This window comes from Chenopodium quinoa, unplaced genomic scaffold, assembly GCF_001683475.1.
Source record: "Chenopodium quinoa cultivar QQ74 unplaced genomic scaffold, ASM168347v1, whole genome shotgun sequence".
Taxonomy (NCBI): Eukaryota; Viridiplantae; Streptophyta; class Magnoliopsida; order Caryophyllales; family Amaranthaceae; genus Chenopodium; species Chenopodium quinoa.
This window is the reverse complement of record NW_018742904.1, coordinates 1,531,826-1,603,914: the sequence shown is the minus strand read 5'-3', so window position 1 is coordinate 1,603,914 and position 72,089 is coordinate 1,531,826. Positions and strand designations below refer to the sequence as shown.

Here is a 72,089-nt window from a genome sequence, read left to right as displayed (position 1 = left end):
ATCCCCTGCAAACCACCGAACTCCCTCATCCCCTGCAAACCACCGAACTCCCTCATCCCCTGCAAACCACCGAACTCCCTCATCCCCTGCAAACCACCGAACTCCCTCATCCCCTGCAAACCACCGAACTCCCTCATCCCCTGCAAACCACCGAACTCCCTCATCCCCTGCAAACCACCGAACTCCCTCATCCCCTGCAAACCACCGAACTCCCTCATCCCCTGCAAACCACCGAACTCCCTCATCCCCTGCAAACCACCGAACTCCCTCATCCCCTGCAAACCACCGAACTCCCTCATCCCCTGCAAACCACCGAACTCCCTCATCCCCTGCAAACCACCGAACTCCCTCATCCCCTGCAAACCACCGAACTCCCTCATCCCCTGCAAACCACCGAACTCCCTCATCCCCTGCAAACCACCGAACTCCCTCATCCCCTGCAAACCACCGAACTCCCTCATCCCCTGCAAACCACCGAACTCCCTCATCCCCTGCAAACCACCGAACTCCCTCATCCCCTGCAAACCACCGAACTCCCTCATCCCCTGCAAACCACCGAACTCCCTCATCCCCTGCAAACCACCGAACTCCCTCTTCCCCACAAAACCACCGAACTCCCTCCCAACCCCAATCCCGGCGGCGCCCATCCCTTCCCTTGCCGGACCGACGCCCTTCCCCCCACTCCTGTTGCCGGCCGTCGCTCCTCCCCTTCCCCCCGAAACAACTTTTCCAAAACCCCTCCCTCCCCACGAAACTCCCTAAAAACTCCCTCCCTCACCTCTGAAACCCCAACCACCCTTCCCTCCACCCTCGAAAACCCTAGCCGCGAGGTTTTCAAGGGTGAGGAGAGGGCGATTTATTGGGGTTTGGTGGTGGGAGAGGGAGTATATTGCGATTTTCATGGGGTTGTGGGAGTCGGGTGGGTAATAGGAGGAGGTGGGATGCTGGGGTTAGCTTTTCCGGCGTGAGGAGGAGGTTGCGGTGCCGGCAGGTGGTCGCCGGAGGGCCAGACGACCGGGAAGAGGTGCCAGCAGCCTTCGCAGGGAGGGGAAGGGGTGGCTGGTGGGGGAGGGGGGTTATTTATTTATTTTTTTTTACAAAAAAAATAATAATAGTTAATATTATTACCTATTAAAAATTAAAATATTAAATAAAAAATCAAATTAAAATTTTTAACCCAATCAAACATTGACACGTGTCCCGTATACTTATTAATCAAGTCAACAATAGGTCATAACTTGTTTAAAACGGATGCCCCAAAAAGTTTGTATTATTCATAAATAATCAAAAGATTGACTTGTTTTTGGCGGACGGCTCAAAGTTTGTATTATTTTTGACAATTTTTCCCTACATATATTAAGTAGTCTGTAATTGTAACTATTTTTTTTCACGCACAAGCCAAGCATGTTATTTGTATTGATCTCTCTCCTTATTCATTAATACCATTGAGTTGATTTAAGAGCTGGTAACTTGAGTGCTATTGCAGTCGTTAGGGAGATAAATGTCAATTTAAGTGCCTGTTGAACCAAAAGTGATCTGATTCTACCTTCTTACTTCTATGTTAAGTTCATTGCAGAGTCTGAAGATGGTTATTGCCAATTTTTTTATGTTGTGTGTTTAGTGGTTTGTTGATTTTTTTTTTTTTTTTTTTTTTTTTTTTTTTTTTTGAGGTTCTCCCTCCGATTTTTTATTCAAGTGTTACACTTGCCAAATGCGGCCGTTAAATAACTACTCCCTCCGTTTCGTATTAATCACAACACTAGGGTGTTCACAAAATTTAAGAAAATTTATAGGGTGGGGCCTAAAAGAGGATTTTTTTATAATATAAAGTATTGTTATTAGGAGAGAAAATTAATAAAAAAAAGTAGTGTAAGTGGGGTTGGTAAGAAAGAGAAGTAATAAAATAATTGTGAAAGTGGGGTTAGTGGTAGAGAGAAATTATAAAATAATGGTGGGTCCTTTCCAAATATAGAAGTGTTGCAATTAATATGAAACGAATGAAAAAGGAGTGTTGTGATTAATATGAAACGGAGGGAGTACATTTTATTTTTATATCTCTTCCCACGGTTCCCACTCAAACTTACTACTACTTTTTTTTTTTACTATTATTTTTTTCTCCTCACATCCTTTACTTTTCAATAAAATATCAACTTCACTATCTTATTCTATATCCCAGCTACCCCACTTACCTTTTATCATATTAAAGTCAATTTGATTTCCTTAAATTATGTGCCGGTCAAAGTGTAACACTTACAATAATACTGAGGGAGTATTAAAATTGATATCGGCTGTCAGTGATATTGTCAGTTGTCACAACTCATTTCAGCTTCATGTCTGTAATGACTAATGATATAGACCAGCTGTTACTATGTTATTTCCTCAGATTACCTCTCTTTAGTACCCCTGTTGGAGATTGCTATCTACTTTGACAGGCCTACAGTATATATTGTTCTCTCTAGACTATAGAATTTGCTTGATTAAGGGGCCTGTTGTGGTCCCTGTTGTTCAACGTTTCTGGTTCATGTCTTGCAACCAGTTTTTAATCAATTTTGTTTCTTCAACAGTCTGAGATGTATGATCGTCTGGATCAGGCTTCAATTCTTCGACAAGAGCATATGTTGAAATCTCAGTCACTGCAATCTGCTTCTCATGAGGCTTCCAGGTACTTTTGATTGATGTCTAACTTTACTGAGTATGCAGACTCCTTGAAGTTTTGTTTTGTGGATAGCATCCTATAAGCTGTTGCTCTGAGATTTTCTGCATGAATAGTATTTTCTAATTATCAATAAATATTGCTCTGGTTGTCAAACCACCTCCATGATTATGATATTGTGCTGCTTGTATGCAGCATTAGCAATCACTATTTATATTCCTCTTTACACTAAATAGCAACACTTTCTGGCAGACAAGCTGATTATCTTGCTGTAAGAAGTGGTACATTTCGTCATCTAGCCCAAGAGCTTGTGTCTTATGGAGGAAGACTTGAGGCTGATCCTCGTGTATCAGCTGTTGGGAATTCACCATATGGTGGACAACCAGCTCCTTCTATCTTGGGAGCTGCTCCTCAGAGGAATGTTGATGATCTTGTGTATGCTCAAACTTCATCAAATCCTGGTTATGGAGTGAGCCTTCCTCCGGGTAGGGACTATGGCATGGGGAAAGGGCTGCATGGAACTACTCTCGATTCCGACTTTCCCGGTAGCCTTTCATCACGTGGTGGACTTTCAAGAGTGGATGATTTAAAAGATGAAAGATATCCTCGGGTACTTGATGTAAGGGAAGATGAGCGTCGGAGAGAGCAATTGCGTGATAAAGAACGAGAAAGAGATAGGGATCGAGAACGGGAACGTGAACGTGACCGAGAAAAGGAGCGTGAAAGAAAGCGCCTTCTAGAGCTTCGAGAAAAGGAGCGTGAACGTGAACGCGATCGTGATCGTGAGCGCAAACGAGCTCTTGAAAGTAGACGTGATCGAACTCCACCAAAATCATCTAAGGATCGCCGTGGTTCCTCATCGACGAAGGACGGAAAACCCTCAAGACGGGACTCTCCTCGCCGTGAAGCTCTTCATAGGTGGATGATGATAGTTTGAATTTATCATGCTGTAGTTCTCTGTATATCGTTTCTCGCATATCCTGAAGGTTCTTTACTAACTTGTTGTTCTATTACGCTGAAGGATTCATTCGCCTGTTAGAGAAAAAAGGAAGGAATATACTTGCAAGGTAAAGATATATCAAAAGAGCCTACCCTCTCTGTATTAGAATTGTATCATCTTGCCTCTCTTTATGGGTATCTGAAATTGGATGCTGCTTAGTTTCTAATCACATGGCTCCTTCTACTCCTTCTACAGAGCTGTTTCCTTACTTTCTGGCAAATCTTCTTGACTCTTGCCTTCACCAACGTTTTTCTTGATCATCTTCTTGGTACTTTCTCGAATGAGATCTTACAGTCTGGATACTTCCTTTTGAGCCTGACAGATTATGCTCATCTTTTTATTTTCTTTCCTTCTAAAATCATGCACCTTCTTCACCTCACCTAGTCACCTGGCTTGCTCTTCTTCTTTTCCACATCTGCAGATTTCACAACTCTCTTCCAATGTCTGTGTGCATTAATATATTCTGGTTTTTGAGTATTTGTGGTTTTTGAGTGCCTTTGGATGGTTATGGAATACCCGCTAGAGTTGTAAGAACATGTATTCATACATGATTAGCATGAGTTATCTGTAGGAGTTGATATCTCAGATTATTATTTTATTTGTAGCAATTTGATCTTTAAAGTTAGCTTATATATGAGGAATGAAATGGTCTGCCACTGGTGTTCTTTTTATTGGGCATGCCTCGGATGTATTGTAACATCTACCTAGGCTCACACCGTAGCTGGCTGGGCACAACTAATTAGCTTCTGCCTGACTCTGTTTTATAATTATCTTTTGTCATCAGGTTTACACATCTTCTTTGGTAGATGTGGAGAGGGATTATCTATCACTAGATAAGCGTTACCCAAGGCTTTATATATCACCAGATTTCTCAAAGGTTTGTCATGATGCAAATAAAAAAAAAATTGTATATTCCAGGGTTGCTTATTGAAATTCTTATTCCTTAATTTGATTGAATCCCGTTCCCAACTCTGTGTTCCAAGGTGGTGGTCAATTGGCCAAGGGTGAATTTGAAACTTCCGATGCACACTCCTGTCAGGTATCTGTACTATCTAGCATCTTCTCTCCACTCCCTCCTCTCCCTCCCCCCCTTCTATTGCATACTTCTAGGATTTTATAAATATGAAACAATACCTTATAACAAGTAATTATTAGAAAAAGTACAAATAGCTGAGAGTTTGTATTGCCAACTTATGCCATGCATGCATTTAGTCAAGTTAGCCGACCCCAAACTATTTTTCAAACTATTTTAAATGAATGTTTTGTTATGTCTGTTTCTTTATATCATACGATTCCTTATGAAGATTCATGTTTGCCGACCCCAAATCATTTTGGGACTAAGGCTTTGTTGTTGTTATTGTATGCATTTAGTCAAGTACAAATGTTGAATGTCATCCATTCAATTTTCCACTGCTAGATGTGCAGCGTAGTACCTAAATATATCAATTATGTGGAATTTGTCTACTTATAATAGCTAAGGTATATAATACAGCAGGTTTTGGTGATAGTTATTTAGGTGGATGAATCTGGTATTTTGTTATTGCCCTTTTTTGTTTATGTTTTGCTTTGTTTTGTATATCCTTTGTAAGTAAAAATTTTCTATTTTGTTTCCCAAATAATTTTTGGAAACAGTTTTGAGCATGATTTTGTGGAGGATGCGAGTGGTGCAGTTCAGAAAGAGCTTTCTACAAAGCATTCAGATACAAATACTGCTAATCCAGAGCGTAGGGGCACTGTGTGGAATGCAAAGGTGAATCATTTACCCCCTTTCCCCCTAACTGCTTATAAAATATCTAAGTATAAAGGATATACATGTGGATTTTTCCTTACAAGTCTGTAAGTTGAAATCTTGTCTCAAACAGAGTGTGGATGATGTGGATGAAAGCGGCCCACACTCCATAGCTGATGGAGTTTATGGAGAAATTTAAATTAATTTTAAAAACTTCGTGTGTTAGTTGTCTGGCATAATCAACTGCTCATGTAGGAAAACAAAGGATGTCATGTTGCTGGGTTATTAGGCACTTGCAAATTTATGCCTTATATAAAAAAGGAAAAATTAATAACAAAGGTCCCAACCATGGACGACCTTCTTTAAAAGGTTCCAACTTTTGAATAACTAAGGGCAGTCCCAACTATTGTACATATTTTCTTTAAACGGTCCGTGACCTGAATTTACCTGCCAAACCAGTTAAATAGACCACGTGGCATTGTTTCATTGGTTCTATTTCTTTCTTTAATTTTATTTTTTTGTAAAATCTTCACTGCTCCTCCTTCCCCCTTTATCTCTCCTCCCATACCTTACCAAAACTAACACCCACTGCCACCCCACCACCACATAACCACTGGTCTAACCCACCCCGCCACATAACCGCCAACCACCTGCACCACAAAACCACCACCCATCTAACCCAATTACTGTTGAATAAATTAGAGTATTGATAACCAATTTCATGGTGTTTGATTAAGATAAGGTGTTGCAAATTAATTAATAAGAAATAGAGCAAGAACAATGCAACGAAGCAACTGCAAAGCTCGCTCGATCGAGCCATGGAAGTTTCATCTCGCTGTTTTACCGCCCGATCGGGCGCATAAGGCTGATTGATTTAATGCTGTTAATAGCCCGATCGAGCAATCGGGCGCGCGAACGCCCAGTTTCTGGGATTAACTTTGCGCGATCGGGCCCGATTTATTTTCTGGGTTGGTGCTGCGTTGGTTTGACGGTTATATTGTGCTCTGTTTTGCTTTATATATATACTTTGATATATGATGAAAGATGGGTATGAAAAATCAGAATTAACTTCTTCTTTTTCATTCTCTTGTTTAGTGCTAGAGAGTATGAAAGGATGGGAGGTAGAAGAAGAATGGTGTTGGTGGATTGGTGGTTATGGTGCATGTGGGAGAGAGGAATTGTGGACTTTGTGGTGGTTATGGCGTGAAAGGAGAGAAATTGAGTATATTTTTTTTAATTAAAAATAATTACCGGTTCAATTGGTAACAAGTTTCACGGGACTGTTTTAGAGAAAAAATCATTATAGTTGGGTCTACCCTGAGTTATTCAAAAGATGAGACCTTTTAGAGAAGACCACCCATAGTTGGAACCTTTGTTGTTAATTTTTCCTATAAGAAAAGGCTTTTCATGATTAATTAGATGTTTGTGCCTGCCATCCTCATGACTTGTTTAGTTCTTTGTGTGAGGGCTTTGGAGTAGAGGCGTAGAGCCAAGAAGAGCATTTTTTCTTAGTTTATTTTTAAACAGTCAAGGCTTTTTAAAATCCATTGAAAGGAGAAATCAGATTAGCAGCTGAACTAGATAAGTGAGGCTGTAAGGGCAATTGTATAAGTTATTTGAGAAATTGACCTAGTAGTTTGAAGAGGCTATAGGCATTAAAACCTTGGTTGCTTAAGAAAATATCTGTTACCTATAACATAAACATATGTCATGCCGACACACAATATACCCTTTATTCACAAGGAGCCACTCACTTTCCATTTTAGTTCATTTCCTAAACAACTAATAACTTTACTTTATTCTTATTTTGGCGTAGGATATGTGAAGTATAATATAACTTGTACTTGGCCACTCTCTCTTTCTCTCTCCCCCGTGTTCTCTCTTCCTTAAAATCTCTCCTTTATAAATACTATTGCACTAGAAAGAAAATCGTGTGGCCCAATTTTTCACTCACTACTCTCTCTTGCAAAAAATTGTGTCTACAATGAGTAGTTATTTGTGAAAGGAGGGAGTATAAAGATATTGAATATTTAACAAATGTCTAATGAGTAATAAGCTATATTATAATATTTTTTATCTTCAACGTTTCCGAGTTTTCTTAACTTTTGAGAATATAGCCTCATCTTTCTGGCTCTTGTTATAGCTTTTGTACTACTTGGCTGATATTATTTAGACCATGAGGCTCTGTAGTGTGTGTTTTGAGCAAAATGCTGAATCTATCTTAATACATAGAATTTTCACTTTGAAACCAAACCATTTTTTGCTCCATGTTGTCTTGTATTCTGGCTGTATGCTGCCTCTGAGGAGTCTCATCAACAACAAAGCCTTAGTCCCAAATTGATTTGGGCTTTGAGGAGTCTCATCAGTTCCTTAAAGTTGCAGGAGTGGTAGGAGTTGCAGCTTGGACTAAAATAATGCTGCCTGTTAGAAATTCTAAAAATGTTACTGTGTGGGCCACAATATATTTAGTGAGGTGGTGGTGATTACAGCATCGGATTGTTACAATTTCACTTTTATAGTACTGGAGAATGGAGACAAGTTGTAACTTAACGCCTTTAAATACATTCTCTATTAAACAAAGTTTTGTTTTGTATGGTGAAATAGCAAGAGGCAATGCAACCACTGAATGTTCTAACTTGTTAACCTTTGAATAGGTTAATCAATTTGGCGTATAATTTTTTTTTTGCTCTATTTATGACAAGATACAGAACCAGGATGAAGTTTAAGAGTTTTATTTGTTTAACTCTGTTACAGATGATTTTGATGAGTGGGCTTAGCAGGGGTGCTACAGAAGACCTCTGCTCTGAAAAGCTTTCAGATGATCGCATACCACATATTTGCAATTTACTTAGGTTTGCTGTGTTGAAAAAAGATCGTTCCTTGATGGCAATTGGAGGCCCTTGGGATGCTGTTGATGGTGGAGATCCATCACTTGATGAATCATCATTAATTCATACAATCCACAGGTTTGTGAGATTTTGTGTGCCGTATGTGTTGGACCTGTTGGTGGAATATTGTGTGATGTTCACATAATGTGAAGGATATAACCTTTTCTTTCTTGTAGATATGCAAAAGATTTGAGCCATCTTGATCTGCAGAATTGTCAGCATTGGAATCGTTTCCTTGAGGTAAAGCCTGTGGAATGTTTGTCTACAGTTTCTAGGTAGATTGTTTTGAATATTGTAAATGGGGAATTTTTGACTTTGGTATTGCTATGCATCATTACTGTGTGAACTGGGGTTATAGTTGGGTTTAGTTGGTTTCTATACGAATATTTATAATCTTTTTACTATGCATTATGACTTAAATACATTATGACTTAAAAAGCATTTTTGTCAATTTAACCTATGATTCACATTTGTTATGTCACCCTTTAATCCCCAACTTGCTAATTTCCTTAATTAATGTAGTCAGTTGTAACTATGGTTCATAATAATTTATAGATGTGTGCGCTGGCTTACTAATTAGTTTGTTTATTAATTGTTAATTTTGATATTCCTTTTTACTTTGGTGCAGTGGCTACATTAAGCAATAATTTAGGAGATGAAGTTTTGTTATCCATAGATGTTGAAGAAATCATAATATTAAATTTTCGACCATTATTCAAGTTAGGCTGATGATATTTAAAAAAAAAAAAATAAAAAAATTGTATGGATAAATAGATATGGATGCCCTTTAACTAGTAAATAGTATTTGGATTATATTATAGAACATTCTCTATTCCTCTTTGGTTACCAGACAAGTAGAGGGGAAAAGAATGATCTGAATTACTGAATAATTGAATATAGAAACATGAGATGTTTTTGTACATCATTCTTAAGGACTTAAGGTTGATTGCAAGACTCTTTTGTTATACAAACAAAACCTTCATTTCATATTATTTGTATGTAGTGTATTAAATCAAACAAACCTTACTGGATTAGGATCCTTGTTATGCATTCTTCTGTTTGCCTACCTGTACTATATTGAGGCTGCATCATTATGTGACTTACGTCATTTGTCAGTAATGACTTTTGTACTATTTTTAAATACCTTTGGCCTTTTGCTGACATCTGATTTTACTATATCTGTACCCCCGTTCATTAATGTTCTTGATGCTTATTACTTGCACAAGATTTAATAAAACAAGAGTGAAAAAGTGGGATTGGAACTTGCTAGTGGAAAAAGCCAGTATATGGGCAAAGATATACGGAGTATCATTTTGTGTGGGGTAAGGGGGTAAAAGTGTTATACATTATTGTCAAATATAGATAAAGTAGAAGTGTCAAGAAATAAAAGGAACAGACTTATTGGGAAGCTTATTAACAAACAGAAAGTAATGGATGTATTAGTACCTTAATTCTGCTGGATTTCAACTGACATCGTTAGCACTTCAGCAATATGTCAGCTTAGCTTAGCTAGTAAGGTCTTTGTAAATTGTACCAATGAGAAGAGGTACTCTTTCACTAATTCGCTAAAGTCTTCAATGGTTCTCTGGTCTGCAGATACACTATGACAGAGTTGGCAAGGATGGGCTATTTAGTCATAGAGAGATTACTGTACTTTTTGTTCCAGATCTTTCAGACTGTCTTCCTTCAATAAATATATGGCGAGAGCAGTGGTTGGCACACAAGAAAGCTGTTGCGGAGCGTGAGAAGCAACTCTCTTTAGGAAAAGAGGTTTGTCTTGTGAGCAAAATTATCTATTTTGTCTCAATGCTCTATCTTTCGTATGCCAATTTTGTTGAAAGCACTTTATTTTATAATGCTTGGACTTATGGGTGAGTGCTTGACTCGGCTATGGATACAAGATTCAGACATGGGATTTTTTTTTTATATGAAGACTCAAGGACCTAGGTAACAAGTGTAAATATAAAAAAAGGACACGGAGCCTCGGGTATTATCTATTAAAATCTTATTAATATACTTTTATATTCAATTTTTAATGTTATATATTTATTTTACTTGTATTTAATTTATTAGCTCTATTGATTTTTCATTATAAAATTGATAGGAGTAACTTGTATACCTAAAAGTTTACTGTAGAAAGCAAAATAATAAAATAAAAGGAATTGCCCCTTTCTCCTCGGTCTCTCATAAGTATCCCTTTGGTTTCTCCAATTGATCGTGGTGCGTTCTGGACATTATTGTATGTTGCTTATTACGCTGCAACTCTGCAACCTATAAGATAAATCTATAAACATGTGATTGTCAAGGTTATGCTTGTATTACTTGCATTATATTAATTCCTGAAAGCTTTCTGTTTATTGATGCTATTCGCATTATTCGATGCAGAAACCAAAGGACAAAAGAGATCCTTCTAAAGGTACTGGACTTTGTAATGTGATGCACAGTAGTTATTTTCTTATTATATGCAGTAAATCTAATTTTCATTTTGTAGCAGAAAGCAGCTCTCCACGGGATTCTAAAAAAGCCGAGAAAAAGAAGGAAGTTGTGAACACAGAACAGGCATCCAATTCTCATAAAGAAAAAGATGGAGACTTAAAGAAGGCTAGCATGACTGATAAAGATGGAGAGAAAAGTATCGAAAGTGCTGAGAAGAAAAAAGTGGATGAACTGACTAAAGAAGCTAACAATGTAGAAAAGAAAGGGACAGGGGCTAACACTAGTGCTCAGAAGGGTGTGAAGCCTGCTAAGAAAAAAATTGTTAGGAAAATTGTCAAGCAGAAGGTTACTGATAAAGTAGTCACTGGTGAAAATGGAGGTAATGATAATAGTAAGTTGGAGGATAAGCTTGTTGAACCTATGGGTATAAACTCAGAAACTGGTCAGCAGGACACATCGCCTGCAAATGCCACTGGTGTTAAAACTTTTACAAGAAAGAAAGTAGCAAAGAAGCTATCAGAAGCTGATGCTGTCGTGAAAGAAGTGGACAAAGAATCTGGTTTAAAAAGTGAAATGAAATCAGTTTCTTCTGTAAATAAATCAGAGGAGAAGACAGATGCAACTGGTATCACTGTGGTGCGGGATGGTCCTGTAAAAAGAGTAGTGAAAAGGAAAATCATCAAGAGAGTGCCAAAAAAGAAGGCCACTGGTGTAGAAGCCAAGACTGTGACTAGCCAGGATGCTGGAAAAAGTGATAATGTAGGTGATGCTAAGGTAGATGGAGACAAGACAAGTGAGGGTGGAAACTTGGTAAAATTTGCTTCTACAACACAACCTGGAGTAGAGAGCTCTCAAAAGCATGATGATGCGGTGTCATCTAGTAAAGTTGGGAAGATTGCTGACCAGGTCAAAGTAAAGGAAGAAGATATTCTTGATGAGAAGAAAGTTTCTGATACTAAAAATGATCCTGTGAAAGATATTCAAGCTGACTGCAAGGAAACATCAAAGGTTAAGGCAAAGGTAGTGGATGGGAAGGAGAGGAAGGAAAAGGATAAAAAAGATGAATTAAGAAGCAAATCAAGCAAAGATTTGGATCGAAAAAAATCAGATGAACCTCCTCAGCATCCTGGGCTCATTTTGCAAACAAAAAGTGGCAAGGAGACCAAAGTTCGTGTTTGTTTTTTCATTTCTGTATTATATTAATATTGCGTATCTAATATGCCATTGCCTGATTATGGAAAATTACTGCAGCTGCGATCATTGTCACTTTCTTTGGACTCATTGCTGGATTATTCTGACAATGACGTTGAAGAAGAGACATTTGAGGTCTGTTTAATTCTCCTGACCCTGCCCCCCTTCTTCAAACAAGCTTTGCCTGTGCTGTCTTCAACTTGTGTATGTTGTATCAGCCTAATCTACTAGTTTTTTTATGATGGTTTTTTCATGCTCACAGCTCTCAGTATTCGCGGAGTCTTTCTATGAAATGCTTCAATATCAGATGAGTTGTCGTGTATTAACATTTCTACAGGTATGGATGTTTAGTTTCTACTGGATTTTGTCTTTCTAGTTAGTACATTATGCTTACATGGCTACTTTTACAGAAATTGCGTGTTAAATTTGTCACCAAAAGAAATAGACGGAAAAGAGAGAGGGAGCAAAATGATGAGAGAAAGAGAAAGGAGAAGGCATCAACAAAGCGTTTGAAAACTGAAGATATTCCTACTGAAGAGAAGTCCAGTAAACCCCAGCAGAAAGACGAAACTATTTCTAGTGATGAGAAGCTGATGCCTGAGGAGGATGACAAGGTTGTAAAGGGTGATGAATTAGAAAAAACTGATGATGCTGCAAAGGATATAGTAGAAGATGATGAAGAAATGATAGAAGAGGAGGATCCAGAGGAAGATCCTGAGGAAGATGATGAAGATGATGAAGATATGCATGATGCAAGCCTTCAGAAAGACTCCCCCAAGGAGGTAAATGTTTATTATACTTTTACATATAATGTTTTAGAATTTAATCTGAAATTCAGTTTAGGAGCTTTGTAAAATTATTTGCTCACTTGCTTTCGCCATTGACTTCTCATGTGTTTTCTGATGTAGAATATTGAGTCGGGAAGTATTGATGCTGAGCAGGATCAGAAACAGGATGATGAACAAGATGCAAAAAGGCAAGTTGCAGAAGATAATGCCTCATTTGGTGAGAAAAAAGCTGGCGGTGATGCAGAGGCCAGTAAACCAAAGGAAGCGAGAGCTGAGATTTCAATGAAAGCTTCAGCTGAGAAAGCACCAGTGGACAAAGAACTATTACAGGTAACTTTACAACAATTTAGATTTGAGTTCTCTTTTGAATAGTTCACATCATTTTTGCTGATAGTAGTGGTTCATATTATCAGGCGTTTAGGTTCTTTGATCGAAATAGAGTTGGCTACCTCAGGGTAAGCATGTAAACTTATTGTCCGTCTACCATACCTGTGTAAGGTTAACTTAATCATTGACTTGGAAATGTGTTCCTGTTTTCAGGTGGAAGATCTGAGGCTGCTAATCCACAATCTTGGAAAATTTTTCTCCCACCGGGATGTGAAGGTTAGAATATGCAGACATTATTTTGTTTCGTCTCCCGATGTTACTCTGTAATTTGTAATTGAGGATCATGTCTGCTGATTGTCTTATCTTGTAGGAACTTGTGCAAAGTGCTTTATTGGAAAGCAACACAGGACGGGATGACCGTATACTGTACGAGAAGTTGGTGAGAATGTCTGTTGACATGGACAAGTAATTGCTGTTTGGAATTTGATTGATGAAGCTGTACGATAATGCCTATATACTCTTTAACCTTATATCGTTTCAAATGAGGTGACGATAGTTCTGAATGGTAATTATTTTCAGATAGAAGCAGGTATATGGGTAGTAGTTTCAAAATTTGTTGGCACAGGCGGTAAATTATGAAAATTTTTGGTTATAGAATTTGTGGAGTTGTGTTGGTCAGATTTCGATTTTATCAATTTTGATATTGGATTGAATAGTTGCAGAAATTTGAATCAGGTAACACCGTAACATCCCCTAGATAAAACTTACATTCTTAATCGTCATTCTAACCTATGTCAATAAAGTGTTTTGTAGCAACTTAAGTGCTTGTTTGGTTGAATTTTAGAATATTGCCTAGGAAGATGCTTTGTCCATGTAGCTGTATAGCCTGTATTTTCAAGGAATTGCACATTTTTGTTTGGAGCAAACTTTTTTTGTGCTCTGAATGTACAATAAATTTTCTGCGCAATTCCTTTATATTATGGGTTAACTTACTAGTTTTGGGGCGACTTAACTTTTATTGATTATCTTTGTCCATTAGGAAGTAGAATTTGTTATATACACCCGGGTGTACTGTACCCCGGATGTACAGAATAGGCTCTTTTATAAAGTAAAATTTTTGAAGGGCAATATGGTCACCAATTACTAAATATACTTATAAAGGGTTACTTTATAAAGAGAAAAACTTCGTTGGAGAAAAAAAAAAGCTACTAACGTATCAAGGTGATATATGATCTCTTTTGGGATACTTTTACATTCGCTTCGTAATATTTGTAGACATTTTCTCGCTCCTCTATGACAATATGGTCTCTATGTCTAGTCCTTTCTTCCAACTCTACAACATTCTTTTTCTTCTGTAATCATCTATATTTTCTTATATTTATTGATAATTAAAGATATTATTAGTTAAAGTTTTATATTAGCATATGTGCCTAGTTTAAATACTACAATTTTTTTGAAACATAGCAAGTATAAAATATCATTCAAAATGCATGTCACAATACTCTGTTGCAAGTGAAAGAAAACAAATTAAGTCAGCTTATCACTGTAATCAATAACACCGGAAATGATACGTGTTATTTCTTGGTTCTGTTATTTTTCCTACAAATCCTTTTATTTTTATTTTTTTATTTTTCTTTTATTTTATTTTATTTTTGTTTACTTGATCAAATGGGAAAGAATATTTAAAATATTATAATAATATTTTCTTTCCATTTATCCATAATATATGTACCATAAATATTTAACTAAAATATAATTTCAAATTCTAAGGTTTTTTTTTTATTTAAAATATATTTTTCTTTTGGTAAATTATTACTCCGTATGGTTGAATAAACAATTCATTACAAATTTTTGTAAAATTCGTGCGTGGCACGGGAGTTTAGCTGGTTGGTGATGCATTTGACAGTAATCCACAATACCAGTAGATAAAGCTGTGTTAGAAACTTATGTCTATTTTCTTTCTTTTCTCAAAACTTTTTTGGGTTTAATTTTGTTTTGTTAGTATGGGTCACACTTTTATTCTCATCTAACTGTGGAAATACAGATATATCCTCTAATTTTGGTAGCAATATTTCAACAAGGGAGCATTAAATTCAGAGAAGTCATATTTTTCTTGGCAACGTCCAATAATAACATACAAGTCATTTTCGTGAAGGAATCCTAAGGACTTTTATTTATGGAAAGTGGGCGAGTGTGGAACTGTGGAAAGTTAGCTCAATTGTAGTTAATTAATACACCAGCTCACCCTCTCATCTTACGCCGTCTCTCATTATTGAATTAATTTTTTGACTAATTTAATATAATGTATATTAAGATTTCAAGACGAATATAACTAGATTATCTCACATTCTCACATACTATACTTATCAATAATTAAAATATTAGCTATCATTCCGGAGTATACCTATATGGCTAGTCCCATACTTGGCACAATAGGATAGACCCTTAATCTAATTAGAATCATGAATTCATTTATAAATGAGAGGTCCTTGAAAATTAAATCCGAGTAAAACGCTCCATACTTGATAATCTATTCTACAAGCAATAATATTTATTGAACAAAAGGACATTGTGAAGAAAAAGACTTGATAATCTAGTCTACAAGCTAAACAATAATACATTCAATAATACAACCAATAATTTTAGTTCTGAGTTGTTTTCTTTCTCTAATAAGTCGTATTTTCTCAGTCACTTCGAAGTGAAAGGGGAGTAGGGTATGATACAGGAAAGACAAGAAATGAACTTTCACATGAATTTCTGATGATGAAGAATCTTTAATTATTCATATACAAGAATTTTTGGAAATCTCCTGTTTATAAAGATTGTCTTTTTTAGATAGCAAGGAAAAAATAAAAGATGTACTTCAGCTCTGTTCACTTCACTTTAATATAATTTCACTTCAGTAAAATAATTTCAGTTCAGCAAGAATAATTTAAGATCAGTAAAAATAATTTCGAATCAGTAAAATTAATTTCAGTACATCAAAAATAAGGTGAAGTGAATAAGGCCTTCGTATTGTTTTGGTGAAAAATCATGGCCTAAATTTAATTCGAATAGAAAGATATAGAAAGCAATTACGATTGTGAAGAAACACTTAGATTTTCATATCCATTATTTTTAGGCGTTAAAATTGTCAAGTTAAGGTTTCAGGGTTCATTTTGTCCATTAAAGATTCAATTTGAAGTCTAAATTGACCAAAAAAAAAAAAAAAACTAGAACTGTCCTGTTTTGCGTGTCAAGAAAAGCTTCAATTTTCGTTCCATTATTTTCAAGACGAAAAAACTGCGCGATTAAGGTTTTAGGGATCATTATGGTCTTTAAAGAATCCAATTTGAAGTCTAAATTCACAAAAAGTTACTAGAAATATCACATTTTGTTTGCCAAGAAACGCCTCAATTTCCGTGTTGTTTTCAAGTTGAAAAAAAAAAATCGGCTAAGGTTTCGACATATGTGCCAAAATGTCTACAAAGCCATAAATAAACAATTTTTTGGCTTGAAAATAACGGCATGCTAACCGATTGGCATGCAAAACAAGACATTTCTAGTAATTTTTTTTCCAATTTATTAGACTTCAAATTGGACCTTTATGAGTTGAAAACTTGAAATGACCCCAAAACCTTAATTGAGCAATCTTTGGCTCAAAAATCGAGAATTTTTATAATTGGAACATCACATGCCACTCACATGTAAGTTAATGTCGGATTCCAATAATCAACTCTCAACTTTCTAACCACAAGGTCCCTCTTTTGTAACACTCTAGAAATGGCTCTCCTTAAAAATACCTGTTTTGCCTTTTTTAAAATACGGAATAGGAAAGACATTACTGCCACCATGATAACGGCTAAGGCAATTATCAAAGGCACATAGCGGAAGACTTGTTTTAAAAACCATTCACAATAAAACTAACTTCAAAAGTCAACCAAACGAAAGTAAAGTCAAACGAAGTCAGCCTACAACTTGGAACCATTGTAGGCCCTTTTAAAACCCAGCAAATAATTAAAACTATTGTGTTAGTCTCACAAGCAAATATATACAATAATCAAAGCAAATAAACACATCATATCCTCATAAGAACTAAACAAGATTTGCTCTTCACTCATGCCTGTCATGAATATACTTCATCACCTGAAAAACTTCTCTTTACTTTGTCCCCACTACTCGCCATTAGAAATGGGTTGTTGTAAGGCCAAGATAAAGATAAGGCCAAAGAAACATACAAACACACAATCAATAATGATGGGTACATACGCGTAAATGATTCACACTAACATGCATATAACCTAGCATCACACAACTTACCTTGTTACACCTATTTACAATCATACAACGCACATTTCATTCAATAGACAATATAATTGCTTATTTAATTTGATTACGCATTGAACGGATTTCCCCCCTAACCTGCCCCAATGGGGTACTAATACGGGAACTAACCATGCCAGTATAAAAGAACCACTCGTAAGTGGCGGAATTCCTGCGCATAATAAAAAAAGAAAATACAGTGTCATGTAATCCCAGTAGAAGTTATGATCAAATATAAAGTCACATAACTCCCCTCATATGTTCATACTCGAGGTATATACGTTCCAAAAGTTTTGGTGTGTAATCTCTTTCACTTTACGTTTACATATTTTAGACTTGGTGATGACTATTAATCCACAACACAATCAATCCATATAATTCATTCAAGTAATCAAACATTTCAATTTAACTCTAGAATGATTTGTGATCACAAATAATTAAATTGTTGAATCATTTTTAAACTACCTCGGCGTTAAATAACACCTTAAGCGCATAATGCACTACAAATCCTATCCCTCGGTGTTTAGAACACCTTAAGTGCACTTAGGCACCAAGATATAAATTTATCCTCATGTACATAGACACTTAAATAGCTCATTTCCCATGTTTATAACATCAATAAAAGTTATATGAAGCATAATAAAATTCCCTTTCTTTATATTCTCAACCAAATTAAACAATTAGTTTAACTAAACATGCTCTCAATCATGCCAATAATAAAAGTATGGTTCAATAACAATATTTCATAATCACCAATTCCAATAAATAAATTATTTCAACCAATCATGCTTCACTATTATTTCACCAAAACCATTCCAAATCAATCAATAATCAAATTCACCAATTCATAGCATAATACTAACTTGAAATTAATTATACAAGTCCTAGTATATTTCTACACGCTTTAATAAATACCAAGTATGCGAACGTACCTCGAATATGATTTCAAAATCACCACGACTACACGAAATCACTCACTTGGAAGTCCTACAACCCAAAATTACAAAGAGACATTATTAATACCTATTCATATTAAATTTCTAGCAATATATACACTCTTTAAAACATTTTTAAACCTTCTAAAACATGCTGAAAATTAATTAAAACCACATACTTTTATTCCCAATCAATGGGTAATTAAAATCCCTTCAAGAAAACTTTATTCTAGCCTCTACATAAAAATTTCAGCAATATAAATTTTTTTAAACTTGCTGTAATTTAGTTCAAAAATATTAATATCAATAGTTTTAATCAACCACTATTAAATTCCTTCAATAAGCATCAATTTAGAAACCTAGGGTTTATCAATTTGGGACTTTTTCATTCAACATCAAATCTGAAAAATTTATGTATATTAATTATTAATAAAACATCACAACACATACCGAAAACAATAATTAAACCAAGTTGAATTAAATTTAAAATAGGAAGAACAAATTTTTTTTTGCTTGCGCACGCACACACGCACGGGGGCTGTTGCCCGTGCCTCCTGTCGGTGGCTGCTATTGTCGGTCCTTGCTGGTGACGGTAGCCAGCTGGTGGGTGGTTGTGGTGGTGGTGGCCAGCCACGTGTGGTGTGTGGTGTGTGTGTGGGTGGCGTGAAGGTGAGAAAAACAAGAGGGTTAGGGAAAAATTAAGGGGAAAGAAAAATAAGAGGAGAGAGAGATAAAGTTTAACTTTGGGTATTCTCAGCAAAGTCTCAATTTGCTCATAGATGGGTATTTATACCCCATCTGAAAACCCTCATAGCTTAACTTTCCCTTTTTACCCTTAATGATTTCCACTCCTATTCAAAATAGTTATTTGACTCTCTTTAAAATTCTATTGACTTTAAAAATATTTTATAGATTGTATATGCCCCAAAGTTTCTAAATAATAAAATAAAATATTTTCAAAACCAAATAAATAAATAGAAATGAGTTTTTATTTAAAACAAACTTTTTAAATTGTTAAAATACCATAAATAATTCATTTAAATTATTTAAATACGTCATATAATAATACTTTAAATTAATATACGTATGAAAATACGGATTATTACATCTTTATAGCAAAAGTCACTTATAACTGATAAGGTCTTTCTAAGCCACCTTTTTTTTTTTAATAAATTATTTTTTTATAATGTCTTTTTTTCAAAAAGAATTAACTATAAAAGGTACTTTTTGGCTTTTTGATCGATTTTACATAATTAATGAAACATTGGATGGTTTCAAAAAAAAAAAAAAAGATTGCATTCAATTCCTCTTCTTCAACCAAAAAATAGAGATACATAATTAATTTTTTTTTTCTTTCCTTCTCTCATAAAGTAAGTCTTGTATAAGGCGGACTTTGGTTAATTATATTGAAATACGGTTAATTTGATGGTAAGTTTAATTTACCAATTTTTATACTTCAGTAACTTCAATCCATTTAGTTTTAACTTTTAATTTGTAATGAGTTTGATTGTATTTTAATGTGTATATTTCTAATAGATAAATATTACGAAGTATAAAGGATATTATGATTAATCTAATACATTTTGAGTGTTTTTTAAGGGTAAATTTATATTTAAAAAAATTATAACTTTTATAATATATAAGGGTTGTCTAACTGTCTTTAAATTATACTTCATGGTGAATTTAATTCTTCTTACAATAAATTAATGAAAGTGTGTATTATTCAAGAATTTGTGTTAGATTCATAGTTTTGAGGTTAAGATAGTTGGATAGGAAACATGCTGATAAACTATAAAGACTGTAAATTTTAAGGTAAGAGGGAGAAAGGAAGGGATCCTATCCCCATGAGCTTACCCATATTACTCATCTTGAGTAATATATTGTGTTACTACTTAAGTGACATTCCTGTAAATACTTGCCTTGATATTTGCGCTAGAGTAGTCCTAAATTGACGGAGCTCTACCTCCATCATCTTCAAATCCAAAACCCCAACCCACCTCCACTCCATTTTTCCCTTCTTTCTTCCTCCTCTTCACACCGTTTTCAATTTCACTATCGGTACACTATTGAAGCAGCTCAAGCTTTACTCTCTCTTGCACCACCATTTACACAGTTTTCTTTTCGGCGGCTTCACCGCCAAATCAAACGAAAACCTTATGAAAAATGGAGGAAAGAATAGCATGGTTAACCCCAAAGGTATGAGTGTTGTCCAGTGGCGGACTTGGGTTTAGATCTGGTGGGTCAAGTGACTCACCAGGCCCAAAAAAAAATTTTAAGTTATTTTTTTTTTTAAAAAAAAAAAAAACTAAAATCAGTTTTCCCCAAATGACCAAATCACGAATTCAGTTCAAGACTTCAAGCCCTAGCCTTCTTCAGTTCTTCTCTTCGCCAATTCGCCTCTTCCCTTCAATCCTTCATCAATCATCTCCAACTCCAGTTCTCCACTCCAGTTCGCCTCTTCCTCTTCGCAAGTTCGCATCTTCCATTCTTCCTCTTCGCCTGAATCGCCTCATCCCCAGTTCCTCTTCGCTAGTTCGCGTCGTCTTCCTCTTCGCATAATTTCAGGTTAGTCATCTTCATCTACTCATCTTTCGGCTTTTTTTTTATTTATTTATTTAATTGTTGATATTACTTGTTAGTTATGAATTAGTATTACTAAATTTGAACCCTAAATCCCTAATTGTTCAATAATCAACTCAATTTCAGAGAATTTTGCATTATCTGAAATTCTGAATTGTGAATTTGTGAAATGTTTGACACTTTGACAGTGCTCTTCGCTAGCTTGCTCACGCCTCCAGTGCTGGCTGTGCTGCTGGCCTGCTGGGCGGCTGCTGCTCGCTTGCTGCCCTGCTCCACTGCTCCAGTGCTCTGTGTTCTGTCCTCTGTGCTCACCGCTCTTCTCTTCGTCGCTTCTTCTAAAGTCTAATCTCCTATTCTCATTTTGCTAGTAAGTTGATTTCTAATTTTTAGTTTAAAATTCTAATCTTCAATTTATTTCAGTCTAATTAGTTAATTCTATTAAACTTTGGTTGATTTTGTTGTTGTTTGTTTGGTAAACTTTGAACCTTTTGTTAACATTGTTGGGTTTTTGTCTTTTTGATGAAATTTTTTAGTACTATTATTTGGTTGTTCGGTAATTTTTTTTTTTTACATACTTGATTATCGATTGTGACCCACCAGTCGGAAATTCCTGGGTCCGCCACTGGTGTTGTCCTCCTCTATTGAAGCTGATCGCAAAATTTGATTTCTCCATTGAAGACTTTGAAAATCTTCTGAATTTTCTCCATTAAAGACTTTGAAAAATCTTCTAAATTTTCTCCACACTTTGAAAATCTTCTGATTTATCTCCATTAAAGCCTTTTCGTTAACACTGTTTTTTTCACTTTTACCTAACTTAACAAATTTACCCTGACACTACGTAGTAAAATGACCAGCGTGTCCTTTGAATATCTTCGATTGTTGCTCAAATTGAATAACTTGGATTTTCTCCTTAACCCCACAAGTATGAGAAAACAATCACACAATACCCCACAGTATAAATAAATAATACCTAAACTTAATGAAATCTCTTAGGAATTACTCCGTATGTTGTAGCTCCACGCCTCCACTCATTACTCCCTAATAGTTGCATCTGCATAATTATTTATTAGCCTACTCTAGTGTTAGTCAAATATACAATAGTCTAGTTCAATGATGCAAAATAAACCAAAAATTATAATGAAAAAAAAAAAAAAAAAAAAAGTAGAACATTTGGCATCAAATACACGACGTACTACCGTGAATACTACATTATATCAATAAGTGTACATGTTGAAATGCATGTGACAAATCCTTCCATCCAATATTATTTGACAAAATTCTCTAAACATGGGACACTCCTCTTTCACGGGCCTTCTATTATGTAATAATTGCACACCCATTAATTTAACTCACTAACTACCAAAATACACTGTTGAGATCCATCTTAATTTTAACACAATGAAATCTTACAATTAAGGGTTCGTACAATGTCACTATTCATTTATATTTTATAATAACTGGTTTTAGTTTTTGGACTTGAGTGTAATTATTGGAAGTATACTAGACCAATTTATATTCTTATGCTTGACTGTTATGATCAAATCCCTTTTATTTAATTTTATTTTGAAAGTGATTTAAATTGTAAAGTTTAAACCATATTAGTAGTTAATGTTATTATAGGCCGTATAATAATCATGTTTAATTTAATTTTATTATATATGTAGATTAATAAAAAAAATTTGTAAAACTGTATAACTCCTTTGGAGTGAATTTAACAAAATTTTACGTGAATCCGAAAAAAGAACCGAAAACGAATCGGACAAAGTATATGGAGACTGTTTTCATTCAGTGACAGAAGCCCCCCTTTTCTCCTGCTAAGAATTTATGTCATTTAAACCCCCCTTTGTCTTTGCTCATCCAAAACCCAACTATAACTCAACCACATATCTCACTCTTACTCTCTCCATCCTCCACCATGGGCTGCACATGTTGACAATATTTATGTGCTAGAGGCCTCTACCGTAGACTCAGAGCGCGCAGCGCGCAGTTGTCAGACAGACACCGATCCCAAAAGCCTGAAAAACCCGAAAACAAGGAGACCTTACTAACAGAAGATAAAAGAAAGGAGGCTGAAATTCGACGAAATGGGGGTGTGTTCGAGCAGGCCGAAAAGAGGGAACTATGCATGGGAGAATGATCCAAGGATGTTTATACAGAAAATGAGGCTACTGCAGCAGGAGATCAATGCAATATTGAAGCAGAGGGAGGAAGAGACCGAGGTTTACGAGAAAGAACTGATGGTGTTTGCGTTCAGGGAAGCGGAGTGGAAGAAAGAGCGAAAGAAGCTCAGGGAAGAGGTAAAAGGGCTAAAGAAGAGCTTGGAAGAGCGCGAAGAGAGGATCAGACAGATGGAAGAGGAGGCCGAGGGGGGTATTGGTATTGCAAGAAAGAGCGAAATTTCATCAGATGGAATGGCAACAGATTGTCGTAATAGTAGTAATATTGCTGCTGCGGCTGCTGCTACGAGCTTGTCGCTGATGGAACAGATGAGGGAAGAAAGAGCAAGAAGAGATGAGGCTGTTGAAAAATGGAAGATGTTGTATCTTGCTATTAAGCATGAGCTTGATGATCTGATTCAAAGGACACATGAAGGTACACTTTTCGCCTTAATTAAGCATTCTTTCTCATCATATTCTGTGAAATTCAGCAGCCTAGTTAATGTTGGCTTCTTGAAAACAGAATTAGTAGTAATAAATTAGCCTAATTTGAGAAAAAAGTATGAGCCCTCTCAATCATTTTCTATTTATTATATAGAGAGCTACAAAGGGGGTGACTATGATGAGGTTTGATTTCGGGTTTTGAGTATCAACTCGCAAGACTTTACCACTAACATCATCTACTGCGATGATAAAATTTTAATTGTTTCAATGAATTGTTTTGTTTGTTAATAAATGATAAAGATCATGTCCAACTTGTAGCAAAGCTTCAATAGAACTGCAATGAGTGGGGCATACAGTTATTGATGCAGTAACAAATGAGTAATTTGCAAACCAGAAGTTACAATTTATTTTGGTTATATCAGACCAGTAAATTGACAGTTCTAAAATTGTGAACCAGGGACACTAAACTGGAGAGCAGATGAAGAAGAATTGATGGAAGATCTTCAACGGGAGTTGAAAGCGAGGGACGAAACGATTCAAGTGTTAAAAGCACAATTAGCTTCAATGGAAGATGAAGAATATAAGAGGAAAAGGGAAGTGGACATTCTGAGACAAAGTTTAAGAATAATGAGCACCAATAGTAATAATAAGGTTGCAACTTCTGCACATGTTAAAAACCTCTCTAAGTCTTCAATCCGTTTTACTAAGCTAGCGTTTGTAAACTAGAACATTATATGAATTTTGGAATGGAATATCTTAGATTGTATCCAATCAAAGCGATAATGTTTCTGTTAATACTAAATTTTACTCATTTTCGGTTGTTTGATCTGCAAATCTTTGTTGCTGTTTGCTTAGCTACCTTTCAGACTCCTAAATTGAAATAAAGTACAGTATCTGGAAAATTAATGGTCATACTGTAATGTGAAAGTCAAAAATGGTGCAATTATTTCTAAACAAATTATGAAAGTTCAAGTATTTGTTGCCATGTTAAAGTGTCGATGAACAATTACGGGTACGATAAATTGAAAAGCCGGAGAGAGACTAAGAAAAAAACAAATAATAGTGGGAATGAACAAGGTGACAGATTTGCTTACTCGAACTGAAGAAAAAATAATGTGCAAGTAAAAAAGTACAAGGCCTTTAAAAAAGAGAATAATATGAAAAGCACCTATTTTTGGTCTTAACTATTTCTATGCCAGATGAACATTCACTGAGGTTATATGAACACTAGGAAGTGCAGCTCAGAATACCACTGAAACAATGTAGAGCCGAAAGCAACTCATATCTTTCTTACCTTATATTATGCTGGTTTATTTATTTATTAATCTATTTATGTCCCTTGCTTTATTTGTTACTACTATTATTGGAGGAGGATACTAAATGACAAACCACTTAATGTCAAGGTGATATTCACTTTTAGACTCTGTTGCTCGGACTTGGTCGGTTATCCTATCTAACACTGTCGGATATGTTTTCAACTCGGCCATTTGGTAATGTTGGTAAAAAAATAAAATAAAGGATCAAATGTCCTATTCATGTCCGAATGTCAAGAATCCATACTTAAAATAATGAAGAATTTGAGTAACATATTTTTAAGATGAATGAAATTGAATGATCCATCAAAAGAAAAACTAGTATACACTAAGAAAAGAGGAATACTGAATGGAAATAGTGTTCAAACTTCAAAGAATAACATCATTTGTATCATGGAGGCTGAAGTAGTAGCCACCTTCCTTCTGAAATAAGTTGCTTAAACTAATTCTTTCAAGTGTGGCAAAGCATCTGAGCTGCAAATCCTGCAATTTTACATTCAGAATATAGACCAACAGCAGAAGGAACAATGCGGCATAGTAAGCAATATATAAGGATAGACACCTCGAAAGAAGTTGGCTCAAAGAGTTGAGAGCAAAGACAGAGACATAATTTTTTCACAATAAAAAAAAAAAACGTCCCATTTTAAAGAAACATGATATTTACAAGACATATATACAAAAATCTTAAGTTGAGCAATTATACATCAAGAAGTATATTTACAGAGCAGAAATAAGGAGGATAGACGGACAGTACTGAATGTCAAATGCTAGAGAAAGTTGAGATGTGAGACAAAGGAGGAACAACATCCACACAAAGATTGTAGGAGAGCAGCTCCAGTAAAAAAGCATTTACTGGGTAGCTGCTGCTAACAGGACCATATTCTGATATTTGGATAGCCAAGAACCATGTACAGCCAAACAGCACATATACACAACTTCTTTTGTTCTTTTATAAAATCGCATAGATATGACCCCTCTTGCTCTTCCTGCTCCGGTGTATTTTAGAATAAATTCTAAATACCAATATTCTAGATAGCAAAGTGGAAAATCCAATGTCAATTTATGAGATTTCTGCAGACACCATAGTTTTGGAGTACTTGATATGATGATTCATGAAAGTTAGCTAATATGAAACTTGAGAGTTAACAACCAACCATGTTTCAGCTGACAGATAAATCGTCTCCTTTCTTCTTCACAGCCACAGTAGCAGTCTGATAATTTGACTTTACACTCTGCCACATATAAGGAATTAAACACAAGCATTATATTTCACAACCGTTACCACCACAGCAACAATGATGAAAAAGACCAGAAAAAATGATCCAGAATGGATCCCACTATTGGCATGATCCTGGGAGGCTTTTAATAACTCTTAAGAAACCCTGCTCCAATAAGCAATAAGTGGGAACAGGCAGGGAGGATATATCTCAAAGAATATAATTTGAGAAAAGAGCATCACAATAGTACATGATCTGAGGACTGAAAGGAGCACAGGTAAAAATAGAACCTAGAGCTCGCATGGTTAGTTAAATCCTAAAATCTAAACTATTTAATAGACACCATAACATCATCTGGGTACTGAAATTGTAATTCAATAGTATAGTACTCAATCTATTCTTTTATGTTTAACACAATTGTAGATATTTCAATTAAGAAAATTTCATATAAAAGGTGATTGCGTGTAAGATAAAGTAAAATAATGTAATAATAGATGGCTGGTTGTAAGAAAAAGTGAATAAAAGGTTGTGCGGAAAGATTTATTTATTGTATAATAAGAGGGAAATGATGGAAAATGAGGCATGCCTAAAATATTATAAAACAATGTGAGTAGAACAAAAAAAATAGGGACAAAAATGAAAGCAAGTAGAACAAAATAGTAAAAGGAGAAGGATTTTATTTTATCTGATTATTCAAACAAGCAAAAATAAGATCAAGATTGATAATAGTTGTACTAGTTCATGCTATTAAACCATCAATGATGGATTAGATAGAAAGACATGGAATAACGGAACAATTGCCTCCCCTTTAATCATTCTAACTCTAATAGTTTCCTCTTATAAGCTTGAATTTCAGTTCATACGAACATTACCGACACATATAACTCAAATATTATAGCTAATGGTAATTTCGAACCATGCATGGATAGCCTCTAGTATTAATGGGCTTGTGCAATTAAAGCCTATCTATTGACAATTTCCTCATAGCTTTAGTTCACACGAATTACCTTTCAATCAATAAATTTAATCTCTTCATTCCACTTAAGTGGAAGTTCATTGGTTACACTTGAAGGGAGTTTGTTAGGTACAATATTGAATTGAGCTTTTTGTAGCAGTTTATAAACATTTTCACTGGGCTTGTGCCACCCATTTGTTGGCGATTTCCTAAGAGCTTTGGTTTATAGCCCAATTTTAGCCTTCTTATGGAAGTGGCTGTTAGTCATAGGGTTTAGGGGCTTTCTTGAGCTTTTTGCCAAGGGGGAGATTGGATCATTTTCGAAAATGTAATACAATTAAATAACTGTCGGGGGAAAATAGTAGTCTATAGTCATACAATTAGGACTGCTAAAAGCCAATTCATATAAATAAAAGCATAAAACATGGGTGGAAGCCACAATTGACAGGATACATAATTTAGTACTCGAGTAATCTAGCTACATTGAAACTGATAAAGATAACAGCTCGGGGAAGGGGGGGGGGGGGGGGGGGGGGGGGGGGAGGAGGGAGTGCGTTCCACCTTTTATCTTTATCCAGAATTTTCCCTTTATGGACAACTCGTTTCATGGCCCTGTCTATGAGCAATATGATTTATGATCAAGCAATGTCTTAAATTAGTTTCTACTTCTCATTTTGCACATTATTTTAGTCATGGACGTAAAATAATTTCCTTCTACTAAAGAATTTTAACAAGAGCAACAATCAACACTTGACTATATCCATAACAAAAAATTCAGAAATTATATAATTTGGCTTGTTAATTGCATACATTTTCAGAAAGTATTTTAATTTTGGCTTATTAGTTGCACAAGCAAATTAAGGACCATTTGTATTTTACATAGTTACTAACACGAATACATGTATATCTATCGAGGAAATTTAAGAATTATCTAATGTAGGGCCAAAAGAATAAAAATATTTGATGCATGTTTGTACTTACTTACATCCAAGTACTGCCTTCCATCTTTCAATCTGATTACTTGAAAAAGAACTTCTTTATCTTAAAATTACTGATTATTAAAATTTATATTTTACTAATATTACAGGTTACTTGCATTCAACAAGTCATAAAGATTCTTATATAAAACATAATTAAAGACATCCTTTATTACCATGTAACAGGTTTCACCTTGGTCAACTCCTAATATTTACAAAAAAAAGGTTAACTCCTGATTATATCGTTCACAATAAATATGATTAGCTGTTTAATATCTATGAATTATCAACCTTAACCATTAAGCTATACATGTTTTAGCTTTCAGCTAAGGTTTTTTCTTTACTCTAGCTCTTCAGCTTTGAACAATCGAAACCTCTAAGCAACTAAAACATTACACACACCAAACATAACCTCGATTTCAACTGAACTCACACAAGTGACACAACTCAAGCATAGATCCATAGTAGACTAATCTACAACAATTAAAGTGCTCGGCAAATAAACTACCTCCAGCAATGAGATATAATAGAAATCCTCCATATGTTGCATCAATGCGCTTCCATCTCTAATGGCCCGGAATATATTTATCTCAGTCTGCAGTATTCTGTCTACTAATTCTTTCTCACCTTTCATCTGCATAATATGCAAAAAAAAAAAAAATAAGGGGAAAAAATTGATCAATATACAAACAAAAGAATATTGGGTTAAAATGGATTTTGTAATTTTGTTTTCCTAAGCAGATATCTTTTTTTTTTTTTTTTTTAATTTCCTTTACAGTTTGTGTATATAAGTTAATAGTACACTTTCACCACACGCACAATACGAGTAACAGCAATCAAATATTCTGTAAAAACATAAAAATAAATGAAATAAATGCTATACAAATCAGAGAGATGTTTACTAAATTGCTGAAGAATAATAAATTAAATATAAGTTCAGGTTTTATGTTGCTAACATACAAGATACTTGGCAACTTGCCAATCTGCTTGTGCTGATCTACATAAATCATACCAATATACTAGAACTATCTGAGATGTACCTATAGCACTGTACAAATGTTTACAATCTAAAGTCAACAATGAAATAAAAGAATGGTTTTTAAGTTAATACACATAGAACCCAGTTGTGAAGGGTACAGGGCATATGCTGGCATACACAGAAGCAATGCAAAAAATTGAGTGCAGTAATAATAGCTTGCAGAACCAAAACAGCTGATTCTAACTTTTGTAGGTTCCTACTCTAGTTACAAAGTGTTCTGATTTTAATAAGTAGAACAAAAGATGCCACAAGACTGGTACAGAACCTATTGAATGACCTAAGCAAGCTTTTGGAGCAATCACTGCGGAATTGGGCATTCATTGTCATGTTATGTTAGATGCATTTTTTTCAGAAAAAAACATTGAATGTTTAGGCATGCATTTTTTGAGAAATTTTGAACAGCATAAACATAATCGTATACCTTATCTCCATGTCTTAACTAATGGCATGTTTGGATAGCAGTTATGGTAAAGGGGAGGGGAAGAGTAAGTGAGGTGAAGGAAGGGAAGGGGAGAATTTGTATTTTCACTTACAAATCTTTCCAAGAATCGAAGGACATGATTAATTAAAAGCAAAAGGAAAATTGATACTTCAGACTTTCTACCCTAATCTCTGCCCATTCCATAGCCAAACAGGAAATAAAATAGACCCCTTATTCTCCCTGAATTTCCTTTCCCTCAGCTCCAAATTCCCTCTCATTGCCTTTTTGGGATGCTTAAAAAGTTTCAAGAAGCACTTTAAACTATTGCTTCATCTCCCAACCATTCTCAAGAACCGAGAGCCATTCGGGTGTGGAGAATGGACGAAAAGATAAATCAGTTGAAAAAATAAAAAATAAAATATTTCAAGTAACCCATTGGGCTCCTTGCTTCTGATTCTAATCACTAAATAGTTCAATTCTGTGCTCTAGGAGAGCTGGAACCAAAGACTTTGATTTCTGTTGTGTAATATCTACAACTAGTTTCAATTCCATGCCAGATTACCAGAGGAAATGGAATTTGTACCCATAATACAACCTTGTCGTATGTAGATTTAAATAACCATCACACAAGCCACTCTGCATATTCACAAATCTTTACCGGATTAATATTGTAGAGTAGGCTAAATCTGAAGTCTGATCTGATCATTGTCATGTGTTTGTTTCATCCCCAAGTTATTACTATCATAAAACTAGGAAACAGACCAAGTTCACCCCACCCTAATCTGCCAGTTGTTGGGTGACACCATAACTTTTATGACTATCGCAAGATGACGATTATTGCTAGTTTCCACCCGTGACCTGATGCTTCAAAGGGGGGAAATGAGAGTAAGCACTGCAGCCCTGGGAATCAATACAGATCCAGAATCTAATGAAGACTTAAAGGGAGCAGCTTAGCTTCTATAAAACTTCACATTCACCAAATATTTGCAAAGAAAGGACAGAGATGCATTCTAAACATTAATAGGCTTCTACAACTTGCCTCTTTTTCTTCTTTTATCCTTCAACTTTTAATTTCTTTTTTAGCTTTTAGAAACTTTACTACTCAAATTCTGATTTCTGCACTTGTCATCATTCTTATGAAAAATAGTACCATATATAGTTCAACATATTTCATACGAACACCAAAAAATTCTAATATGTACTACCTCAATTCCTATTTGTTTTTGACATTTACTATTCTCACAAGAATTTAGGAAATTGGAGAGAATGTGGTTAACGTGGTGAATGGGTGGGGAAAAAAAAAGTGGATAAAGTAAGAGAAAAAAAAGGTGGGTGGGTGAAAAGAGAGAGTGAGTGGAAAAGTGTAAAGGCAAATAAGGTAGTCAATGGGGCTAGCAAAAAACAGATAAAAGAAATAGCATAAAGAGCTTTAAGGAACGGACTAATGGGAAAAGCAATGTTATCAAAATCGCGATCCAAATCGTAGAATCGTGCGATTCTAAGATCCTAATACACCCCGTCAATCTGGATCGTCCATATAATCGGTCTACGGTAGAATCGGCCATAGGATCAGTAGAATCGGCCATAGGATCGGTAGAAGCGATATCGATTCTAAGATCGTATGGCCGATTCTACCGATTCTACAAAATAAGCTTAAAAGGAACATTTTTATCTTAGTGGACCTAAGCATGGGCTTGCTCATCTGGTTTCTTTCCAATTTATTTTTTATCTTTATTTTTTCCCCTTAATTTTTATTTATTTATTTATTTTTGTTTAAAATAAGCTAATTTGCGGGCCTACTATAGTTCTTGGTTGGTAGATTCCGTGGATCCAACCCTGCCTGATTTCGCTCGAATTTCACTTGATGTAGCTGATTATGTTACACTCGAATATTACTCGAATTATCTGATTTCAGTGCAAGTATGTAAAGTGTATATAAATTTTTTAATAATCTTTAGCGAGTGAAGTTAATTTCTTTGAATTTTATAAACAGGTCAAGCTCTAGTTCAACCTCGGTAAAAAAATAAATATATATATATTAAAAATAGGAGAAAAAATGATGTTGGTTGTGGTAGACCTAGTAACATAATTCATACTTGGCCATAATTTACTTTTTGTGAACGTATTATTGCAATATAAGATATTTTAATGGCAAAAATGATGTTTTTAATATATATATATATATAATGTATTTTTTTTTATTAGAATTAGAATATAAAATTAACAAGTACTATTATAAATTTAGATTGTGTATGTATACACTATCGTCATATCATCTATTTAAAAAAATAACTTTATAAAAAATTATTTTATATACTTAATTTAGTTTAAATATGAAAAAATATTTGATACAGTTTAGTAACTTTTTTTTTTTTTTTTGCAATTTTTGTAGGATCGGTCGATCCTACGATCCGATTTCACGACTCCATCCTACCCCCCCATCTTCCAATCCAAAGTAGAATCCCGTGATAAATTGGGGGAAAGTGTTAAGAAAATATAGGAATGGAGGTAATGTAAGGAGGTTTATTTTTGAGAGCATTGAGAGTGTCGCATAAGACTAAGACTCAAGTGCAAAGATGTGACCAAATTGTTTCAAATAGGTTGTTTTGTAAAGTATTATAAATCGACAAACCCAAAATTATCTGGTTCATGTGTATAAAAATACTACCTCCGTTATTATATGCAACTTTTGGGTATTATTTGTGAGATATAAAAAATTCAAAAGTTGCACATAATATGTAATAATATGCAACAGAGGTAGTAAATAAAAAAAAAAAAAAAGAGACCTCATCCAAGTTACATTCCAACCCCAACTGAACATTACATCCCGTGTTTCACTTAAAAGTTAATTGCTATACAAAGATACACGACCTAAGCTTCTTATAGTCTACTCTAACTACTCTAATAACATATAACTATTATACATCCTAAATGACTTTATTAAAATCAAATTTGCATCGTGGCATGTTTTGTGATTGACACATCACTTCCTTTCCTGCAACACCGCGATTGCTGCATAAACCTTATCTTTGAACCATCCTAAATGCTTATTAAGAGCATCAAGAAAAAAAAAAAAAAAAAAAGGGACACATAGAGTTTTTGGGAAATAAAATTTTGTAGACATTAATCAGATATAAATATATGAAGAGTTTAGAAAGTTTTTCCATAGATGAATAACATAGAGTATATCACGGTAAACCAAATAGTTTTTCCAGTTTTTGCATAAATGAATAACATGGATTATATCACCGTAAACCAAGTATAAATTTTTCTACATAATTTGAAAATTTACAATCTTCATACCATTGACAGCTCAAAAATAAATATAAGAGCCACTTTTTTTTATATACTTTATACAATCTACAAATTTTTAGAGGATTACGAAGAAGCTAATTATATCATGAAAGATTTAAATGTACCTGAGGTTTTTTTTCTTGCTCATTTGATAACTTCTACTTAGCAGGGCATTTTTTTTTTTTTTTTTTTTTTTTTTTTTTTTTTTTTTTTTTTGGCCTTCCCCCCTTCAGGATCTCCAAATAAGCAAAAATTGGGAAAATGAACAAAAAACCCTTTGGTTTCACACTTAAGCCTAATTCTAAGTTAAGTATGATTGATTATTCTACAATTTATTACAGTATTACCCTATGCATTGAATTTTTTTAATCTAGTAAGTGCAACTAAACAAACAAAATTTGAAAAAGTAAAACATAAGTAAAAACGAGAGATAAACCAGAACATACAAATTCCCTGACTAAAACATCAGGTGTTGCTTCCCCAATCACATCTCCTTGATAACCATCACCAGAAAGCTTGACATGTTCCTGAAATATTGCATACATATGAACAATCATATAACCAATAATGATGCCTGAATGCTAGCAGTCATATTTTACACGTATTACGGTGTTTAAGTATGTAAAGGGAAAGCATCTCCTGCCTACAAAAAAATCTATAAAGAACATGAAAAGTATATGAACGTACTGGAGCATTCTCCTGATTTCCAGCAGTCAAATTTATAGGCTGAGCCACATGACAATAACCCATCAAGCGAGGGACAGTTGGTATAATGTCTCTGTGGTTCACCACCCTCCAGCTATCTTTCACTCTCTACAAAGATTTTGTCAACAACGTACAAAAAAACATCAGTCAGAATTCAGATGGCAGCAGACTAACAGTTTATAATGTAAAAATCTAAAATTTTATAGTATTGAAAAAACTTGTATGAATTGTGTTCACTTTTTTCTCTTTTTTTTTTTTTTTTTTTTTTAACAATCCACTTAATTCCATTACAACATAAAGAAACTAAAGTCAAAATTTTGTTAGCAGACACCAGGAGTTTCAGAGTAGAGAAAAGGAACAGATTAGAAAATGAGAGGATGCCGCTAAGGGCGCTAACTAATAATCACCATGAGTTCATCATCAGCAAGTATTAATAAGATACATAGGCCTGCTTGAATAAAAAAGTTAATAGGCTAGTTATGTAAGCATACAATGCCTTTATAGTGCAAGATAGAGCGATTTATAGTCTGAACTTCTATCCAGTCAAATTGATACCGTTAAAAACATATTTGATGTCCTCTTATATGCCACATCAAGTTAGCAGTCATTTTAAGCACTTTGCTCAAAAAAAATAAAATAAAATAAAACAATAATAATAATAATAATCACCATTTATAATTTATAGAAATGTTGACCAAAAGTCCCTAGTTAAGATTCTACGAATCAAATCATAATTTATCATACTCGATACAAAATTAATCCTATTATTTGGGATAGCCCAAATAGAGATGTGGCCAATAAAAGTGGAAAAGAAGGTCAAATTTTTGCCTAAAACATATATTGATTATAAAGTTTATTTTATGGACCTTGCTTTTATCCTTTTAGTGATAGAATGTCCTCCGTACAACTTAGTGTCCTTTGATAATATTGAGTTTTGACGTGTTATAAATTAAGAGAAGCATGTATCCTCAAATAATATAAAAACATTGGATGTCTCTTTTCTCTTTACTGATTGACTTTGAGAATATGAAAGAAATAACTAATCAATAAAATAGTAATTCGATATTCTTGCTTTTGTGAGGAAACATAATATCACATGGTAATAAGAATAAGCAATGGTATTCTAAAAGTGGAAATGCACAAGAAAGAGTCTTTGACAAGGTTTTTCCTTGCACCTTTTGCTCATACATTTTACTTATTGAAAAATTATAATTTTTGTCGTCTTTATAACTGATTAGAGATCTATTCCCCGGATTGCATTACATGTTAGGATTGGGGTACTTAGACAATGGTCAAAGATTTTTTTTATTTATCTTACAAATAACAAAATGATGGTTCCACAAGTCGCACAAAGTGTCTAGAAAGCTCATTTCAGTCTCACTAGCATTCTCTAACCTCGAATAACTTTAATTTTCATACATTATTACGTGTGCCTCGTAATATATTTGTGGTTCATTGTTTTACTCCTTTTCCTGGTGTTTCATGAGTTTTGTTGTGATTGGATGAGGAACGTTGGATATGAAAGGCTTTGATGACTCTTATTTATTATTGTGGTTTTTATTTGTCTTTTGTTCTAGCTAAAGTATGCCTACTTTAGGTTGGTGTTTGGTCTTTTTATGACTTTATGGCCTACTTGGCCTAAAACTATTGCATTACAATGTGGACAACCTAACTTCTCTCCCTTATACATGTACATCAGAGCAACTATTTTTCCGCATGGCTTGGTTGATTGAGTTTGCTTTGGTTGATTGAGTTTCCTTGTGTGCATTGATTTGATTTGGTTTATTGTTTAATTTGATGATGTTGATGAGTTTGATTGGTTGATGATTTGATGAATTATGCTCCCTTTTAACCCATACCCCAAAAACCTATTTTGCTTTCTTTGAAATCTAAAGCCCTAAATCCAAATTCTAAATGATAAAATCTTTAAAATGTATAAAAAAATTTCTTTAAATCTAGTTTTTGTAAGTATTGTTCTTTGTTTTAGAACCTCTAGTGAACTGATACTAATGAATTGATGATTAGATTTAATTTTATTTCTTAACTATGAAAGTTTATGCATGAATTGGATGTCTTCGGTTAAGCTTAGAAGTCAATTTATTGCAGCTAGTAAAGGAAAACCTCTTAGAAAACGCATAATCTTGGGTTAGAGGGTTCGGGTAGGATGGAGTAGCTTTCCCAAGTGATGTACTGACGTCTACTAATTGAAGCCTCCATTATTTGGCCTCTGAACATTTCATGTGTGGTTTTCTATCCCTCATTGAAGCCATCTAGATCAAGAATTGGCATTATGAATCTTAAGAAAGTGACTCAAACAGTTATTTAAAGATGATTGAGGTAATTTATCATTTTATCTTCATAGGAGATGGTTTTCTTTTTGTATATAAGTTTGTTGTTAAGGGGTTTGGCATTTGCCCCCTTTTGCTACCCTCTATTTGTAACCTTTTCCCTTCTTCGCGTTACAAGCGCATTACAAGCCAAAGCCTTTAAATGTATTAATATTTTGACCCTTGTAGGCTAATAAAGTATGTTTCCCATTGATGTCAAATGGAAACAACATTTGTATATATTATTTTAAAAAATGAAAATGAAAAAGAAAAAAATAGCAAAAAGAAAGGAAAAAAAAAGGTAGTCAAACTAGTTAATATCACATATTAACAAAATATGTTAATATCCTTCTATCTCCTCTCCTCCCAAAGCAATTCCTTCTCTCTCCTCCCCCCAAAAGCAATTCCTTATCTCTCCTTTGCAAACCACCATGGCCAAACAAAAGATACCCTAGTTGCAAAGCATGTAAAGTGGACCCATACTAACCCTTTAGGGAAAGGAATTTGCTCGTGCGGTGGTCGCGCGATGGTGTTAACGGACGTACAGTGGCGGTGGTGCTAGTGGTCGTGTAGTGGTGTAGTGGGTGGTGCGTATGGTTGTGTGATGGTGACGGTGATGGGTTAATAGTGTAGATAGAGAAGAGAAAGGGCGTTTAGCGAAAAAAATACAAAATTACCTTTGATATTAACAATTTTTGTTGATATAGGATATTAACTTGTATTTTCTCGAAAGAAAAAGAGGAAAATAAAAGCTTCTTAAAAGTTGGAAGTTTGGTGGTTCATTTTCATAATCTTTTGTTGAATAATGGAAAGGATGAAGTAAATGAAATATCTTATTGTTATGAAATTGCTCCACTAAAATAGGTTTTGACCACAACTTTCTGAATTATGTCGTATCTTAAGCCTCATTACAAACTCAAAAGCCATCATGATTTGCAAATGGTTTTTAGCCTTTGTCATTGGAGCGAGTCACTTTCCAGGCATATGGTGAGGATGGTTTGCAATGAGATGGTTGAGTACTTTAGTGTTCCTCCTCCTTTATTAATTTCTCTTTACTTTTCTAGCTCCTAGTTGGATGCTTGTGATGTCACTTAGTAGAGCTGATTTGAACTTGGGGAAGGATGTGGCTTGAATGGCTGCACCGAGTGCTATTGGGTTTGCTATCTTGGAGTTTATTAAGCTATTTGTTGCTTCGACTATTGTCTCTTGTGTTTTTTATACTCTGTTTTTAGTTTTTTGTTGCATGCAAACTTGATGTTCAGGGTCATACAATCTAAAACCATTTGATTTTGTATCGATGCTAGTGAAGGAGACAAAGAGGTAGAAGGAGAAGAAATCAAAATACAAGAAACATGGTCAAGGAACCTCCCAATAAATCTCTTAAGGAGCATGGTAAACCAGATACAATAACTGGACCATTGAAAAAAAACTCGACCGTTCCGTTATGTAACGCCCGCTTTGTAACGGGTTTCCGACTTGCCGTTCTGAAAAAGGCCGTTATAAAACGCCGAGTTGAAATTCACACCCAAATCGGCGAGTTGGTCGTTCCGTAGCAGTAGAACGTCGTTGTGAAACTGTTACATTTGCTGAGTCAAAGAGTGACATGCTGCTCCACTTTTTGTCTGTTTTCAACATTTTTATAGCAGTTGTGACAGCTTTGTTCCATCACCTTTTTTACCCATTTATTTATTTTACCTTTATGGTGAGCTGTGACCCATTAGCTACCCCTCTTTACCCCTTTTTTATAAAATAGTCTTGGGGCTTTCTACTCCGAATTGAAATTTAATGTTTGTAATAGTTTTGGGGAAAATATGGTATAAATACAAAGCACGTGAATTAACAAGCTAAAAATTCTACTTGTGTTGTTTTTTTTTAAAATTCACGCCGCGAAATCCGCGATCCATTCTATTTAACCATTACGAGTCGTTTCTGCGACAACGCGACCGTTAACGCTAACGCAACCGCGACCGTGTTTTTTTCCATTAACTGGACTCCTCTCTAGTAATGTAAGAGCACATATCACCGCGAATTGAAGCCTAAATTCAAACAGTTTATCTTCGATGATTCTTTTGCAGGTTCACCGAATGATTGCCCTCTCACTTGTGTAGACAAATTTTATGGAGAAGTGTGACACTATGAAGCCCAACCGTGTCACTGATGATGCTATTAGACTTCGCCTTTTTCCTTTCTCACTACGTGACAAGGCAAAATAGTGGATACGAGATGAAAGTAATCAAAGTATTGGTTCCTTTGATATGTGGGAGAAGCTAGACAAGGGCTTTTTAGTCAAATTCTTGGGGCAAGATAGTGATTACACAATGTCCTCGTCATGGTATCCCAGAGTGGATACATTATATAATGGTATGACTCATGAGTTCCGCAATTGATGCTGCATTCAGGGGTTCCATCATAACTAAGAACCCAACCAATACAAAGGAGTTAATCGAGACGATGGAAGATAATGACAATTATCGTATTGGAGGACGGCGCAACACTAAAATGCACCACCTGGAACCAAGACCACCACTCGATTAACAACCTGTTTGCATAAAAAAAAAAAAAAAATTAACTACCCACTCCTAAAAGATCTAGTCTTGAGCAAATGATGGAGAACTTCATAGCCACAACCAATAATCCATCCAATATATACAAAGCTCATAAAAAGCCATATATGCCAACTAGCTTATCAAGTTGGCCATATACTAAGATTCCGGGTGCTTTTCCAAGGGGCATCTCTAGCATTGCAAACCAATTGGAAAATCCTCCTACAAAGGAGCCATCAAGCAAGGTTGTTGAAAAGGCAATCACCAATGAAGAGGTGGGCGACAAGGATGTGATCTAGGATGTCACACAAGTTCCCTTTTCGCAGTGATTGGCTAAGCCAAGTTAAAGAAGAACTACGGGAAATATCTTGACATATTGAAGAAGCTCCACATAAATATCCTGTTCCTTAATACAATAAATGTCTTGTTATGCTAAGTTTTTTAAGGATATGTTCTCTAACTAGAAGAAGCTCAAAGCGAATGCTCGCTTTTGGTCGCTGAGTGTAGTGCACTATTACAAAACTCCATTTCAGTGAAGCTTGGGGAAATAGAGATTAAAAAGTCTCTTTGCGATCTTGGTGCAAGTGTGAGTCTCATGCCTTAGTCTATCAGCAAGAAGCTTCAAATGGGTAAACAAAAGCCCACACGCATCTCTCTACAACTTGCTGATAGAGTGGTGAAGTTTCCTTTCGACATACTTGACAATGTTCCTCTTAGCGGGGAAAATTCTTTATCCCATGCGACTTTTTTGTTATGGAGATGGAGAAAGATGCACTAAGTGCCTATTATCCTAGGTAAGCCATTCCTAGCCACCGCAAGTGCAATTATTGAATGAAAAATGGCTAGATTATTTTTGACATGGGTGATGAGAAAATGGAGTATTCACTCGTCAACTCTATGGGGACTTCTTCTATGGGGGAAACCATGTTTAAAGTTGATGTTCTTAATGAGTTGCAACAAGAGCAAGTAGCATTGGCTAGATCAGATCATGCACTCGAAACAGTGTCGAGGGAAGTGTTGAGGAAGATTGGGAGACTAGGGAGTACAAGCATCTACTTAAGGAAGCAAAGGTCAGTCATCACTCCAATCAAGGAGGTTCTTAGCTTGTGTGGGTGTTTGGAGGATATAAAGTTGGATTGAACCCGTCATTTGATTATGGGGTGGGACTACCACATTCCCAAATGAAATCTTCTAACCCTGTTTAACCAAGTCTACTCTTATTTAGGAATTCATGACTTCCATGTTCGTATCATCATTCAACAAGTGGAGAAAGTTAATTAGCAAATCTAAAGAGGACAATTGCGTGAAGTCGACGTGCATAATTGCAATTAGGATGAGTAATTTCTTATTCTAACCCTTGTAAACACGAGTAGCTTATTTATTTTATTTTGCACAACTAAAGCGAGATGCTATTCATATATGAATGAGTTGGTTTAGAGAGATGTGTGGTAAGATAAGATGATTCTGAATGCTTGAAATTTATGGTGGTTTTATAATCGATGACGCGCATTTCTTGTTTTCCACTTGTTTTGATTCGTTAGCACATGTATTCTTGCTTAAGGGGTTCTCTTGCTTCCTTTGTGTTTCATAGTTGACTCATTGGTCTAGCTTAGGGGAGTTTGATAAGTCATGTGTTGTGCGTGTTTTTAGAGTCCTTTTAGGTAGTTTTCTATTCTAGATTAGTTGATCATAGATTATTTTAGCTTGATTTGGTTTAGCTGAGATCATATGATGCTTGTGGGTGATTTCGTTGTTTTTGATGTATTTCAGGATTCACGAGGCTAATGATGTTTAAGGTCAAAGTGAAGATAAGCAAAGCTTGAGATGCCAAGCTCCAGCTACACAATGAGTGTGTTTTAGAGAAGTAAACTTGTAATTTGAAGTCTAGAATGAGGCACGCCCATGCATACTTGGGGCATGCCCGTGTGTGTCGAGTGTTCCATACCAGGTGCTACATTCTAAGGAAGTCACGACCATGTTGAAGGCGGGCATGCCCATGGAGTAAAGATACGCCTAGCAAGTCACGCCTATGCCAAAATGAGGCACGGTCGTGCATTGACGAGTGATGTTGATATATCGTGAGCCATAGAAAGAGACACGTCGATGTCTAATTAAAAGTTTTGAAGATAAAGTTCTTGTTTTGATTATTTAATAGTGGCACGGACGTGCCTTGTGCAACACGCCCATACCTAGTCGAGTAGAGGCGATTTTAAGTAGTTTAATTTCCTTATGTTCTTGATAAGTTACCACAAGAGCAAGTAGCATTGGCTAATTCAGATGATGCACTTGAAACACTGTTGATGGGGAGTGCTGACGAGGAAGATTAGGAGGCTATGGTATACAAGTGTCTACTTGAGGAAGCAAAGATCAACCTAGTCATCGTTCCAATAAGGAGGATTTTAACTCATTAAATGTTAGGGAGAGTAATATGCCTCCCCCGGTAGAATTGAGCCCCTTCCCTCTTCCCTGAAATATGCAAATTAAGTCCTAATAATAGTACTAATACATAACCTGTTAATGTTATTGTTAATGCTGAACTTGATGAATAAAACTTGAGCAATTGCTTGCCATTTTACGAAAAAATAAAAAAAGTTATCGGTTACACCATTCATGATATTAAGGGTATTAACCCTTCATTTTGTATGCATAAAATCATTCTTGAGGACCATCATACCTCCTCCATAGAACCTTAACGACGACTAAATCCAAATATGATGGAGGATTGGAAGTAGTTATAAAGAGGTTCTAAAATTGCTTGTTGCAGATATTATCTACCCTATCTCGGATAGTATGTGGGTGAGCCCTATACAAGTAGTCCTAAAGAAAAGAGGTATCACCGTTGCCGAGAATGGCAAGGGTGAGGCGGTCCCCACTAGAACTGTAACATGGTGGCGTATGTGTATAGATTATAGAAGATTAAATAAAGCCACCCGGAAGGATCACTTTCCTCTTCCCTTAGTTGATCAAATGCTAAAATGGTTGGCTAAGCATTCCTTTTTTGTTACTTAGATGGATACTTTGGCTTCCTTCAAATTCACATTCGTCCATGCAATTAAGAAAATACTCCCTCCGTTATTCTAAATGCATCACTTGGTGATGCGCCGAGTTTTAGGAGAGTAATATAATATTGTGAGTGAGTGAATAATTTATTATAGTTAAAGTAAGATGGGGACCATGAAAAAGAAAGTGTGAGAGAGAGTAGATATTTTTATTATTTAAGTGAGGACCATGGAAGAGAGAAATAATAAAATAATTTAAGTGAGGTTTAAAGTAAGAGAGAGAAATGATAAAATATAGTATGAAGTTACCAAATATAGAAGTGATGCATTTAGAAAAAACACCCATAAAAGGGAAGTGATGCATTTAAAAAAAAAAAAAAAAAAAAAAAAAAACCGAAGGGAGTACTAATTTTAATGTCCCTATGGCACTTTCGCTTATCGAAGAATGCCATTTGGACTACAAAATGCTATGGCCAGGTCTTATTGAAAATTCAATGGAATTTTTATGATAACCTCTCCGTCTATGGAACATCTTTCGATATGTCTTGAAATTATGAAAAAGTTGTATCCCATGACATATACTAGGTGATAATGGAATACTAGGTGCAAATTAGTTTAGTTCAACTAGATAACTAAAGAATGACAACAACAACAACAATAAACTCATGTTACAAAGTTTTTATTTTTTATGCCCAAATCTAAGGTCATATGACTCATGAATTTATGATTTTGTCCATGAAATTCAAATGGTTAGATAGCATTTTAAAAGATTTATAAATTTTATTTTGTAAGTGATATGTCCATTTTATATAGTGATTTACCCCCGTCCATTTTATATAATGATTTACCCGTCCCTTGGTCATATTTAGGAGTATTTTTGGCTCTACAAAACTATTTTTTATTACTAATATGCGTTTTCGAGTGTTTTCGTAGCTTTGGTATTGTTTTATAGGAAATTGCAGATTTGGAGCATTTTCTCGGACTTATTTGGACCACTACGAGCATTGGATTAGGATCGCATTCATATGACCATTTTCCGTAGCCCAAGACCGCGTTGGAGTAATCAAACCGGTGATTAAGGGCTCGGCGAAGAAGAAGAGATCGGGCAATAGACCGAGTCATAAAGACCCAAGGAGGAAACCCGGATTGGGCCAAGAAGGAGCCCAATTGAGAAATCCATCTTGCTCGGATGCTCGCCCGACCGGGGAGTGCCCTCGCCCTTGGGCCTGCTGGGTGAGCGACAGAGAGGCACCAACCGAAGGCGGGCCCGGTCGGGCGCCTCCAATTTGAACAAAATACTAAATCGAATCCAAAACTGACACCCTAGCACTTTTCCGGCTATATTTAAAGTCTATAAAAAATAATGATCTGATTCTAATTGGGGTTAGAAAGTAGACTTTAAGAGCCTCCAACGATATATTATAATTCAATTTCAACTCCGGAATCAAAAGTTATGGGTTTCAGAAAATCAAACTTTTTTGCAAGAGTAGAATGGGTGTAGAATTGTATAATCGGTCCGATTCTACTGATTTTACCAGCGATTCTACCAATAAACGATTTGGGCTACAATTTAAATCGTTTAGGTGATTCAAGATATCCGAATTGCGATTTTAATAACAATGAAAGGTATTAAAGAAAAATCATATTAGAACGGCCAAACATGAAAGTAAATAATATATGAATATTATAGTGAACAAAGGGGAAGAAACAAAAAAGAATACCTCATTGTAAGCTTCTGCAAATCTTTTATTTCCGACTCTAGGAGATCCAAAGTTGTACATAGTAACAGTTATAGCCCCGTTTCTAGAGCAAACAAATAATAGTGATTTAAATACTAGACTATGACAATATTCAATAAGTAAAATGCTAGTTATCCATGGCAATTATTTGAAAGGAGCTATTACTCAAGATTTCAAGTGACATAGCAGCAAGAGCACTTCAACATCCTCTATAGAATACAAGCTAGCATCCAAATGAAAAAGATGGTTATCCTCTATAATAGTTGTTCAGTTAGAAGCACCATCAAAATTAACAAGAATAATGTGTCCACGAAAATTGAGACATTTCTATGTTCTTATATCCATAATTTACTACTAGTTAATATCCGGTGATCAGAATTGCCATAATGTATTAACAAAGCACTCAAACACCGTATGATCTATCATCAAATTCAATAAAGATCTTCAAGCATGCCACCTTGTGAAATACCGACAGTTATGATAGCATGGATATATGACCTTCACAAAGCATGTAGCATAAAATGAGTGAACTCACTTTGCTAATTGAGTTGAACTAAGCTCGAGAGAAAGTAAAGTTGCTAAAGCACCACCAAGACTATGACCAGTGCAATAAATATGCCATTTATGTTGTGGTTGTTCATCATCATCCCTGCATCACATTGAATAAACCTATAAACCTGAGATACAACACTGCAATATTGCATACATAGCTATGAATTGCATGTATACCACAGACAGCAACAAGCAACTGACTAATAAGATGAATAAATAATTTTAATCCCCTTTTAGCAATTAGACATTAAGATGAAGAAATGATTGAATGACTTACATGATACCAACAGCTTTCTTGATAAGAGCCATAATTCTGGTTCTAACAGAATCATATGCACTCAGAAATCCGCTATGAACCTGAAATAACCATTCCAATTGGCAAAATATGGAATGATCATAAGACAGGCAACTATCTAACAACAACAAATTAAAAATGAGTCATACCTGAACTTCTTCCTTGAAATCTCCACCAATTCTTTCAGGATTTAACCTGTAAGAACAGCATTTTGAAATTATTCATCTCAAATGCATTCATACTGATATTCACAAATGCCCCATGACAAAACACCATCAATTCACAAATCACAAGATGAGAGGACACGAACAGCTCAATATCACACAGATACATACACAAAACCCCTCTTAACAGCACTGCTTTGAAGAATGGCACTAATATGTTAATCAAAAACTTTACCCAGCAGGAGCTAGCATTAGATCAGTCCGCAAGTCCTTCCATCTTGCCTAAAAGTTCAGCAGTTAGATTATTTCCATCAAGAAACACAATGCACTTCAACATGAGCATTTTTTAGTAAACAACCTACTTGTTCAGTACCCCTGAATGCAACAACTAATCTTTTCCTCATACAATCACGCCAAATTGCTACCTGCAGCCTTTTAACTTTATAAATCCACAGGAAATCATACAATACTGAATGCTAAGCTATTTACTTGGCAAGCATGAGCCAGAAAATTACCTGTGTATCTGTAGTTGAATTGTCCAAAAAACAGAGCTTCTCAAAATCTGATTTAATTAAACTTGGCTTGCCTAATGCAGTGGCGAGCATAGCCCAAGCTTCCATGGCACTTTCAGCAGTTGAAAAAAGGGCCCTTGTCTCTTCAGCTCTCTTTTCATCCAAACCCGCAAGCCCGTCATTCTTCAAAGAAGCTAAGATATCATCATTCTGTTTTGATAAACCGTCTTTTTTATCTTCAGAATGCTCCCCATTCAGCGATTCCTTCTTTAATTGAGGGCTAGCAGCAGACAAAATCATAAGTGCACTGAAAATAGAATCAGTTTGCTTCAATATGTCCTCAGTTGCCTTCCTAATATCAGGAAGTGAAGACTGGATCTTGCCAATGTTAAGTGGGCTAAAATCCGCACCAGTATCATTACTAGAGTCCTTTTCTGGAGTTGCAAGCCCAGATTCAATATAGCCCGCTTCTGCCACTTGCTGTGACTGAAAGCCAATATTTTTTATTAAGTCAAAACCATCCCATTTCATTTTATCAGGAATAGGGATCCCTACTTTCTGAATCACAATTTGATTAATAACATCAGCAAAACTTCTCCAAAAATCTATGTTTGATTGTGTAGTATCACTAGTATCATTTGATGAAAAATCCTCCGCATAGTCTGCATCACTGGATTTTGGACTTTCCAAGGATCCTTCAGAGAGGTTGTTTGATGATGGTGGTGCATCAGACTCACCAGAAGATTCACTTGACCCTTCAGCTGCCTCATGCTTAACAATACTTGATAACCAATCTTGATGCAAGTATGAATCATTCAATGATTTTAACTGACCAAAAGCAAATTGTACAAACTGGCGTACTGGCACACTTTCAGATCCAGCAAGCATTTTTATAGCTGAATCAACACCCTTTTGACTAAGAAATTCAGAAACAAAAGGTATCTGCCACCACTTTTTATCTTCATCAATTTCACCAAAACTCCTATATTTGACCTGAAAAGAATGACATGTGAAAATAAGTTCTTGAATGGACTGATCCTACTCAAATCTTGTCTATATATGACTCTTATGGAAAGAGTTGGTGAAATAATTTATACAATCATGCAAAACAGTAGACAAAGGTTATCCCTTCATAAAATTAATTACACCCAAAAACTAAAGCTTCAGAAATAATAATCTTTCATTTTAAAAGATTTTCAATATTAAAAAATTTATTTCTTCTTCCCATAGTATGTCTGTTCTTCCCTTTAGACATCATTCCTAGTTACTCTCCTAAATTGATTAACTAATAAAACTTTACAAGAGCTACTTTAACAGACAAGAAATTTCATGGAAACCAAATATGTTAAGATTATCCTAAAGTGATCCGTAACAATGAGCATTAAAATCAAAGCAATGGAGATCAGAAAATCCTAGACATGAAATAATTTCAGTGTCGAAGTCTTTAATTGTATTAGCAACTAAATCTATACGACAAGATTACAACTAAGAAACACAGAGAAAGTTCATATTTGTTTTCACCAAAGCCATCTACTTCATTGCTTTCCAATCTAAGGCACGGGTATACTGAGACCAGCGTATAGCCGTATATAATTCAATATCTGATAAAAGAGGGCACCTACAATACATTGAATTTGCAAATGACGCAAAACATAGTACACACGTGCAATAAAGAAGCTCTTGATATCAGGTCCAATTTTTAAGGCTTTTTCTATATGACATTTTCCTATTCAATTGAGTATAGAATTTCTCTACATCAGCACAGGATTATTTAAACCTCATATATAGTTTAACAGCAGCGATAGTAGTAGAAAAAGATTGGAATTGTTGAACATATATATGGTGACTAAAACACTGAATAAAAGGTGTAAATCTTTTTATGTCAGTGGCCAAAATAAATTAGTCGCTGTTGTAAATTTTTTTCTATAACCACATTGTTTAAATTGCTTCCTAAAATTAAAACTTACCTCTAATTGTATCTTTCCACCACCTCCCATGCCTTCCAATTCCAACAGCAACTCATGTGAATTTCCTATCAAAATATACTGTTATCATCTCATCACTGAATGAAGTAATTCTCAATCCTTTACTCTTAAATTGTCTCTTCTATTAAAAAGACTTGCCTCCAATATTACCTTAAAATTACCCAGATACTTCATATTGGTAGTTGAAAAGAAGACAGAGTTATTCCTTTAACGCTTAAATTTTCATTAGGAATGGGGACAAATCTAAATGGACAAATTTTTCAACAACAAAGCCTTAATCCCAAACATTTTTTTTATACTTAAACAAAAGCAATTTCAAACAAACAAAACATAGCATATTACGGCCAGATACATTTTCTTTTGAAAGATATCACAATCTATGATGCTAATCAATGTATAGTTTAAGCAGAGCCAAACAAGACTGAAGTTTAAACAAATTCATGATAACAGCCAACTTGTGGAAAGAAGAACAAGAAATTAGAGTTCGTACCATCACATAAAGCTTCTAGATCAACGCCTGCATTTCCCATACGCTTGTGTGGAGTGACAAGATTTGCATCCCAAGCTGCCACCTAGAGAGTTCACAACAAATGTTACAGACAAGTAAGTAAATTATAATAACGCTTTCCTCAAACCTGCACAGCTTTCTAAATCTTATTTATTGTTTTATTTAATTTGGTGCTCACTGCTCAGAATCCAAAATAATGGTGTTTGGAATGTGGGAATGGTACTTCGGGGTTAGAGAGTAGGATGGAGATTAAATTTGGAATTCATAAAAATAAAGGCTATCCCTTGTTTGGTGTGTTGGGGAATTTATAGATAATAGATATATGTTTCTAAGAGACCCATGCAGCCACTTAAACGATCTACCAGCTTATGAACTAAACTAGTCCCTCATACAACTCAGATACTTCACAGGCTAACAACCAGGTGATATCCATTGATCATCATAGAACTTATTCATTTCCATGAGAAGAGAGTAAAGTTGACAGGATGTAACGCTATATGAGAAGAAGCTAAAGGAATGACCCACACGGGTTAAAGTAGACAAATTTGTAAACTATTACCAACTATCAAAAGTTTGCTGCATTCTGCTGGAGCAAGAGGTGCAAGCAGCAAAAGAACTCAAGTAGATAACATTTATCTATAAATATCTTAAAACTTTGGAAAATTTGTCGGGAATAAGTCAACCTTTAGTCGGTCTTCTCAAAATAAGTCAAGTTTTTAATTAACTCAAAATAAGTCAAAACCTTTTAGGATAAGTGGTAACCTGTTATATGGGTAAAATAATGCCACGTGTCAAAAAGTGGTTGGCCTGTTTTAAACTTTAAATAAAAATTAATTATTTCAATTATTTAAAAAAAAAAAAAAAAAAAAAAAACCTTTTTTTTATTAACCCACTCCCCACCACAGAACAACCACCACCTCCCGCCGGCCGACCACTACCCCCTAAACCATACCAGCCTGCCGGCAACCTTCACCACTCTCCCACCGCCGACCCCCCCCCCAATTGCGGCCCATATCTTCCTCTTCTTCCCCCTGCCACCGCCCCCTGGCCTTCCTCTGTGATCATTGTCCAAATTCTCGTCCCCCACCCCGACCCCTTTCTCTCTTCCTCCTTCCCCTCACCACCCTTTTATCTCTCCTCCTCCCTAACCAATTTTGATGAATGTGTGATTATTTTGGGTTTTTGAAAAACCCAGATTGTTGAATCAAAGAAGGTGAAGGGCAATAATTAGAGAGGGGGAGGAGAAAATTGTTTGGCCAAAGATCAAAGAAAACGTCACAGCTATAACTCGTCAATTGAGAAGCACCTGATTTATTTGCTTTCAAGCTCCAAAATAATGAAGAATCCAAGATCCACTGAAAGTGGGGAAGGATGAAGCTACTAAGAGGATGATTGGGTAGAATTCATGATTGAAGAATGAAGAGGTAGTGGTTGGTTTTGGTGATGGCGGCAGTTGAAATAGTGGCAGGGAAGGGCAGCGGGGTTTGGTGGTGTACTGGTGGTTGGTTTGGTTGTTAGTTTGGTTGGGGTGAGTTATGGTGTTAAAGAAGGTGGTAACCTTCTAGCTCTTTTAGTAGCAGGTTACCGGTAAAAAAACACATTCAAAGGTCGACTTATTTTTAGTTAATCAAAAGTTTGACTTATTTTGAGCAAATCAGGTAAAGGTTGACTTATTTTTGACAAATTTTCCTAAAGCTTTAGTCAAATATCAATTATTGAGCCAGAATGCAATGATTCCGGCAAGGTTGTTCAACATTATCCCTACATATTTTTATTAAGGCAGTTTCACATATCTTGTATAATAAAATTACATTTATTTCAATGCCAGAAACACAGTAAACTAGTAAACTGATCTTCAGTTTACTTTTACCTGAAGAAATGCATTGGATGAAAGCTTGATATTCACAACAAATTCTTCGTTCCATGTTGGATCTTTTGTGCTGAAAACATCAAAAAGCAGAAAAACATGAAAGTTCTCAAACAAGTAGTCGTATATAAAGGCCATTAATCGTTAATATTTGTAGTATTAGTGGTATATGTTCTTTCATGCATATCAATCCAGGTGTTGCATTCTAAAAGAAGCGAAAAATCAATAGCAACAGTTCACCAACTCCCATATCTGAAAAGATGAGGCTATTAGAAATTTGCGCTGCAGAATAAAAGAGATAATTTGGAAAGAAAATGAACTACCCCCATTTTGTTTTGCTCTTGAGCACTTGACCATCAAATTCCATGACAACATATGGATCGCTAGTTCCCTGACATAAAACAAATGTGTTGAGAGAGGTGGGGAATGAAGTATGCAGAAAATATTATCCAAAAACCGAAAAAGAAACATAAAGCTAAAGGAAAAGGCACATAGTGCATTAAAAAAAACATTAAACATGGAATTCATAATACATATTTATAAGTCACAGATAAGACAAATTCATAAATTAAAGCAGAAGTGACCAGAAGATTACAAACCCATGGATCCATGGCTGGTAAATTATAGCCTTCCTTCAACTTTATGAACAACTGTCCATCATATATTTCTCGAACAAATGATCTGCAAATATGAAATTTCTTAAGCACATTTCAATTTTTTGACCAAAGTAAATCTTTTTCCTATTTCTTGTGAGTTGTTCGTTTATAATACATAAATTGTTGCAAGGGTATTATCCTAAAGAAAGTTAAGTTAATTGGCTCTTTCATATGCAGTTTGAACCCATATTACAGTACTAAACCACAAAACAAATTGGTAACTTGGAGAAAATTGCTTTTAAGTAATTAGAAAAGCACTACACTGACTTGTAATTATTAAAATTGAATGCCTATGCACCAATATACTTCCTCACTCAACAAGTCTATTTGTGCCTTCAGTTCATAATATTTAAGCCATTCTCAACGGCAACACAATAGTACTTCAATTTATTTTTTTTTTATTTAAAAAAAAAAACATTAAGTTCCATCAACAACATTAGTTTCTGAACACCAAAACCTTGCTAAAACAACTAGAAATTCTACGAAAGTTGAGAATGAAGCCACTATGCAACAATCATGAATTAGTAAGATAAATGAATGAAACAATAACAACAATAAATGAATGAAACAGATGCCAAATTCACAAGAGAGATCAAGAAATGGCAACGATAACAACAATAACAATATGAATGACACCAACAGTAAGACCATAAGTAAAACAAAGAGAGCAGTGGACTAGTCTAAGGCCCTGCTCTCTTCACTTTAAAAAAAAATAAATATTCAATAAAAATAATAATATATTTTAATCAACAAAAGTCAGTAACTTCAAAGAGCAAATATAATAGGCAATCAGTAAAATTAATTTCAATTCACTAAAAATAATTTAACTTCAACAAAAGTCATTTCACTTTAGCAAAAAAATAAGGCGAAGAAAACTGGGCCTAAATTAACATTAAAACAACCGGAAATATCATCTTCTTGAGAATGTAGTTGACAATTGACTAATATGAGTAATCATTCAAGCAATTAATCCCTTAAAAAACCATCACACAGTAATAAACTCGAGAAAATGATCACGCACTCGGAAAGATAAACCGTCGTACAACCAGCAGCATCGGTTTCTCGTCGTCCAACATTATCCTACACAACATAAAAATGTTCAATCAAATTAAACATTCTCTCCGAAACTAGAATTTCAAATGCATCTTATCCAAAACTACCTAATCAAAATTACTCAACTTAACAAATATTGTACTTCGTATAACTGCAAAATTCCTAATCAAAATTGATGCAACAAACAAATATAATGATATTAATGGAAGAAAATTACAGGAGGAGAAGTATAAGCTTCGAAAGCGAAACCGGCTAATATGACCGCAAGATTAATATCAAACGCAGGACGCTCTATTTCCTCCACAATCTCGACCTTGTCAACGTGCAAATTCGATTTGCAAGAACAATACAGAGTGCAATTTCGCGCTCTAAAATTCCCAAAATCGGAGCCAAAAACCCTAATTTTAGTAGAGGGAAAAAGAGGTTGAAGTTGAAATCGAGGAAGTTTAGAAACTGTGATCGATCGATTGCGTTGGAGTTTGGAGGAGAGAGAAAATGGATAGTGAAGGAAACGGAGGTGTAAGGAAGCAGCAGTCATGGCTGACAATGGAGGTGAGAGAGTGAGAGCCACAAAATTGATTAGCGTAACGGTCAAAAAATAAGAGTGAGGTTTATTTTATTCCTTTAGTTAAAACTTGAAAAAGAGTGTTTGCGCCAAAAAGTGGTGGCGTCGTACTGTCGTAGACGTAATTGTAAGTTGAATGTCCGAGAGGAGAATGAGAGATGATGGTGCTGCCAGCAGGCTCGCTCGGCTCGGTTTTGGATCTGGTGTCCGGTGGAGTTGGAAAGATCTAGTACCCTCCCCTTTAATTACATTTAATATCTTTTTACATAAAATAATTCAATCTTTGCACGATCTTATTTTAATAAGCTAACCTTTTGACTATTCAGCAATTATCCAAGCTTTATACCTCACTAGATGAAGCTCGTGGGATGCACTTTTTTTTTTTTTTAAACCAAATAATTTTTGTATTATGTGTCAAATTTTATTATTTTATTCGTTGTACGTTGTATATTATTTAATATTTTTATTTTAAAATAAATTGTGAATTTTCTCTCATTGGTTATATATTTAGATAAAACTCCTAATTTTAAAAGATAATATATTATATTTAATTAATTTCAACTTTAAAATATCATTCTTAATTTTGTTTATGTGGCATTTGAATTATTTAACTTTAAAAGAATTTACAAATCTCTTATTTGATTGGCTATCACTAAAATTTATAATCCTACATGGCGCGTTAAGAAAATCTAATATCATATCATATCACTAATAAATAAAGCTAGCATCAAAAAAAAAAAAAAAAAAAAAACTAATAAATAAAGCTGGACTCGCAGTCAGGCCACGAGGAAGCGACACTTGACATTCCGGTTTTTGCCAAGTGTCGCGACACGTATGAGATAAATAGGTATTATTGTGACACATATGATGCTAAATCAGCGATTTTTGGATAGATTTTTGAAGATAAAATTGTTGCATAGAGTTTTATTATCGATAAAATTCTTATATTTCTTATGTAAAAAATTAATAATAATTTTTAACAAATCCTATAACTCAATTCTATTTTCATTATCAAATTCATTTTAAAAAATTCTATAAAATAAGATCCATTTATAATATATTTAATCACAAACTTTTATACGTAGCTAGCCAAACCGTGTCACCAACTATTACAAGATCAGAGTTACTTCATTAGTGCTATAGGGGTTACTTAGCCAGTGTTATAGTGGTTACTCAATCAGTGTTATACATAAGGGTAATTTAGTCCGTGTTAAGAGATTATTCAGTTAGTATTACAGGGGTTACTTGATCAGCTTTATAGGGGTTACTTTGTCCAGCCAGATGGTGTGGTTAGTCGCATACAAAATGCATTGTTATTTAATTCATTTAAAAAAATATTAGAAAGTCAGTAAAATAAGTTTAATCAGTAAAAATAATTTTAGTTTGGTAAAAATACTTTCAGTTCAGTGAAAAAATTTAAGTTCAATAAAAATAATTTCAAGTCAATATTAACATAGATATCTATTCACAAACAAAACTATACAAATTACACTCCATATGATATTGTATGTCTAGATATCCTACATTATCAGATCGAATTATTTGACCGTATTTAACATTCAAGTAAAAATGTTATCTTAAAATTTTATCAACCATCTCAGCATCACCCGGGCACAAAACTAGTCACTAATATATAATGCCGGTCTCGCAGCCAGGCCACGAGATAATGACACTTGACATTCTAGTTTTTCACCAAGTGTCGCGCCATGTAGGCAAAAAAATAGGTATTATTGTGATACATATGATGCTAAGTAAGCGATTTTTGGATAGATTTATAAGATAAAATTGCTGTATAGTGTTTTATTATCGATAGAATTTTAATATTTTACATATACAAAATTAATCCTAACTTTTAATAAAATATCCTATAACTTTGTTTTATTTCCATCATCAAATTCGTTTTAAATTTTTTTTTAAAATAAGATCTATTTATAATATATATTTAATCACAAACTTTTACACGTAGCTGGTCAAACTGTGTCACCAACTATTACAAAATTAAAGTTACTTCGTTAGTTCTATAAAGGTTACTTGGTCGGTGTTATAGTGGTTACTCAATCAGTATTATCGATAGGGGTACTTAGTTAGTGTTAGAGGTTACTCAGTTAGTATTGCAGGGATTATTCGGTCAGTTTTATAGGTATTACTTTATTCGGCCAGATGGTGTGGCTAGCCGCATACAAAATGCATTGTTATTTGACTTGTTTAAGAAAATTTAGGGAATCAATAAAAATAAGTTTAATCAGTAAAAAAATAATTTTAGTTTGGTGAAAATAATTGAAGTTCAATAAATATAATTTAAAGTTAATAATAACATAGATATCTATTTACAAACACAATTACCACTACTACATAGATATATAAGCCATATGATATCGTATGTCAAAACAACCACTATTATATAAATATATAAGCCATATGATATCTTATATCTAAATACCCTACATTATCAAAACGAATTATTTGACCGTATTTAACATTCAAGTAAAAATGTTATCTTAAAATTTTATCAACCTGGGCATCGTCCGGGCACAAAACTAGTATATATATAAAGGGGAATTTTTTCCTGAGTTTTTAGAGCGCCACTTAGGATTTTATTTTTTAAAAAATTATTATAGCGCCACTTAAAATTAATATTTTTAAAACGCTACAATCGGCTAATGCCACATAAGATTAGTTTTTTTATAGCACGATGAGGATTATAATAAAAAAGCGTCGTATAGGATTAATAATTTTAAAATGAAACAATAGGATTATGGCACGTAATATTAATTTTAGAGCGTCACATAGAAATATCTTATATTTTAGCTAATGAAAAAAAAAAAGGAATTGCAATTTATTTTAGATAAAAAAAATTTATATTAATTATAAAAATAAAATCAGCGCATTTTTTGTGTGGCTGGCCATATCGTGTGGCCGGTTGAGACAAATCCAAATACTGACCGAGTAACCCCTAATCGATTGAGTAACCTTGTAATCCCAACCACACAATGTGACCAGCCACATATGTAACTTTCTAAAATAAAATATTATCTTTTTATATTACGAATTTTATCTAAATATGAGAAACAAAGTTAATAATTCATTATATAATAAAAAAATTCAAGGCAAGCGCGAATATTACAAAGTTTATTAGATAAATATATATTTAGTAAAATATTTTATTTGAAAAAAATACAAACAAATCGTGCATCGCACGGGCTTCATCTAGTTTCATCCTAAGTGGCTCTTTATTATTATTATTTTTTACAGGAAGTAGGAGAGAAAATTAATTAGAACTCAAAAGGTCACTAGTTATGTTTTGGGTAAAAATACCCCAAGGTCACGTGGCCCAATAAGATGGTGACACGTGTCACCTTTAGAGAGGTTCAAAACGAACCTCTCCCCAATTGACAAGTGGCACCCGTAGTCCTCAAGGGAAAATGATGGCCTTTAAGGCCCAATTCCTAAGGCAGCCCATCAATCCTAGGTTTCCGTGACCTAGGATAGTGGCGCTAATTCCAAGACCCTATAAATAGGGAGATATTCCCACCAAAGGGGACATTCAGAATTATTCACAAAAAACAGAGCAATCATTAATTGCAGATATTTAATTCTCCACTGAGAGAATACTCCTGATCTTGGAATCCGAGAAGATACTCTACTTTCGTACTTTTTACATCATCCGAACACGTTCTAACTTGATCGTCGGAGGCGGAACTCCACCCAACTGGAGTCTCCGTTGTTTTGCAGGTACAGGCGCCCGGAATCCAGTCTTGGAATTGTAACTATCCCGAGGGACACAGAAAACCCCGAAACATTTGGCGCCGTTTGTGGGTAAATTACTTCTAAGATGGCTTCATATGAGTCTATACCGCCTGCTAATGAGAAACGGCCTACGGCCGAAGTTAAGGTCTATTCAAACCAAGACAGTGGTGACGACTTTGATATCGAAACCTATGTGGTCCCAGACGGGTCACTCAAAACCAGACGCACCCGTCCCATGGAAACAAAGGAACGGGGCAAAGAGAAAGTTGGTCCAAGTGAGACAACCGGACATCCGTCTGGACAACCCCAGGCGGCAGAAGGCGTAGCCCCAGTTACTAGAGACGAACTCATGAAATTCATGACAAGTTTCAAAGGGGAAATCAAGGACCTAATCAACAAGAAGATGGTTGGCTCCATCAGGGGTCATTCGGCCAAGAAACCTTCTCTCTCAGGGAAGAAAAAGCATGTCAAGGACCGTGTGCCTACTCCGCATCCTAAACCAAAGGAGGGGAACCGACCCTTGATTAATCTGTCCAAGATCCAATTCCCTGAAACAGGGAAGAGGAAGGCCATCCAGCATGTTTAGCCAGATGGATCAAAGAAGACTTATTCAGATGCCCGGATGACAATCCAGTAGAAGAAAAGTTAACAACTGTCTGGGTCGGCTTCAACGTCGACTTACCCAGACAACTTCGAGAATACTTTAATGAGGTATTCACAATCAAACCGAGAGAGTCAGTCAGGCGGCTTGTCCGTCCACACTCGCCCTCAGATAATCCATTCGGCTCCGTATGTGCCTCAGCAGCCATACATGCCGTATGGAAAACCATACATGCAGCTGGCCCTCTTTGGGGGTCAAACGGCACAACATGTCCAACCATTGGACTGGCAGCTTCATTTGCTCAAACTTGGGAAACAACCTTCTGCGTTCTCCAAGGAGATAACCGAGGCGGCACAGTTGGCCTAGGTTAAGAAATGTTGGTAGGCACTTATGATGGTACCACCAACCCTAAAGACCACCTCATGGCTTACACCAACCTCATGTACTTACAAGGGTTGGATGATGCCACCTGATTAGGGGATTTTTATCCACCAATCAGCATCCGACACGTGGGCCAGCCAGGTTTCGCCACGTGTCCTTCATGTAGGCCAATAGGAGCCTGCCACGTGTCATCAAGAGATTCGTCCTCCTTGGACCAATTGCAATGTGACACGTGTCCACCCATGCCAAATGGGAAAACCGGCCAACAAGGCCCAATCATTGTGGGAGGCCTAGTCAGCCTTAGGTTTAACCTAAACCTAGTACTGGCACACATCCCAAGGCATATAAATATGCCCATTAATCCTCATTAAGGGAGATGACGCACATTTAACACTCTCACCTAGAGACCCAATTACTTTTATTTCCGCATTAATTACTCCTTAATCTAGTACTAACTTGACCGTCGGAGGCGGATCTCCAATCGTCCGGAGCATCCGTTTGTTTTGCAGGTACAGGCGTCCGGTTCCAGTCTCAGAATTGTAACTCTCCCGCAGGACATCAGAAAACCCCGGAACATTTTGGCGCCGTCTGTGGGGAGAGTACTTCTGAGATGGCATCCACGTCTGTACCGAATCCTGAAGAGAGGCGTCCCCTGGACGACCCTCAAGTTCAGTCGGACCATGATACTGAGGAAGAATTTGAAGTTGAAGCTCACACAGCTTCAGACGGGACCCTAAGGGCCCGACGCACCCGTCATACCGAAAGGAGAGAACGGGAAGATCTTCAAACTGGACTCAGTGATCCAGCCGGCGCACCGCCTGTTCAGCAGCAGCCGGCTGATGGGTCTGCTCCCATTACAAGAAATGAACTCATGACCTTCATGAGGGGCTTCAAGGGAGAGATTCAAGAGTTGCTCAACAAGAAGCCACCTGCTCTGGCCAAGGAGCAGTCGGCTAAGAAACCTTCCTCTTCAGGGAAGAGGAAGCCTGTTCAAGGGCGAGAGGCGACCCCTCATCCTAACTCTAGGAAGTGGGAGCCGCCTGTCCTTGATTTCACAAAGTACCGCTTTCCTACTCCAGGAAAGAGGAAACCTGTTCGTCATATTCAGGCGGACGGGTCGAAGAAAACATACACAGATGCTCGGCTATTGCTAGAGCAGAAGAAGAATGACCGATTGTCAGATTCGGCCTCTACTTCAGACTTCCAAGATAGTCTACGCAATACCTCGATGAGGTATACCCCCAGTCGCATCATGAGAGTCAGTCAGGCGGTACCTCCCGTCATTCTGGCTTTCATAGTGGCCAGGCGGTACCAAACTTACCATTTGTACCGCAACAACAATATTTTTTGCAGCCACCTCTGTTTGGAGGGCATGCAGCAAAGAATGTCCAACCTATGGACTGGCAGCTACGGTTGCTTAGACTTGGGGAACAGCCGTCGGCCTTCTCCAAGGAAATTACTGAAGCCGCTCAGCCGGCCAAAGTGAAAAATGTATTAGTAGGCGCCTATGACGGCACTACTGACCCAGAAGACCATTTGATGGCATTCACCAACCTGATGTACCTTCAAGGGTTGGATGATCCCACTTGGTGCAAGTGTTTTCCAGCGACTCTCAAAGGAATCGCACAACAATGGTTCGGCAACCTGCCGACTGGTTGTGTGAATAACTTCAGGACGCTTGCTTACTTATTCACCTCCAACTTTGCCATGAACATACCTGCGAAGAAGACGACCCTTGATTTAGGAACGATTCAGCAGGGCGAGAAGGAGGGGCTTCGTTCTTACATCAGGCGGTTTAACCTGATGAGAATACAGATTCAAGGGTTACCGGATGAGGTAGCCTATACTAACTTTTTCAGAGGCCTCAAAGACGGGTCGACATTCAAATTTGATTTGGTTCGAAAGAGGGTGGCGACTCTTCAAGAGGCCTTGATTGAAGCGGAAGCCTATATACAGGCGACTGATCTTTGTAGTACGGGAAAACAGTCGGACGGGAAAAGGTTCGACAAAAGAGAAGGACGACAGAAACAGTCGTCGAACAAAGATGAGAAGAAGAGAAAAGAGGTCTGGGCGGCTGATTCCTCTAAACAACCGGCCCAGAAGAAGAGGAAAGAATTCAAACCATACTCCCCAAAGTATGCGTTTAACAAGGATAGCCAAGCTATCCTAAAGGAAATCAAGGGACGAATCTCAATTGAGAAGGCAGCCCCCATAAAAGGTTCTGCAAGCAACCGGACCCAAGAAAAATTCTGTGATTATCATGAAGATGTTGGTCATCACGCAAACGAATACATCAGTCTCACGCGGTATCTGGACCGCCTGGCTGAGCAAGGCGATCTTGACTCTTATGTCAAGAAATCTACGGGGAACGCTTCCTCGAAAAAGCAGTCGGCCAAAAAGAGTCAACAAGCCGACAACTCTGATACAGATGATGCAGTCGTCTACACCATTGCAGGCGGCTTCTCAGGAGGCGGCCCCACTATTAGGGGCAACAAAGACAATATCAGGCGGCTAGACGTAAATTCCGTTCACCAAGAACGGCCCTCCAAATATTCATTTCCTGAGATTGTCATCACTGAAGAAGATCTAGGAGGGGTAAGGGGGCCGCATGACGACCCTATCGTTATTGAATGTAAAGTGGCCAACCAGAGAGTTGGCCGAATCCTTATAGATACCGGAAGCTCCTCAGATCTTATCAGTAGCAAATGTCTGTCAAAACTCAAATATCAGACTGATTGCATACATCCGGCATCCCACCCTTTAGTAGGGTTTGGAGGAGGAGTTGTCCACCCAGTGGGACGAGTGGATTTACCCATCCGCCTGGGTGAAAAAGGGGAAGGACGACACATGGTAGTCCGGTTCATGGTAGTAGAAGAACTCTCGGCCTACAACATGATTCTGGGACGACCAACCCTGAATAATTCCAAGGCTGTTATAATCCCATCTCTTATGTTGCTCAAGTTTGAGAGGGATGATGGAACAGTCGGGTCCCTAAGGGGAGATCAGAGGATGGCCCGAGAGTGCTATCTCTCGGATATCAAGCCCACTGTTATGGCCGCTGGGTCAAGTGGTGGAAAAACAGACCTTGACAATGTCAAGGAGAGTGCGCCTGTTCAAGAAGCAGGCGGCAAGAAAAGAAAGGCAACCCAGACGGGGGCCGCATGAAAAGACAGAAAATAGCAATCATTGGCAGAGGAGTGGTCGGATGAATTCCGCCCTCAGCCGGCTGGTGAGCATACGGACCTGATCTTAGACGACTCGCGTCCTGACCGAACAGTCAAAGTTGGAACGACTGCTCTGAGAGTCCTGGGTGACGACTTTCACAAACTATTGAAAGAATACAAGGACATCTTTGCATTCGAAGTCCATGAAATGCCAGGCATTAGTCCTGACCTGGCGGTACATAAACTGGCTGTGGATCCGAAAAAGAAGCCGGTAAGGCAGAAGAAGCGGAACCATGGCGAAGAAAGAAGTCAGGCGGCAGCCGCCGAAGTTAAAAAATTACTTGATGCAGGGTTCATTCGGCAATGTTACTTCCCAGACTGGGTTGCAAATGTGGTGCTTGTTAAAAAGCCGAATGACACCTGGCGAATGTGTGTAGACTACACAGACTTAAACAAGGCGTGCCCCAAAGACAGTTACCCTCTGCCTAAAATTGATAACCTGGTCGACTCAACAGCCGGCCGTGCTTTGATGAGCTTTATGGACGCCTACTCTGGTTTCCATCAAATTCCTTTATGGAAGAAAGATCAGGAGAAGACGCCCTTCGTCACTGATCAAGGGTTATACTGTTACACGGTCATGCCGTTTGGTCTTAAGAATGCCCCGGCCACCTTCCAGCGAATGATAAACACTGTGTTCTTTGATTAGATTGGGAGAAACGTTGAGGCATACATTGATGATATGATTGTCAAGTCTAAGCTTAAGATAGATCATCTGTCGGACCTCCGAGAAACTTTCGCCACACTCAGGCGGCACCATGTCATGCTCAATCCTAAGAAATGTGTATTTGGAGTTGAGTCTGGGAAATTTCTCGGATTCCTTATCAATCAGAGAGGAATAGAGGCGAACCCTGAGAAGGTGCAGGCGGTCATCGACCTGCAGTCGCCTCGTACCGTCCGAGAGGTTCAGAAGTTAACAGGTTGTCTGGCGGCCTTGGGAAGATTTCTAAGCCGATCAGGCGACAAATACTTATACTTCTTCCAGGCCATTAAGAAGAAGACAAGGTTTGAATGGGGGCCGGATGCTGAGGCGGCCTTCCAGAAATTGAAAGTTCACTTGCATTCCTTGCCGAGGCTGGTCAGCCCTTTGCCCAAAGAAGTACTCTACATGTACCTGGCTGTCTCTGATCATGCGTTAAGCGCTGTTCTTCTTGCTGAAAGAGACGGCTGTCAGCTCCCGATCTACTTTGTCAGTCATGTATTGAAAAATGCCGAGTTGAGGTATCCCTTAGAGGAGAAATTTGGTCTTGCACTCTTCATGGCTGTTAAAAAATTGAAGCCCTACTTTTTGGCACATGTAGTTGTCGTGTATACAGATCAACCTATCAAGCGGCCACTGACCACCATGGAGTCGTCAGGCCGGATGATCAAATGGGCCATAGAAATACAGAGCCTCGAAGTTACTTTCGAGCCTAGAAAAGCAGTGAAGGGGCAAGCTTTTGCTGACTTTATTGTTGAGATGACTCGTCCCCCTGATTCTCGAGATCCAGACCAAGTCTGGAAGGTATATGTGGACGGAAGCTCTACTTCAAATGGTTGTGGAGCAGGCGTCATATGTCAGTCGCCAGAGGGCGACAGGTACGAGTATGCTCTACGCTTCATTTTTCAGGCCTCAAATAATGAGGCAGAATATGAAGCTTTACTAGCCGGAATCCGCATGTGCAAGGCGGCAGGGGCACGAAAGATAGACGCCTGTTCCGATTCACAATTGATAGTGAGTCAGTATAGTGGAAAATACGAAGCAACCCATCCGGCCATGATCAAGTATTTACAGGCGGTACGACAAGAAGTCGGATCCCTTGAAGATTTTCATCTGACTCAAGTGCCGAGATCAGAAAACAACCAGGCGGATGCACTTTCAAAATTAGCATCATCCGCCTCTTGTGATACTCCTCGAACTGTTTTTTGGGAAGTAATGGAGAAGAGAAGCATCGAGGAAGACCCTATTGGAATCCTAGACAGAAGCTCAACCTGGATGGATCCAATCAGGGCATATCTGACAGACGGTACCCTGCCGGATGATCATCACCAGGCGGCTGCGCTGAAAAAACGGGCAGCCAGTTTTGAAATGATAAGGGGAGAACTTCACAAAAGAGGGTACCTTCAACCCTACTTAAAGTGTGTTACTCCAGAAAAGGGACGATAGATACTAGACGATCTTCACTCTGGTTAGTGCGCTTCCCATATTGGCGGTAGGTCGCTTGCTCAACGAACAAGGCGGCAGGGCTACTTTTGGCCTACTTTAGAAGCAGATGCAATGGAGATGGTGAAAAAATGTGACAAGTGCCAAAGGTTTGGCAAACTAATTCACCGTCCGGCTACTGACCTCACTACCATTCATAGCCCACTACCGTTTGCTAAGTGGGGCATGGATATTCTGGGTCCCTATACGCCTGCTACTGGCGGAAGGAGGTACATACTTGTTGCAGTCGACTACTTCACTAAATGGGTGGAGGCGGAGGCTGTAAAGGGAATCAAGACGAAGGATGTAATTTCATTCATCTGGAAAAATGTCATCACTCGGTTCGGGGTTCCCATGTCTATGGTTTTTGATAATGGTCCCCAATTTGAGACGCCTGTTCTCAAAAGCTGGTTGGGTGACCAAGGAATTGCACACCACTTTGCATCAGTCGGTCGTCCACAAGCAAACGGCTAGGTAGAAGCCTTTAATAAAATCATCTCAGACGGTCTCAAGAAAAAGATTGAACGAGCAGGCGGCCTATGAGCGGATGAATTACCACATGTTCTCTGGGCCATTAGGACGACTGAAAAAGGGGCGACTGGAGAAACTCCATTCCTCCTAACTTATGGTGCGGAAGTTGTTCTTCCAATTGAACACTACGAGCCGACTCTTCGAGTAATGCTATATGACGAAGAGGCAAACTGGGAAGCCATGCGCCTGGCATTAGACTCACTCCCAGAAAGGAGGGGCAATGCTGTCTTGCGCCATGAAATTTACCGCCTGAGAATGACCAGATCATACAACAAAAAAGTACACAGGCGTCCACTCAAAGTGGGGGACTTTGTACTTAGAAAAATGGAAGCAGTTGGTAGGGCTAATGAGTCTGGCAAATTAACTCCCAACTGGGAAGGACCCTACCGAATCTATGAAGAGGTCAGGGACGGTACCTACCGTCTGGAAACACCAGACAGCCAACCGTTGCCTCGAACCTGGAATGTAGATAATCTTAAGAAATATTTCTTTTGAATGATGTAAATAGTCGAGGGCTACTTAATAAAAGTTTGTTGTTTCATTCAATTTTGTACTAAGAGGGGCATGCCTACTGACAAACAGTCGGCTATTCTCCATGTTTAATTTTCATTCTTACTTAAGAGGGGCACGCCGCTTGTTCCACACAACCGGCTACTCTCCCATAACACAGTTCACCAAGAACTATCAAAGGCTCATGGCTGAAATGATCAGACCAGGCGCCAAGGCAACTGATCCAAATATAAGTTTAATTCGACCTGTCCCAACATTAAAGCAGGCGTCCGACGGCATCCATCCGGATGAAATTCGTCGCAGAGAGCAGCTCCCTTTTGGGTGGAACATTGTTCTATAAAATCATTACACGGCACCTATACGACTGTCTAACCAAGACAACCACGTAGCCATTTCCCGGAAAAGGATACCTCTCACTTAACTGACTAATCAGGTCAAACAAGTGTTCGCAGCAACCATCCGTGTCAACCAACCGACTGAACTACTTGGGATAAGAACAGTCGGTATCTTATGAGTTAATAGCCAACAAACATTGGCGAATAAAGGGGAACAACCGGTACCCACCGCTTGAAACCTTTACTACTCGGCGACTAGGTAACAATCATGTTTACTTGGTCACTCCTTAAAAATTTAGTATGAAACTAAAAAGGTGTTCATACAGCGCCTGTTCACACTAGATTAAATGTGGCGGGGAACAGTCGGCCTGGACCGACTAGAGTCTCTAGCCTAAAAAAAACAAACAAGGAAGGTAGGAAACCACCTTCCTACTTGGTTGAAGGGGATCCAGTCTTTAAAGTGGTCGACTGATCGCTTAGCCTGGAAACAGACAACCAGTCGTCCAGGGGCATAGGTGGCGTGACTAACTACCTCGTACCTGTCCGCAACTATCGGCCATGCAAAACAGTCGGTATAGTATGCAATTGGATATCAGAGTTTCGATACTTAGCAAAGTCGAAACAAATTCGAAACGAAACAAATTCGAAACATTTTGGCAAAAAGGCGACCTAAAATAATGGTCACCTGAGTTATATTAACAGCCGGCCAGAAGGACCGGCATAAATATTCATACCCCGGCCCCTTGGCCGGGTAAAAGATACAAAAAGAAGCCGGTCATTAATACCGGCAAAATATTCAAAACCCTGGCCCCCTGGCCGGGTAAACAGAAAAAAACGGCACGCAGGCCGTAAAAAGAAGACATAAAGCTTAAGAAGGGGGCAGATCTTCAATAATAGCATATGCCGCCTGGTCAGCACTCTTTTTGCTTGACTCGGCTTCAGCTGCATCCTTCTTCGATGCATCCACCCCAAGCGGCACAAGCGCCACTACCGGCTCCTCCTCCTCCAACGCCTCGTCCTCAGCAGCCGCCAGGATCTCTTGATTATATCTATCAGAACACTGGCGGTACGTTTTTTCCCATGAGGAAAAGTCGGCATTGGGGAAGAGGCGGCCCCAGGTCAGGCGCTGGATCTGAGCAGAGTCTTCCATCATCTCTCGGACCAGCTCCTTCTTTTCTTGCTCGGCCTTTGCCGAGAGCTCTTGAGTAAGACTCTTCTCCTGGGTCACCAGGCGTTCCTTAACGTGTGCCAAGGATTTCTCCAAGGTGTCGTATGAGGACATTTTTTGGCGAAGAGGTCTCAGCTCGGCCTTGAGATTGTTGATGGTCGCCTCCAGCTCATTATTTTTCTTCTGGGCCGCCTCCAACTGAGCCCGGATAGCAGAAGTAGCCTACGCCTGATAATAAAGAATATCAGTTGTCAAAATCTCATTTTGGGCAATTTGAAACATTGCCTTATCATAGTCAGAGGCGGCCATAACTTTTGCAGCCTTTACCTCTTTGTTCTTCCTCTCAAGCGGCTTGCGAAGGCCGTTCACTCGGAGCAGGGCCTAAGTAAAAGGGAACATGCGTCAGTTTTCAAACAAAAAACAGGCGTCCTGGAATTTAAATAACCAAAAATATGCTAAGTATACCTCAGCAAGGACCCCTGCAATCCCGTCTAGGTCAAGGGTGCCGACACCCCTGACCGCCTCCCTCTCAGCCGGAGGGACGGCTTTGATCATAGACTTGGCCACCTCGACCAAGTCTGGCTCCTGAGGGCCGGCTGCATCAAGCATAAACAAACGGGTTAGACCTAGTAAAGAAGGGAGCAAGTCTAAATTCACAAGGACAACTTCATACTTCTAGGCGGCCTGATTGGAGTTTTAGAAGGAGTGGACGGCTGTTTCTCAGCCGCCGCATGTTTCCTGGCAGTACCAGGAGAGCTCGCAACAGTCGTCCTCCGGGTCTTGGAGTCCGGCTGTTGGGAAGAAGAGGTTCTTGGAGTGCCCGGATGTAGTGGGAAGCGCAGCCCAGCCCTGATGGCCGCCTCGTAGCAGCCAAAGCAGGCGCTATCATAACTAGTACCAGCCGGCCAGACGACTGTGTCTTCTAGATCCGGCACGAAAACTAAAAAGCCGGGGCCAATTGTGTGGTTCGCAATAAAGCTCCCCACTCTCTCTTGCATGGCCGTGATCCGGCCCCGTGGGACAGTGCAGTAGTAAGGGGTATTTTGCTCTCGGTAAGAGGCGGATGGCTCCACCCAATTGTCCCCCTTCTCAACTGCGTGAGAAAGCCTCGCCTCTTGTAGGCGGTTGTTTTTCTCTTCCGTGTCCAGAGAAGCATGACCAGAAGAACTAGACTCGGATTCGTCCTCTGACGAGTCCGAAGAGGACGACTCCTCCCCTCTCCCAGAGGGGCCCGCCTTCTCTCCTTCAAAAGGAGTAGGAGAGAATGTAGACATGTCAACTATAAAATGGGAAGGGGTCACCTTGACCCCTCCCTCAGAATTGTCGGCTGTCAAGCCGCCTTGGTTCACTTCCACATCTGGCGCCTGGTCAGATGTTTCACTAATCGGCACCCTGTGGGAGGAGCCGTATGAGTTCGAGATCCTAGCAGTTCTTTTTGTTCTGGCCATCATGTTCTGCATAGACACAGAGACAGTCGGACTTTGTATAAAGGGCAAAGATGGGTTCGGAAAAGGGCAGGCGGCACTCCTAGTCCTAGATTCAGCCGTCCCCGGTGACCGGCTGATCACTAACCTAGGTCGTGTCGTGTGCTTCCGTGGTGCCATTTCAAAAAAGAATAAAATAAAGAGAAAATTAAGAGTAAGAGAACCGACAGTTACCTGAACGAGTGAAGTTGACGGAGTTCTGAAAATCCTGAGTAGCCGGCTTGTCAGAGCAGGCGGTAGGCAGAAAGAGTCCGGAATGTCAGAGCAAGTTCAGGGGTCCGAATGTTCTCTCTAAAAAGTTCTCAAGTGTGAAAATGACTGAAGTAAACACACCCTTATATAGGCAAAGTGAGAAGGCGAAGGGTCACTTCCAAAATTCAAAATTTGGGCGGGAGAATCTCTCGGCCTTTCACCGAGTGACACCTGTAGCAGGCCGTCGCCTGTCACGGTGAGACACCTGTCACAGGTAACACGTGACCAGTCACGTGCCACTTGTGAGGGGCAAATGATTAGGGGATTTTTATCCACCAATCAGCATCCGACACGTGGGCCAGCCAGGTTTCGCCACGTGTCCTTCATGTAGGCCAATAGGAGCCTGCCACGTGTCATCAAGAGATTCGTCCTCCTTGGACCAATTGCAATGTGACACGTGTCCACCCATGCCAAATGGGAAAACCGGCCAACAAGGCCCAATCATTGTGGGAGGCCCAGTCAGCCTTAGGTTTAACCTAAACCTAGTACTGGCACGCATCCCAAGGCATATAAATATGCCCATTAATCCTCATTAAGGGAGATGACGCACATTTAACACTCTCACCTAGAGAGACCCAATTACTTTTATTTCCGCATTAATTACTCCTTAATCAAGTACTAACTTGACCGTCGGAGGCGGAACTCCAATCGTCCAGAGCATCCGTTTGTTTTGCAGGTACAGGCGTCCGGTTCCAGTCTCAGAATTGTAACTCTCCCGCGGGACATCAGAAAACCCCGGAACACCACCTGGTGCCGATGCTTCCCGGCTACATTGAAGGGCATCGTCCAACAATGGTTTGGCAACCTGCCAGCTAGTTGCATCAATAGCTTCAAGACGCTTGCGTACTTGTTAGCTTCTAACTTCTCTATGAACATCCCTGCTAAGAAAACACGTCTTGACTTGGGTGCAACACAACAGGGGGATAGAGAAGGGCTAAGGTCCTATGTCAGGCGGTTCAATCTGATGAGAATTCAGATTCAAGGGTTGTCTGACGAAGTGGCTTATGTAGACTTCTTTAAAGGTCTGAAGGACGGGTCAACCTTTAAGTTCGACCTCGTTAGAAAGAGGGTCGCCACCCTCCAAGAAGCTCTGATGGAGGTGGAAGCCTATATACAGGCAACCAAACTTTGCTCCATCAGCAGGCAGTCGGACTCCCAGAAGTCTGACAAAAAAGAGAGTCGGCAAACTCAGCCGGCTAAAGAAGAAAGTAAGAAAATAAAAGAGATCTGGGCGGTAGATGACTCTGAACAGCCATTGATAGGCTAAATTTGTATCACCTAATCAAAAGAATTACCTAAGTCCTCTAACTAAAGTAGATAGGGAAGTAGGGTCGAATCCACAGGGAAACAATGTTCTTTTATTCCTAATAAATTATTATAATCTAAATTATCACGAAACAAGTAAGAATTGTGAGAATTATACTAAAGGCTATAATTAAACTAAGGGAATAATAAATAATAAAAATCCTAGGGTCATAGATTTACCAATATATAATATTCTAGGATAAAGCACAATAATCAATCATCAATGCATCAATTAATCAGATCATAAAGGGCTTTCGCTACGTATTACAATCACAGAATTAATCTACCGGTATTAAATCGCATCTCTCGAATCTTGACTTAACCATTTATAAATTAACCTGCCTATTGAAACTAAGCCTAAACATTAATTCTCATCTCTCGAATCTCGAATCAATATTGCGTAACTCATACATTTAAACCAGTAGGAAATTAATCTAAAACATTAACAATCCACAATAGTAAATTACCCCTTCATATTATTTATGGATCCCCACAACCCTAGAAATAAAACTACTCACACATATTTAAATCTAAACTAAGCAAGGCATATAAAGAAACCATGATTAAAACAATAATTATAAACTAATATGAAAATAAATAAACCAAAGAGAAAACAAAGAAATAATATTAAAACTAAGTAATAATAATAAAACTTGATAATAAAAAGAAAAGAAAACAAAAGCTAAAACTATAACTAATCTAAAACTACTAATCATAAACTAAACTAAGAAAAAAAACCCCTAACCAACGTACTGCTACTCTTCTTATATAGGAAGAGGCAAAGAGCCCCACTTCCCCCTCACAATCAAAGTACTATAAAACTAAAAATAATCCAAAGTTAAAGGAAAATCTATCTTAAAAGCTAAAATAAAAATTGTTGCCGCCATTATCCAAGAATTTGGATAGCACAAAACAACAAAGCTCAAATAGCTGGAATAGGCGCTGATATCCGCCCGGACCGGGCCACGCCTCGCCCGATCGGGCCCGGTCAGCTGAAGCTACGAGCTGGGCTTCAATGCTGATTTAATTGTTGGGCTCTTCTCCTTTGTGCCGTGATTCCTTCTACTCCATATTCAAGTATTGGACTACCAACAGAATTAGTATTCCAAACGAACCGAGCTTAATCACCGAACCAAATTTAATTAGCTCAATCTTGGGCTTCAAATATACGGTCATAAAATACGATCCGACTCTAATGTCTTCGTAGTGGTTCAATAAGCTCGGAAATTATTATAATTTTTCAAATTCCTATAAAATAATATCAACTCTACAAAAACACTAGAAAATGTATATTAGTAATAAAATAGCTCCGTAGAGCTCAAATAAGCACAAATATGACCGTGGGATGGGGAATAAAAATATATATAAAATAGACTCATCAGTCGTCCCAGAAGAAAAAGAAAGAGTTTAAACCGTACGTCCCAAAGTATGAGTTTAACAAAGATTGTTACTCTATCCTCATGGAGATCAAAGACCGGGTGACCATTGAGAAGCCGGCTGCAATGAAAGGTTCCATCAAAAACCGGAACAAAAACGAGTACTGCCATTTCCATGAGGATATTGGCCACGACACAAACGACTGCTACAGTCTCAAGTAGCTTTTGGACCGGCTGATAAAGGAGTGCTGAAGTCTTACGTATTGATGAGATCTAAGGTAACCCTGCAGATGAACCATGGGCAGCCGTCCAAAAAGAAAGCCCAACCTACCAGTAGTTCGGACACTGACGAAGAGCCGATCTACATAATAGCAAGCGGCCAATGACAACCATGGAGTCATCTGGCCGAATAATCAAACTCATGCACCATCCGGCTACTGATTTAACGACCTTTCACAGCCCAGTACCATTCGCCAAATGGGGCATGGACATTCTGGGTCCGTATACGCCTACTAGAGGCGGAAGGCCCCTACCGAATCTATGAAGAAGTAAGAGGCAACAATTACCGCCTAGAAAACTCCCGATGGCAGGCAGCTAGCCAGAACTTGAAATGTAGATAACTTAAAATAGTACTACTTCTAAGACCTGTAATTTTTGGTAAATAAAGTATCAATGAAAAGTTGCATTTTTTATTGCTTTTATGTACATCTCCCAATGGGAATACCGTCTGTGCAATGTGCAGACGACCTTATTAAAATCTCACGTCTGCTCCAACATGAGTAAACATAAGTTAAGTCCAAAAACTTAACAGCTAAGTGTTGTTCCTTTTAGAACAACTTGATGAGGCCAATGGCCGGATGAAGAGGCCAATGGCCAGATGATGAGGCCAATGGCCGGATAATATTGAATAATTACTCGTCTGCTCCAACATGAGCAGACATCCGACGACGCCCATCCGGGTGAAATCGTCGCAGAGAGCATCTCCCATCCGGGTGGTACATTGCTCTATAAACTGAGGCCAATGGCCGGATAATATTGAATAATTACTCGTCTGCTCCAACATGAGCAGACATCTGGCGACGCCCATCCGGGTGAAATTGTCGCAGAGAGCATCTCTCATTCGGGTGGTACATTGCTCTATAAACTGAGGCCAATGGCCGGATGATGAGGCCAACGGCCAGATAAATTAAAAACTATCGTTTGCTCCAACATGAGTAGACAATCGGCGATGCTCCTCCGGGTGAAATCGTCGCAGAGAGCATCTCCCATCTGGGTGGTACATTGCTCTATAAACTATAAAACAAACGACCCTACTGACTGTCTGAATTAAGATATGCTCATAGCCATTTGATTTGATGAGGCCAATGGCCGGATGATATTTAAAATCATCTGCTCCAACATGAGTAGATATAAGCTAAGTCCAAAAACTAAGCAGCTAAGCGTTGTTCCTTTTAGAGCAACCTAATGAGGTCAATGGCCGGATGATGAGGCCAATGGCCGGATGATGAGGCCAATGGCCGGATGATAAATGCATTAGAGTTTAAACGCCTATTATTGCTCAGGGGCAATACAGGCGGCAAATTACGAAATACAAGCTAAGTCCAAAAACTTAGCAGCTAACATTGTTCAATTTAGAACAGTTTGATGAGGCCAATGGCCGAATAATATTGAACGCTAACCCGCCTGCTCAATGGTCGACTGTCCGCTTGGTTTGGGCAGTCACTTTACCTTTAAAACCAAGTGCACATCCGTCTAGGGGCTACAACAGCCGGTACAGTGAAAAAATGGAAATATTCATAGAAAAAAGCAAGTTAAATACTTAGCTAAAATCTATGCAATTCAAAATTCAAAGCAAGTGCAAAATGACAAAATCGGCCAAATGGCCGGATGATTCATAAATAAACTTAGCCGACCCCATGGTTAACTAAAAAAGAGAGTTAACCAGTACAACCGACAAGAATTGTCAAAGATACCCGACTCCACAGTCGGTAAAGATACAAATACATGGCACGTAGGCCGAAGAATTTAATACATGGCCATCTGGCCGTAGAAAAACAACAGCAAAGCTTAAGCATCAAGGGGGGCTTCTCAGTATTGACAGCCGCATCCTTTTCCTCCCTAGTCGGCTAACGGTATTTTTCACCTTCCGGCTCCTCCTCCTGATCGGACCCTCCGGATTACCCCTCAGCAGAATCAAACGCCTCCTCCTCCTCCTCCTCTCCCTCTTGAACTTGGTTCAAAAGTTTATCATTGTATTCAAGAGAGGCGGCGACAAATTGATTTTTCCAGCCGTTACAGCTGGTATCCGGGAAAACAGACCCCTAAGTCATTTTCATGATGGCGTCGCAATCATCGACCATTTTCTTAACCAGGGCCTCCTTCTCCTCCTCGGCCCTTGAAGTATACTTCTTGGCGAGTTGGACTTCCTGGTTTTACAGCTTTGCCTTAAGTTTCTCAACCCTGGTGCGAAATCCGGTTGCTTCAGCGTCTGCCTCTTTGAGGGGCTCTAGCTTGGCCTTGAGGTCCTTAACCTCCTTCTCTAGCTCGGAGATCCACCCCTTCGCCGCATCCAGATCGGGCTTGACCTGCAGATTGGCTGCCGCCTTAGAATATAGTATATCAGTGGTCAGTATTTCATTTTGAGCAATCTCAAGCATGGCCGTATCTAGAGAAGAGGCGGCCCGAGCATTCGCAGCTTTTACCTCTTTGGTCTTTTCATGGAACAACCTCTTAAGTCCGTTCACCCACAACATAGCCTGCATCCAGCAAAAAGGGTAAAACATTAATAGCAAGTGGCTCGAAGAGTTGCAAAAAAGAGAAAAAATAACAAGTTAATGTACCTCAGCAAGGAGGGCAAGGATGACATCAAAAGTTGAGGGTTCCGACTCCTCTGACACACTCCCTGTCTTCGAGGGAGATGATCCTCGGCATGGTCTTTGCCAGCTGCTGGAGATCCGGCCTTTGAGGAACCTCTGCACATTCAACACTTTGTAAGTAGTTGACGTAAATACGACCAATAGACCAGCTGCCTTCAGAGGTGGTGGTCGACTGTTGATTGAACTTGACCCTACAAGGGTAGGGCAAGGAATTAAAACTTGTAATACCTTCAGCGGCCGCCTTCTCCCTTGTGGCCTTGCTCCCAGTCCTTTGGAGGCCTACTTCCAGGTTTCTGGGCCACATGTTTCCTGGCCTTGCCAGGAGTCCTCACATCACCGCCCGTCTGCTTTTGAAGCTTCGGGTCCGGATGTGAAGAAGGAGAAGGTTTGGATAAATCGCCCTGCACATAAACCAGAATGAGTAAAGAGAAGGCGGAAAAAATAAGTTCAACCTATCCACATTAAAGAGTATGGCTCACCTTGGGCGTCTTTGCTGCATCCGTTTCCTCGGTCTTCCGCTTGTCCAAAAGGGAGTGGTAGTAGGCAGCCGACTTCTTTGAGGACGAGAGCTTTTACATTGCTTTGTCTACATAGGAAGTTGCAAATGGTTAAGTAAGATGAATAAAAAAAATCAAGTCTTATTGAAAATCTAAGTACATTCGGTCGTCTACCTCTCGGCCTCTCAACACTCAGACCGCAGGCGGCCAGGTAATTCCCATCAGAAAGCCAATCATGGCGGGGAATGTAGCTTTGGGGAATGATCTCTTTCTCCCCCGTCTCCTCATTGGACCGAATGGTCACTTTGAAGAGACCCTTATCCAAGATCTGCTCCTTGACCTTTCTTGTGACAGGCGGCAGTTCAGCTCCGTCTGAGAGTAGAGGAGGTTCCGGTTCCATCGGTTGTATTTTTTGTTCTTCATCCGGTCAGGGGAGGAGATGATACAGAACTTGTTTCTCCAGTCCTTCCACTTAGACTCCTTCCCAACCGTCATCATATAGCCTTTG

The 72,089-nt window shown here is 37.7% G+C and overlaps 3 protein-coding genes across 5 annotated transcripts in view; 2 read left to right on the top strand and 1 right to left on the bottom strand.

The window, feature by feature from the left end:
* The window catches only part of LOC110727345 (cell division cycle and apoptosis regulator protein 1-like), an 18,619-nt gene extending 4,860 nt beyond the window's left edge, over positions 1–13,759 (top strand). The window contains exons 5-22 of one of the 2 annotated variants that reach the window (XM_021906908.1): positions 2,565–2,662; positions 2,906–3,571; positions 3,675–3,720; positions 4,438–4,530; positions 4,637–4,692; positions 5,286–5,403; positions 8,137–8,348; positions 8,447–8,510; positions 9,867–10,040; positions 10,656–10,686; positions 10,762–11,873; positions 11,958–12,032; positions 12,160–12,234; positions 12,308–12,679; positions 12,806–13,015; positions 13,099–13,140; positions 13,226–13,288; positions 13,383–13,759. In XM_021906908.1, the coding sequence (XP_021762600.1) occupies positions 2,565–2,662; positions 2,906–3,571; positions 3,675–3,720; positions 4,438–4,530; positions 4,637–4,692; positions 5,286–5,403; positions 8,137–8,348; positions 8,447–8,510; positions 9,867–10,040; positions 10,656–10,686; positions 10,762–11,873; positions 11,958–12,032; positions 12,160–12,234; positions 12,308–12,679; positions 12,806–13,015; positions 13,099–13,140; positions 13,226–13,288; positions 13,383–13,481 (3,606 nt within the window). In that variant the 3' untranslated portion in view covers positions 13,482–13,759. The remainder of the gene's footprint in view (positions 1–2,564; positions 2,663–2,905; positions 3,572–3,674; positions 3,721–4,437; positions 4,531–4,636; positions 4,693–5,285; positions 5,404–8,136; positions 8,349–8,446; positions 8,511–9,866; positions 10,041–10,655; positions 10,687–10,761; positions 11,874–11,957; positions 12,033–12,159; positions 12,235–12,307; positions 12,680–12,805; positions 13,016–13,098; positions 13,141–13,225; positions 13,289–13,382) is intronic. The other variant, XM_021906909.1, reaches the window with a different exon arrangement.
* An 8,774-nt stretch (positions 13,760–22,533) lies between these two features.
* Positions 22,534–24,263, top strand: LOC110727344 (intracellular protein transport protein USO1-like). The gene is made up of 2 exons (XM_021906907.1): positions 22,534–23,421; positions 23,887–24,263. The coding sequence occupies exons 1-2, from the start codon at positions 22,914–22,916 to the stop codon at positions 24,153–24,155; spliced, it is 777 nt and encodes a 258-aa protein (XP_021762599.1). The 5' UTR covers positions 22,534–22,913; the 3' UTR covers positions 24,156–24,263.
* Positions 24,264–25,416: 1,153 nt separating this feature from the next.
* LOC110727342 lies at positions 25,417–51,533 on the bottom strand. Of its 2 annotated transcripts, none has more exons than XM_021906906.1 (19): positions 50,768–51,533; positions 50,519–50,577; positions 49,441–49,522; positions 49,165–49,232; positions 48,845–48,914; positions 46,957–47,038; positions 46,449–46,513; positions 44,485–45,474; positions 44,332–44,394; positions 44,205–44,251; positions 43,955–44,000; positions 43,788–43,867; positions 43,494–43,607; positions 42,941–43,022; positions 33,333–33,458; positions 33,092–33,172; positions 28,400–28,525; positions 25,897–25,974; positions 25,417–25,813 (listed from the first exon to the last, which is right to left on the bottom strand). In XM_021906906.1, the coding sequence occupies exons 1-18, from the start codon at positions 51,086–51,088 to the stop codon at positions 25,903–25,905; spliced, it is 2,574 nt and encodes an 857-aa protein (XP_021762598.1). In that variant the 5' UTR covers positions 51,089–51,533; the 3' UTR covers positions 25,417–25,813; positions 25,897–25,902. The 2 variants fall into 2 exon arrangements, with proteins under 2 accessions (XP_021762598.1, XP_021762597.1); XM_021906905.1 differs by having other exon boundaries at positions 25,417–25,770.
* Between the last annotated feature and the right edge of the window lie 20,556 nt (positions 51,534–72,089).

Coding starts and splice junctions, on each gene's coding strand:
- LOC110727344 (XM_021906907.1), top strand. CDS start 22,914: ATGGGGGTGTGTTCGAGCAGGCCGAAAAGAGGGAACTATGCATGGGAG. Junction 23,422..23,886: donor GATTCAAAGGACACATGAAG/GTACACTTTTCG, acceptor ATTGTGAACCAG/GGACACTAAACTGGAGAGCA.
- LOC110727342 (XM_021906906.1), bottom strand. CDS start 51,088: ATGACTGCTGCTTCCTTACACCTCCGTTTCCTTCACTATCCATTTTCT. Junction 44,001..44,204: donor CTAATGCTAGCTCCTGCTGG/GTAAAGTTTTTG, acceptor CTGTTCTTACAG/GTTAAATCCTGAAAGAATTG. Junction 43,023..43,493: donor AGTTCAACTCAATTAGCAAA/GTGAGTTCACTC, acceptor TGTTTGCTCTAG/AAACGGGGCTATAACTGTTA.